General features: G+C 38.8%; 1 protein-coding gene across 1 annotated transcript; it reads left to right on the top strand.

Moving 5' to 3' along the window:
• The first annotated feature begins 3323 nt into the window (after positions 1–3323).
• Positions 3324–60465, top strand: adcy1b (adenylate cyclase 1b). The gene is made up of 20 exons (XM_039649864.2): positions 3324–3984; positions 9106–9255; positions 9343–9461; positions 14907–15018; positions 31416–31543; positions 35797–35955; positions 36050–36191; positions 36461–36616; positions 42933–43127; positions 46821–46918; positions 47675–47759; positions 48881–48970; positions 49053–49312; positions 49432–49558; positions 53236–53352; positions 53430–53576; positions 53662–53760; positions 53840–53954; positions 54472–54596; positions 57052–60465. The coding sequence occupies exons 1-20, from the start codon at positions 3412–3414 to the stop codon at positions 57370–57372; spliced, it is 3318 nt and encodes a 1105-aa protein (XP_039505798.2). The 5' UTR covers positions 3324–3411; the 3' UTR covers positions 57373–60465.
• Positions 60466–72089: the final 11624 nt, after the last annotated feature.

A 72089-nucleotide genomic window follows, 5' to 3' on the forward strand; every position in this document is an offset into this window, starting at 1 on the left:
AAGTTGGGTTAAAACAACCCAGCATTTTTTAGAGTGCAAAGTCTAACCTTAATCCTATATAGGAACAAACACTGTAACTGTAGCATTGTTACAGTCCTAAATGAAGTCAAGTGTAAATGCAGGTCTTCCTGAAAAAACAGCATTAAGATCTGAATCCATCTGAGGATAAGAGAATGATTTCATCTGCATAGTTTCCATCTGTGAAGCGAAGGACGACGATAAATCATCATGAACGTGTGTGTCATGCAGGATAGCTCTCTGTTTGCATTTACTATAAGAGAGAGAGAGAGCTCCCTAACCCTACAGTAAGTAGGGCCTACATCGATTTGCTTAATATAGTACTTAAATATATAATTACACTGTAAATATGAAAAGAGTTTTTATCAGCTGAAGTAAAATGAGAAACAAATGAAAGAGAGGAATCATATAACAGCAATCTTACATACAGCACTCTAAAAAAAGCTGGGTTGTTTTAACCCAATTTTGGGTCAAATATGGACAAACCCAGCCTTTGGGTTAAAATTTTAAATTACATTTTTAACCACATGTTTAGTTTTGTCCATATTTGACCAAGCGGAAGCCTACCCGGAAGTGTGATAAACTGCAATACATCGAAAATCCGCTAGAGGGCGGTCGCAAAATCCATAGATGTCATGTTAAAATGTCCGTTTTCACAGCATAAATTCATATGTTTACAGTTTGGTGCCATGGACTTTTATTGTAATCTTCAATATGTTCCGCGTGCCTGACAACTGTGAGGGGGGATGATTTTTTAAACTCGTTACTTTAGATCATATTTAGATATAAAATGTATGACAAATAAGGGCGGTTAACTTTGATTGACAGCTGATAACGGGCTGCGCCGAGTGAATTTGACGTCGCGGCCATTATCTGACACAACATATCATATTCATACCTTTCTGAAACTTGTCTTTTCCAAGATTTTCCAGTATGGCGCCGCCCATACCCTCCATAAACAGCCATCTTCAGAGAGTCTATGGGTGACGTCACAGACGCTCTGTCTATGTATTTGACCCAAAATTGGGTTAAAACAACCCAGCATTTTTTAGAGAGAATATATGGGGACAACCCACTGCTATATTGATTCATATAGGCCTAGTAAAATAATATGTTTATTCAATATCACTCTAAAAAAATGCACGGTTGTTTAAACCCAAATTTGGGTGAAATATGGACCAACCCAAATGTTGGGTTAAAAATTTCATTAAAAAATGTATCGTTGAAAGTGAAATTTGAAGTTGGGTTAACATTTTAAATGTCATTTTTAACCCAACATTTGGGTTTGTCCATATTTGACCCAAATGTGGGTTGAAAGAAACCACCCAGCATTTTTTAGAGTGGGGGAGAAGAGTTTAACAAGAACCCCATCTAAGACAAAGCACAGGTCCATTATATTTACCGGTTTGGTGGAGCCATTATATTTCGGCTTTGCTGTCATTTAATTTATGAAGGTTCAGAGACATTTTTTACATGTTTGATTTCTCTAATACATGCGGTGAGTGAGTCGGGCAGAGATGAAATATCAGAGGAGGTGGTAAGATATATTTGGACGTCATCAGCATAACTATGAAAACAAAGTCCATACTTGCGTATGATATCACCGAGTGTCTGCATGTAGATGATAAAAGCACTGGACCGAGAACAGAGCCCTGTGGAACACCCTGAGTCGGGGCAGCTGGTTTGAGCTTTTGGGGTCAATTTTTGGGATTATTATTTCAGTGCTTGGGCAGCTTTTGTGTAACACAGATCCTGGGTCAGATGTAACAACTCAATGTTTGGGTAGTTTTGGTGTAACCCAGATCCTGGGTCAGACAAAACCCAGGGGTTGAGTTATTTATCGCAGGCTTTTTGCGCCCTCTTCAGGAGAGAGCAGCGCAGTTCCATCACATCAGTGCATGTCTTCGGCAAAATACAGGTTTGTGTACATTTGATTTTATCATTTTATATTCGTAATTGGTATATTATTTAATTTTATGCAAAGCAACATACTGGGGCGTGATTTTTACTTTTAAGATTTGTTAAATGAGCTTAAATGTAGGCAATATGCATTCAAAACTATACAAAATATATTATACTGTAAAAATATGATACAAAATAAAGGAATTACAATGCAAAGCAGTGATTGTGTGGAGGTTTTTTTTTTTTTTTTTTGAGGATTAAGGTAATCCGTAAACAGTAAAAAGTTTTAAAACTCTAGTATAGTAAAAATGTATCAACCCAGTATGCTGGGTTAATAAACAACCCAATTTGCTGGGTAAAATGACCTGGGTCCTATATTTACCCAGCCCTTGGGTTCATTTTTTACAGTGTAGTACTTTCTCTCAATCAGATAAGAAATTAAGAGCAGAACAACTGAGTTCGATATCAGGAAGACGGGAAATGAGAACATCATGACAGATCGTATCAAACGCTGATCTTAGATCGAGGAGAATTGGGATGTTTCTAAACCCAGGATATCATCAGCCACACGACTAAGAGCCATTTCAGTATGTGTGATTGGTGTTAATCCAGACTGAAAAGGCTCAGAAACACCATTTACACTAAGTAGGATAGTATGTAAGAGGCTACTACTTTCTTTACATTTTTTGCCAGAAAGGGTAAATTAGAGATTGGCCCATAATTGTTAATATTCAAAAGATCCAGGCTAGATTTATCAAGGGATCTGCAGATTATAGACAACAATTTACCAAAACGGTTATGATGGGTGAAATATCAGAAACACATATTTTAAGTAAAACAGTCTGTGTGGGGTCATTTGATGGTTTTTCATTTTTAATAATGTTTCTTCTTAGTTTTTGTTATCAGTTAGCCTATATAATATACTATCCATACTAACATATATTTTATGTTCTATCTAACGTTGTAAAATGAATGTTTACTGCATTATAGTGTCTTGTGTTGTTAGAATAGTGTTGTGTGTGTTTGTGTGACACACTGTGTGCATTTATCTGCTCCTTTTGATGAACTTCGACTCATCATGACTTTCTCTTCATCAGTGTTATTATGGTTGAGGTCAGAATATTCGCATAAAGATCTGAAACAAATTTTAATCGCAACATGGCTTTTCAAATTTCACATTTTACAGGTTCTGTACATATGTTTACATCCCCCCGCTCTTGTCAATCAGCAGAATTATCGCGGCTCGTGTTGCGCAGGCGTGATCCAGTCTGAGCCGCGCGAGCTCGAGGCCAGTCTCTCTCTCTCTCTCTCTCTCTCTCTCTCTCTCTCTCTCTCTCTCTCTCTCTCTCTCTCTCTCTCTCTCTCTCTCTCTCTCTCTCTCTCTCTCTCTCCCTCCCAGTCGAGCGACCCAGCTCTATCTCTCCCGCCAGACATGCCTCTGCACCACCTGCGGATCGCGCGTCTCTCCGGCGCGTGAATGGCCCTCGCGCCATGGACGAATTGCCGTTCCAGAAAGTCAAGACCCGGCGCCGGAGGAGCCACTGCCCGCCCGGGGTCATCGCGTGCGAGGACGAGTTCGACTGCAAGGAGCTCGAGTCGCTCTTCCACAACTACAACCTGAAGCTGGAGCAGGCGTCCACGCTGAAGGCGCTGTGCGTGCTCCTCCTGCTGTCCTCCGGGCTCAGTCTGCTGGAGCTGCTGCTGTCCGGCGCCGGCCTCAGCGTCGCCAAGTGCTCCTACCCCGTGCACTGCGTCGTCTTCATCGCGCTCTTCATCGTCAGCAACGTCAAGTACCTGCAGGTGCCCCAGCTGCAGCAGATCGCGCACCTGAGCTTGTTCTTCAGCCTCACCTTCGCGCTGCTGTGCTGCCCGTTCCCGCACGCGTCGGGCGCCGCGGGTCCGGAGCAGGGCGTGTGGCCGCTGCTGCTGCTGACCTTCGTGGCGTACGCGTTGCTGCCCGTGCGGACGCTGCTCGCGCTGCTCTTCGGGCTGCTGGTGTCCGTGTCGCACACGGTGGTCGCGGCCGCGTCGGTGACGGTGAAGACGCAACGCCTGTGGAGAGCGGTGAGCCTCTGCTTCTTTACACACACACGCGCGCGTAATGTAGTTCTTCATGAGTTCAGCACTGGACAGCGCGCGCGCGCGCGCTCAGACACCGACACCGGACGCGCGCTTTCCATGTTAAACGCAATAATGCAGGGACATATACATAAGCTGACTGATCAACAGGCTTTTCTAAAGCTCATCTTGCCTATTTGATCATCACGCATAATCAAGATTATATCTGAGAAGCTCTGCGTCAATCTGTTGTTTAAAACACTCCTGCCATGCAATCAAGCTGTATAAGTTACTGCTATTCTGGTTCTCGAGTTAAGTACATGCTCGAGGGGAAGTGTTTTCACTCTGCAAATTGCTAAATTACACTAATAAGTTCATTAGGAAGAAACGGCACAGATGGCATTACACGTGACATTATAAGGGAGAAAGACTGAAATAGTATTTCATTGTAAATGCACACCAGTAATCTTCAAAATGATTTGTTTAAGAGTTAAAATATGACTCAGAAGTTCTGCTAACTTAATCTCCGAGTTTATTAAGTTGAAATATGTTAACTGATTATGATTTTGAACAAAATAGTCCGGCTATCATTCACTTTTAATCATGTCTGTTGATTTGCTGGAAGGTTTCGAAGGAGGTAAAGACTGTGATGATGGTAATTGACATCACAAATCTGTTTAAAATACTTTGTGTTTACATCTACTGCATTATTGCAGTAAACTAGTTAAACAGTGGGCAATTTTATCAGGTTGTTTTCAGATGAGAACACAGATTCAGTGTGTGGGACTGTTGCAGAGTCTGTATTTGTGTACTCGCGTGACGAATGTTTCTGGCCTTATCCTGATGCCTTTATTAAAGAGAGAGAAACATGCAGCACTTTATACTGAGAGACGCACACTTTTGGCAGAAAAACTATAGTGAACCATAAACGAACCAAGCTTTTAGGGGTTATACCATAATTCATTTAGTTTAAATTTTTAATTTAACGTTATGGATTAAACCAGCTCATTAACACACTTTCAGTAGAAGACATTGAAATAACATAAACATGAAAGCATTTTTGCTATAATTTAACTCTTTCTATCTTTCTCTATTCTGATCAACATATTCAATCTCTTGACATTTCCGTCCTCTTATGGAAAGTCAGAAACGTTTTTGTGGATTTGATCTTTTGTGGCAAATGGGAAATCAATTAATTCAATTAAATTCCTTTTATTGCCATATTCAATGAAAAGAATGAGCAAACCTTGCGGTGCATCCACAAATGACAACACAACAATATTTAAGACACCATAAGTGTAACATAGAAATACAGAAACTGACCGTTTCATTAAAGATGTTGTCACAAAGAAGTGACCCTAACTGTAATTATTAGTGCAATTGAAACATAACTATTCAAGGTGTAATCAAAAGTGCCGTGTAGCAGTGTTGTGAAGTTCACCGAAACTGTTAGTCGGGTCCAGATTCACCCAGAGGACGAGCGGCTCGAAGTAGGACGGCTCTGAATAGAGACCAGACACACTTCTCTAAGCTATTTTAGCACAGAAATGAGCCACGAGGCTTCAGATGATCCTCAGACGTCTGTAGATGTGACTGTGATTGAGTATAAAGAGGCGTACGCCTACAGACATATCACTAATATAACGCATGGAAATCATGTCAGGAATGGTTGGCGCCACTCTTGCTGCAGTGCATGCTGGATGCATTACAATAGTCCAGCCTGGAGAGAACAACAGGAGTTGTGTAGCTCCGATAGGAAGGGCCTGATCCTCCTAATGTTGTATAAGGCAAATCTGTGAAAACTGATCGTTAATCATAACTTCAAGGCTCCTGTCTGTCCTGGGTGGAGATATGGTTGATAGCCTCGCTGAATGGAGATTGAATATTCAACAATATTATTGATCTGCCTCCTTTGACACCATTTATGAGAACTGAACTGAGCTGGATGAGGACATCACTGTTTTCTCCAAACCGACTATATATATATAATTTAACTAATTAATAACTTTTTTACAACAAAAATTAAAGGGTTAGTTCACCCAAAAAGGAAAATTAAGTCATTAATTACTCACCCCCATGCTGTACCAACCCCGTAAGACCTTCGTTCGTCTTCAGAACACAAATGAAGATATTTTTGATTAAATTTGAGAGCTGTATAACTACCACATTGGCTCCTAAGGGACTGCCTCTTGACGGCCCAGAAAGTCAATGAAGAAAATGTTTAAATATTCCATGTGACTACAGTGGCTCAATTATAAGTTTATCAAGCGACGAGACTACTTTTTGTGCGAAAAAAGAAAGAAAAATAACGACTTTATTCGACTATTCCTTTTCTTCCTTGTTGGCCTGAAACGAGACTTCCATAGATTTCCACGACGCATGTGCGAGAACTGAACTGAAGTAGTTGAAGGAGATCGCAATTCTCGCACATGCGTCGTGGAAATCTCTTGAAGTCTCGTTTGGAGATGGAGAAGAGAAGCGGTCCCAGCACTGAGCCCTGAGGCACTCCAGTATCTAGATGATAACAGTGATGGGATAAACCATGTTTCTGAATGACAGATCCTAGTGATGACATGTAGACGGAGAAGAGAAGCGGTCCCAGCACTGAGCCCTGAGGCACTCTAGGAGCTAGAAAGTGTTTGTTTTTTGTGGTTAAAAATGTGAGATGCAAGGAAAAACAAGCAAGGTCTACAGACACGTTTTTAAAGTTGAACTTCTTTTCGTTTTTAGATTGGCGAGTCATGTGCGAGACACTGCGAGACGTGAGAACAACAGTCAAACATGTCAGTCTAGCGCTTCCTGCTAATTGCTAATTGCTTCTGAAAAGTTTCAGTGCACAGTTCATAATGTAAGGCTTAAATTGAGGATTATGAATATTGTGCGAGGGCCGAAGATTTCCACACGCAGATATGATCTCACTGTACTGAGTGACAGAAAGCTGCTAGTTGTGAGTGACTTCAGTGTGAGCTGTGCTTCATACACTACACTTTTGACTGTGGACTACAGCCCTTTTTTGCCTGGTAAATTTGCACCTTTATATTCTTGACATAAACTTACACTGTCTCCTGCGGATACACTTTCCTCTCTCAGTTACAAAACTACAACTACATAATGTTCAAAAGAGTCATGCTGACATGAACATGAACCTGAACAATAACACATCTGGTATAATTACTCATATTATGGACCCCTTAACATTTGAGCTTCGCAAAAATCATTGTTAATGGGTAGTTTTCATCATTTTGTTTAAACACAGATTCAGTGTGTGGGACTGTGCGTTAAAGGGTTAGGTCACCCAAAAATGAAAATTCTGTCAGTATTTACTCACCCTCATGTTGTTCCAACCCCGTAAGACCTTCGTTCATCTTCGCAACACAAATTAAGATATTTAAGTTATTAAGATCGCTCCTGCATACTAGTCCATAGGCTTCTTGAGGGAATGACTCTTGTTGGCATCGAAAAGCCATTAAAGACATCGTTAAAATAGTCCAAGTGACTACGGTGGCTCAATTTTAATTTTATCAAACGACGAGAATACTTTTTGTGTGCAAAAAAACAACAATAATTACGATTTTATTTCAACTATTCGTTTATTTCTCCCTCTGCGCGAGTCAGGTTACTAGTTTAATAGCGTAAGCTTCTGTTATTGTACGTCACACGCATCACACACATGACCAGCGTCGGCCAATAGTGAGCCTACAGTACGTGTGACGTAGCTCTACGCAATCACACTACGTTAACTGACTACAGGCCCATGGAGAAGGAAGTGAATAGTTGAAATAAAGTCGTTATTTTTGTTTATTTTTGCGCACAAAAAGTATTCTCGTCATTTGATAAAGTTAAAATTGAGCCACTGTAGTCACTTTTTTTTAACTATTTGACTATTTTAATGATGTCCTTTAATGACTTTTCGATGCCAGCAAGAGTCATTCCCACAAGAAGCCTATGGACTAGTATGTAGGAGTGATCTTAATATCTTAAATATCTTAATTTGTGTTGCGAAGATGAACGAAGGTCTTACGGGGTTGAAACAACATGAGGGTGAGTAAATACTGACAGAATTTTCATTTTTGGGTGAACTAACCCTTTAAGGGTGTTGCAGAGTCTTCATGTCTGTAATTGTGTACTCGTGTGACGAATGTTTCTGGCCTCATCCCGATGCCTTTAGAAAAGAGAGAGAAACATACAGCACTTTATACTGAGAGACACACACGCTCGGCAGACAACCTTCAATATCGAACCATACCATTTAGTTGTTAAATTTTATGAATTAAACAGTGTGTAAACATTCTTCATCAGTAGAAAACATTGAAATAACATCAACATAAAAGTATTTTGCAATGAGATTTATACTTTTATAGAAGCTTTTTGGCACAAAAGGTTCTTTAAAATTGGGTCAAGAACCCTAGGGTTTTATGTAGATCCCCACTGACCCTTTTGCTCATGTTGGTCTGTGTGTAAATCATTGAGTTTTCAGCATGAGCTTGTGCAGAGTAAGGCCGGCTAAATAAAGGTGCTGTGCATGTGTCCTCTGACAAATCTAATCCAATAAAGAGGAGATAGACTCACGTCTCTTAACTCTACGACCTGAATATGACCAGAAAACCAGCACTGACTGCACTGATGAGGACAAACACACGTCCAAACGAAACCACAACCACACTTAACGCTGTTGTTCACATTGACTGTTCTAGTGCTCAGTTTCAGGCTCTACTAGAACAGGTTTTCCTGCTTGAATGTTGATTATTCTCCTCATATTCTCCATTGTTGGGGCTCCTCTCTTCCCAGTCTGTCAGTAATGCTCTGTTTACTTCCTGTCTCTATGAAGCCCCTCCTTTTGAAAAGCTCACTGTGCTCTGATTGGTCGGCTGGAGCAGTGTGTTGTGATTGGTCGAGCGCTTCCAGCGTGTTTGGGAAAGTCCCACCCCTTTCCATAACCACCAGTTTAACACACTACCAACTACCTTAACCAAGCCCCGCCCCTTTATTCTGTGTATGAATTATTATAATGAGGAATATTGTGACGTGTTCAAACTCAAGACTACAATGGAGGCGTTTCAGGCGTTCACAAACACTGACACTGATATACATGTCTTGTAATGATTGATCTGGTCTGTGCGTTGGCAGCTGGTGGCGAACACACTCCTCTTCACCAGTGTGAATCTGTCCGGTCTGTTCGTACGCATCCTGACGGAGCGAGCACAGCGGAAAGCCTTTCTCCAGGCCCGAAACTGCATCGAGGAGCGACTGCGCATGGAGGACGAGAACGAGAAGCAGGTCAGACTTCACGTGATTCCTTGATTCTTCAGAGATGCTTGTGCTGTCTTGTTGGTGATTTTCTCATGTGAACGTCCACTCCTGCAGGAGCGCCTGTTGATGAGTCTTCTGCCCAGGAACGTGGCGATGGAGATGAAGGAGGACTTCCTCAAACCCCCCGAGAGGATCTTCCACAAGATTTACATCCAGCGGCACGACAACGTCAGGTAACGCGCACTGAGACGCTTTCTGTGAATTGGTTCCATCATTAAAGGAGTAGTTCACTTTTAAAAAAAACTTTTGCTGATAATTTACTCACCCCCATGTCATCCAAGATGTTCATGTGTTTCTTTCTTCAGTCGAAAAGAAATTTAGGTTTTTGATGAAAACATTCCAGGATTTTCTCCATATAATGGACTTCAATGGGAACCAAACGGTTCAAGGTCCAAATGAGAGTTTCAGTGCAGCTTCAAAGGGCTTTAAACGACACCAGACGATGAATAAGGGTCTTATCTAGCGAAACAATCGCTCATTTAATAAATAAATAACAAAGTTTAAGTTTTATAAGCACAAATGCTTGCCTTGCTCTGTTCTGTGATGCCTGTTCGTGACTCTCCTGTTCATCAAAATGAACAAATCTTTTTTCGAGTCATGACTCGAAGGGTCCTTGATAAGACCCTTATTCATCGTCTGGAATCATTTAAAGCCCTTTGAAGCTGCACTGAAACTGTCTTTTGGACCTTGAGCCGTTTGGTTCCCATTAAAGTCCATTATATGGAGAAAAATCCTGGAATGTTTTCATCAAAAACCTTAATTTCTTTTTGACTGAAGAAAGAATGACATGGACATCTTGGATGACATGGGGATAACTACATGAACACATTCACCTGAAACATAAGCTCATGAGGATATGAAGTATATACAGTGCTGTTCAAAAGGACAGTAAAAAAAAGATTAGAATTTACTTTATTTCTAGCCTGTAAAGTAATAATATTTGGCAGTAAAATAAACATGATGTACAATTTTATACATGTCAGAGCTATTTTTATTAATTTGAATCAATAATAACAATGCATTCTCATGGTTTAGAGCTTTATTTATTACATATATATATATATATATATATATATACACGTATATATATATATATATATATATATATATATACGGTCGTCCTCTACTATTCTCTTTCCCACAGCACATTCCTACAGTCTTCTAAACAAATGCATGCATGCTTGTCATAATCTTTCTGAAGATGTCATGACGTCCTCTGCTGATGTTTAGTCAGCATTCACCATAGGGTGTGTTATTGTAAGTGTGTGTTCTCGCGATCAGTGAAGGTCCTTCAGCTCCGTGTGTCCTGCGGTGTTTCTGAGACACTTCGCTGGTCTGCAGATTAAACCTCTGCAGGGATTTACTGCAACGGACACTAAAGACTGTTGCGTAACGCTGGCAGTGCTTAAAGACACACACACACACACACACACACACACACTGACAGAGATCTGCTCATGCTCAAGAGTATTTCTGTCCAGATCAGAGGAAGGGAATATGCGCCATTCCTCCTCCTCCTCCTCCGGTTGACTCACTGAAATGACATCACAGAAAAATTAACGCCAAATATTTTTCAGTATTTCTAACAGTGATATGCATATGTATATTTATATATTTAAACATTCAAAGGTTGATTCATGTTTCAGTGAGGGAAAGCATCAATAGAGAAGGCAGTTTGACTTTGAACTTTGCAGATCAAGCTCACAGAACTGAAGCACTTTAAAGAGCCCCTGCTCTGCTATTTTAAAGACTGTTCATGTTATTTTGCGTCTCGTACCACAGGTCAGAAACACTCATTTATTATAATATACATCGCAGCATCAGCTCTTTACACACACTGTATGAAGATAAAGGATTCAGTCTCTCTAATCCCCTCCTCTCTGAGAGTGATTGGTCTACCCTGCTCTGATTGGTCAGATGGCTCAGTCTGTAATTGGTCTGCTCTGCTCTGATTGGTCAGATGGCTCAGTCTGCTGTGATTGGTCTACTCTGCTCTGATTGGTCAGATGGCTCAGTCTGTTGTGATTGGTCTACTCTGCTCTGATTGGTCAGATGGCGCAGTCTGTTGTGATTGGTCTTCTCTGCTCTGATTGGTCAGATGGCCCAGTGTTCTGTTGTGATTGGTCTACTTTGCTCTGATTGGTCAGATGACCCAGTCTGTTGTGATTGGTCTACTCTGCTCTGATTGGTCAGATGACCCAGTCTGTTGTGATTGGTCTACTCTGCTCTGATTGGTCAGATGGCCCAGTCTGTTGTGATTGGTCTGCTGTGCTCTGATTGGTCAAATGACCCAGTCTGTTGTGATTGGTCTACTCTGCTCTGATTGGTCAGATGACCCAGTCTGTTGTGATTGGTCTGCTCTGCTCTGATTGGTCAGATGACCCAGTCTGTTGTGATTGGTCTACTCTGCTCTGATTGGTCAGATGACCCAGTCTGTTGTGATTGGTCTACTCTGCTCTGATTGGTCAGATGACTCAGTCTGTTGTGATTGGTCTGCTCTGCTCTGATTGGTCAGATGACCCAGTCTGTTGTGATTGGTCTACTCTGCTCTGATTGGTCAGATGACCCAGTCTGTTGTGATTGGTCTACTCTGCTCTGATTGGTCAGATGACTCAGTCTGTTGTGATTGGTCTACTCTGCTCTGATTGGTCAGATGACTCAGTCTGTTGTGATTGGTCTACTCTGCTCTGATTGGCCAGATGACCCAATGTTCTGTTGTGATTGGTCTACTGTGCTCTGATTGGTCAACCACTTACAGGACATGCCTTTTTTAAGACACTTGCAATTTTACAGCAAGTGATAAGACACACCAGTGTTTACTGCCCATAATGTCCCAGCAACCACAATCACTAAGAACACCCTAGCAACCACTTAGCAACAGTAGTCTTCAGTTCATCATGTGTCATTACTCATAAAGGCTGATTAAATGATGTGTAACTCGTGCTCGTCTCTGTCCTGATCTGTCACTCATTATCTTCATTGATTGAAAGATTGCTCGTCAGCAGCATGAACTCGGTCACAGATGGACGCGCATTAAGATACTCACAGCAAACTGAATTCATGGCACCAGTGTTTCGGTGGCATCTGTGATCTGACAGAGCGGCATTTGAGCGGCTCAGTGTTCCTGCGCCTCCGCACACACTCCGCGGGACGCCTCGAACGCCAAGCTCTCGTGTGTGTGTGTGTGTCGCTTCACAGCTCAGATGGAGCTGGACGTCAGTGTTCATGTGTTTCTGGACCGTCAAGGTGTGTGTGTGTATCATCATCATCTTCATCAGATCACTATGACAGCGGGAGGCAGTCTAATGACAGGTGGCCAAACCCATGAGAACCAGAGAGACTGAAGCCTTTATCTCAGTTACTGTGGTGTGAGCTTCGGATCTGACTCATGTTTTATCAACTGTTTACTGCCCTGGAAAAAACGTCTTCCTTTAGGTATTTTTGTCTTTATTTTAGTTTATTTTTAACTGGTTGAACAGCACACATATCATGTTCATCTGTCTTTAGTGTGTACTGAAGAATCTGAGACCGTGTTTCTGAACTCCTGTCTACTCTAGTTTCGAACACGTCACAATATTCCCATTATAATAATTCATGCGCAGAATAAAGGGGCGGGGCTTGGTTGAGTTAGTTAGTAGTGTGTTAAACTGGCGGTTATGAAAAGGGGCGGGACTTTCCCAAACACACTCGAAGCACTCGACCAATCACAACACACTGATCCAACCGACCAATCAGAGCACAGTGTGCTTTCAGAAGGAGGGGCTTCATAGAGACAGGAAGTAAACAGAGCGATACTGACAGACTGGGAAGAGAGGGGCCGCAACAATGGAGAATATGAGGAGAATAATCAACATTCACGCAGGAAAACCTGTTAAAGTAGACGTCCCCTTTAAGAACACAGTTACAGAAATGAATGTGCTTTACAAAAACATGGCATGGTGGCCATATGACACATTTGATGAGGGATGTTCTAGTCTTTAATAGGCTATTTGCTGTATATGGAGGAGACAATCATTACTTTACACACACACACACACACACACACACACACACACACACACACACACATAGAGGGTTTGTTGTTGTGCTCCATTTGTAATATATAGGTCGCCTGGTTCTCCACTTACGCCTTGAGCTCTCGCTCACCTGTGTGTGACTGTGAAATGACTGATCCTGCTTTTTTTATTGGCTTATGACATTCAGATTAATCTGGACTCGCTGCAGGAGTGACAGAAGATTTCGTCCTAATATCTTTAGAAAAATGAACAGTCTGCTGCCGAATAACAATTACAAACACACCACTGAAATTGGTTCAAAGCTAAAATAACAGATGCTCATTGTGCAAGAGATCAATTGCCAACACTAAACGTGTAAAAATAGACAGATTTTAATGTCTTTTTACTTTATATTATGCTTATAGATGACACATTTAGAAATATCCTTATGCTTGCGTATGAACTCTCATTGCCTTTGCCTTACACTCATGTCTAATGAACGTGAGCACGAACAGATTTATTTCCAACACAAAGAGCATTCAGGGCTCCGGCTCGGCCTTTGCTAGATTAACCCCAGCGGACTCGCATCAGTGCCGGACCACACATGATCTTTCCTGACAGTTGTCATCTTACACTGAATAATTTAATCTCAATCAGTTGAAACATTCAATAAAATTGTGACACCCATATTAAAGGATTAGTTGTCACCCCCATGTCATCCAAGATGTCCATGTCTTTCTTTCCTCAGTCGAAAAGAAATTAAGGTTTTTGATGAAAACATTCCAGCATTTTCTCCATATAATGGACTTCAATGGGAACCAAACGGTTCAAAGTCCAAAAGACAGTTTCAGTGCAAACTACAAACTGTTCAAAGGGCTTTAAACGATTCCAGACGATGAATAAGAGCCTTATCAAGCGAAACAATCACTCATTTAATAAATAAATAACAAAGTTTAAGTTTTATAAGCTCAAATGGTCGCTTTGCTCTGTTCTGTGATGCACGTTCTTGACTCTCGTTCAAATCAAAATGAACAAATCTTTTTCTGAGTCAATTGGTTCATTCAACGAACTAAACGAACGAATTGACTCGGAGAAAGATTGCTTCATTTTGATGAATGAGTTCGAACAGGAGAGTCAAGAACAGAGCAAGGCGAGCATTTGAGCTTATAAAACTTAAACTTTGTTATTTATTTATTAAATGAGTGCTCGTTTCACTTGATAAGACCCTTATTCATCGTCTGGAGTCGTTTAGAGCCCTTTGAACAGTTTGCACTGAAACTGTCATTTGGACCTTGAATCAATGGGAACCAAAGGAACCAATCCTTTGGTTCCCATTGAAGTCCATTATATGGAGAAAATCCTGGAATGTTTTCATCAAAAACCTTCATTTCTTTTCGACTGAAGAAAGAAAGACATGGACATCTTGGATGACATGGGGGTGAGTAAATTATCAGCAAAAGTTTTTTTTAAAGTGAACTACTCGTTTAAACTGCTCACTAGTCCTATAAATGAAATATAAACAAACATTTTACCTCATCTTATATCATTATTATTATAATTTGAGATCCTTTTGATGTGAAGTGAGAATAGATCTGTCTAACCCCCCGTTCTGTGTCCCTCCAGCATCTTGTTTGCGGATATCGTGGGCTTCACGAGTCTGGCGTCGCAGTGCACAGCGCAGGAGCTGGTCAAACTGCTCAACGAGCTCTTCGGGAAGTTCGACGAGCTGGCCACGGTGAGTCTGCTCTCGCCTCTCATTGGCTCATTCCTGTTGCTATGAAAGTGGGGAAGTGATGTGTGGCGTCCCATGCTCGTAATTTGTGCTCTGCATTTCACCCACACACACACACACACACACACACACACACACGCACACGGCAATGAGTCTTGCATACGGGTGGGACTCTTTCAAATCAATTCAAAACGATACTTGAGGTCACGATTCTCAATTTAATTTCTCTTTAATTTTAGTTTACCTTTCTTGTTTGACTGTAGCAGACAGTTTAATAGATCTAGAAGAAAGCCAATCCTACTGAATTACATGCAAAGCTTGAAATTAATTTAGATTTTCTTCTCATTTTAGTCAACCCTACATTATAAAACAGATGCCCTTTAAGCTGACTACAATCATTACACACAGTCTTCTGTAATAAAGCAAGACGTTGGCTGCCATGAGGCATTATAACTGTGTCATGATGAATATTTTTTTGTGAGCTCAACTACAGTGGTACACATTGAATTTGTCATTAAAAAGTTGTAATGTCTTCATGGCAGCCAATGTCAAAACCAACCACCTGACAGTTTAATGTAATGTTAACCAATAAAGCTAGGTGGTTTCTTAAGTTTGATCATTAATCTGCTATGTCATGTTTATGACAGGTTGTGTTGTGTCAAGGTGTCATGACAAAGACACTGACAGGTTATGATGTATTGGTTTATGTCAAGGTGTCATAACAAACACATCTCAAACAGTGTCATATTTGCATTCAAAATATCATTACTGAGCGAATGACACTTCCCACTGCGCAATGTGACGATAGAGTGACGTCTTTTCTATGTAATTTTTGGACGTCCAATTTCAGTCCACTGAAGGGGTTGTTTTGTAACGCCAGGCGACGTCTTTTGCACGTCTAATATTGACGTCGGTGGGACCAAATGTGGTCGTTTGTGGACGTCTTTTCAACATCAAATTTAGTATCTTCTATAACTTCTATAACTGTAGTCCCATGTTTCAAAAAGGTAGAGAACATTTTCAAAGGATGTTATCTGCACCATGTATTTATATTTATGCATTTGACACATGCTTTTATCCACAGTGACTTACATTGTACTTTTACATTCCTGCTTTCCCTGGGAATCAAACCCTTGATCTAAGCATTGCACTCGGTCGCTGTATCACAAGTGCCAACGCTCTACTGTTTGAGCTACAGCATTAGACCTTTGTATGTGTCAATTACCACCTTCTGCTTGAGACAATCAAATGCAGTTTTTGGAAAACTATCTTAAATAATTATAAATAATCTGTATTCATATGTATTAATCATGTTGATAACAACAATGTTGATATTTGTAAATAAAAAAAACATTGCATATTAATCATGTAAATTTCCTGCACCTGTAATAGACGTCCAAATGAGGTCCAAAAAATGACCCAGTTCAACGGTCAAATGTTGAACGTCATTATGACGTCCAAATTAGGTCATGGTTGGACGTCCAAATAGTGGACCTAGTTGGTCCAGATTTGGGCCAGATTGGTCCGGATGTCCAGAATTGGTCATGGACCAACGGACCCAATATAGACATGATCTGCACGTCTATCCGACGTCCAGTGTTTAGTGGGTTAATGACAGTTGTCATAAACATGCATAAAACTGATATGTGTCCTATCATGATTATAAAGGTGTCATGTTAGCCTTATACACACCCCTTCAAGTAAAGGGTTACCATAAATTAAATATTGTTTTGGGTACAGTATCATAGGTTTATTGAACATTTCAAATAAATAAAACACTGTATAGTTTTCAATGTATCAATTAAATATACATTTTAATTACCATTAATAAAACAGATGGCAACAGTTTATGAGGCTGCTGTCCCTTTAAGAATGAATGCACGGATCTGTTGCCCATCCGATGTTCTTGGATAACAGTGTGTTTACACTGAATACTGTACATGATGTGCATTTTGTGCAGTGTGTAGCTGTGAAAGAGACCTGAATTTGAATAGTTCAGCTGTGTGTGCGTCGTGTGTCCATCCTGATTAATGTCAGTAACTTTAAGTAGTACTGCAGAGTTGAAGAGAACGCTCCCACATTTACTGCCGGTACTGAGACTCGAACCAACAATCTTTGGGTTGCAAGTCCAACTCTCTATCCATGCCACAACTGCTTGTTTTTCTTCTTTTTATAAAAGATATTTGTTGTGGCTTCAAGCAACAGCAGCAGGACGACAGGTGTCGTGTGTTTCTGAAGCGGTGTGATCGCGTCAGGCGGTTCCCAGAGGAGTGTGTGAGGAGTGTGATCTGAAAGTCAAGAGCTGATGTCATGTGTGTCTGTGTGTGTATAAGAGCTTCACAAATCCCCTTTTAAAGCACACAGTATCTGTATTTGTTGGTGAGAAACATTTAAATATTCACAGTAGTAACAGGATAAAAGACACATAACCGTAATTACTGACCGGTGATCATGTGATCTTTATTAAACATTTTGTTTTGTTTTGTTTTGTTTTACAATTTTCAAATAAAAATCAACCAGTGACAATGCAAACCACACAGAGATGTGAAGTGGTTGGATTTAAACACATTCAGAACAACCAATAAAATTAACAAATTAATTTAACAAATTAAAAATATTAATATATAGTATATCAATGATACTAAAATACCACTGGCTCTAACTGTCTTTTACCTTTCGTGTCCAGACATTACTGTGAAAAGAATAATCTTAATCTGATATTGTTTTATTGCACATATGTGAGTGTGCTTGTATGTATCCTTTTGAATTTTGACTGTAGACACTGGTGTTGTAGTGGTGTCATGTGACCTGAACGGTCGGCCTCGGTTAGTGAAGGTACAGGTGCTTTAATGTGAAGGCCATGTGTCTCGTCGCAAATAAACATGTAGATGTATCCCAATGTAATCTAGGCACAATTACTTACATTCACATGTGCCTGTGAAATCCTTTAATCCAAGGATTACACCCGCATGTTTCTGTCCAGCTTAAAACTCTCCAGCACGTCAGTGCTCGATACGGCAGCATGGTTCTCGTTCTAGGGTGTGAAGTGTTTCGTTACATGGCCGGTTGGTTCGCACGTTTCATTTGATCCACTCATGCTCCTTCTGTTGGCTAACACACACACACACACACGCTGGTCCACACCATCGCTCTAGACTCTGTTCTCATGCTGTGTTTCAACTGTGTGAATGATTGTGTTTGTGGTTATATTGTTTGGATTGCTTGTTTTGTTTATGTTGTTGAAAGTGTGTAAAAATATATGTTGAGAAATCCTTCCCCAGACAGCAAACTGACATTGAATCAACGTGGAAACGACGTCTCTCATGACATTGAAACAACGTTGATTTTGCTCATCGAATTAACGTTGAACCAACGTCAGACGCGGCATTCTTCAAAGCTAAATGAAAATCGAAAATTGGTTTGCTTTCATAACGTTGAAACAACGCGTTGATTTCAAGTTGATTTTCCGTTAGTTTTGAAAGAATGACGCGTCTGACGTTGGTTCAACGTTAATTCGATGAGCAAAACTATGTCAGATCAACGTTGTTTCAATGTCATGTTTCCACGTTAATTCAATGTCAGTTTGCTATCTGGGTCATCATCACGCACTTCTCACAACAATGGTTCTGAAAGGGAAATAGCCACACCTACGTGTTGATAGTCAGAGCAAATATAAAACATACATCACATCTGAGAAATTGAACTTGCAATTAAAGGGTTAGTTCACCCAAAAATGAAAATTCTGTCAGTATTTACTCACCCTCATGTTGTTCCAACCCTGTAGGACCTTCGTTCATCTTCGCAACACAAATTAAGATATTTAAGATATTAAGATCGCTCCTGCATACAGTCCATAGGCTTCTTGAGGGAATGACTCTTGCTGGCATCGAAAAGTCATTAAAGACATCGTTAAAATAGTCCAAGTGACTACAGTGGCTCAATTTTAACTTTATCAAGCGACGAGAAGACTTTTTGTGCGCAAAAACAAACAAAAATAACGACTTTATTTCAACTATTCACTTCCTTCTCCATGAGCCTGTAGTCAGTTAACGTAGTGTGATTGCGTAGAGCTACGTCACACGTAGGCTCACTATTGGCCGACGCTGGTCATGTGTGTGTGATGCGTGTGACGTACAATAACAGAAGCTTACGCTATTAAACTAGTAACCTGACTCGTGTGACACTTCAGAAAGCATTATGTGTAAACTGTAAAGTGCTACTGTGCTATTCAGTCTAAATATAAAGTGTAAAAGTATAAAACTTTTAAATGAGCAAAACTTAGCTGGGTGTTTCTTAAACTGATGCTTTTATCTAAAGTAAGAAAAACACACACTTACGAAACACACACTTACAAAAGAAAACACACACACACACACACACACACACACACACACACACACACACACACACACTTCTATTGTCCATATAAACAACAGAGTTTAAAAATTTAAAATTGTTTAAATTGACAATAGCAGCGGACCAAGCACCGAGCCCTGAGGCACCCCAGTGCTCACCCTGAAGGACTGGCCCAGTTTAATTTACAGACTGATCTCCTGATTCTCCAATTTTAAAGCTGGATGTTCTGTGAAAGAAGAGAGAGAGAGAGAGAGAGAGAAAGAGAGAGAGAGAGAGCTGATCGAACACAATTTTGACAGAAGAGGGAATTATCTAAGGTTTCTATTACTGTTGGGTTAAGTGTTGGTTACGAAATGGGTTAAGAAATGTGAAATTGTTTTTGAATTTGGAGCTTTCTAGACTGAGAAAAGCCAGAAAATGTATTTTTGGCTTATGTGGATGAAAGACAACAACTCCCAGAATGCACTTGCTTCGCTGCCCTAGGAGGCCACGCCTACCGGTAACAGAGCGCAGTAGTTAAACAACAAGTCTAGGCTACTAGTAAGTCTCCGTGGTGAGTCTGCCTGAAAATGTGTTTCGAGATCGCCCAAAATGTCCGGGATTGGGCTTTTGAATTCTACAGTTGCCATTCATTATGTTTCCTGTGGCGAGCGGGACGAGTGAGGGCCGTGGGAGAACGTCGCGAGGCCGGTGGCGTGATTACCAATGAGAGACACCAAATGTCCGGGAAAAAGAGGATGGTAACCCCTAGCTTAGCTTCCAAAAAAAGATGGCTGACACTATATGTGTTTATTCTGTGAGTGAGATCCCCCTCTATGGGTGGGTTGAGGACATGCGGGACAGACCCTCTGGACAAAACATCCTCCGATGACGCAAAATGGCGATTTTTTCCAAACAAAAAATACATAAATCTCTCGTCTCAGGGGGATATGACGGTGGAAAGCTCGAAAAATACTACAGGTTTCCTACAAATACAAAGCTTAATACTAAATCCTGAAGTATCCCTTTAACTGAGTCTATAGAAGAGATGGAAAAGATGCCAGTAATAACAAGAGATGTAAGAGGATTGTGGTGTGGAATGGTTTTCATTGAGCAAACCCACTTCAGGAGGTTCAGTTTGATCCAATTAAGTGTTTACATGGTGTGACGTACATGGCTCACTGGCTTGCCGTTACAGTTGTGACCGTAGCTGACACGGGATCATTTATGGTTTAATGATTATTAGGGATTATACAGTGGGGATAAGTTTTCCTGAGACCGGTTTAGTAAGTATGCACAAGGCCTGTGAGTGGACGATTTATAAAGATGTAAATGTTTTGCTGACCGGTCATGCAATGCCAGTAACTGGAGGTTCACAATACTGTAGTTTAGTCATGACCCATAGAGACCCACTCAATCCTCTGTGAAGGCTCATACTTCATCCATATACTCTGTAATACAGCTCAGGGCTGGAGTGAAGGTGCTTGAAAATGATGAAAATGATGGTGATACTCATATAACAGCAGCAGTGGATTGTGGGAAGGGTCATTGGGAAAAACTGAACAAGAATGCGTGATGCTCTTGGTCTCGTACATCAGCACTCAGTGGGGAATATGGCAGAGATTCACAGGGTGGGACCCTATGATCTGGTGGGGGTATAAATATCTCTATTATATATATATATATATATATATATATATATAAGGACATTACACTTAAATTGAAGGTTTCACAAGGGAGTTCTAGGAGATCGACACAAAATTTTAGGGGGAGAAAAAACTTGCTTTGGATCAGTATTCATTATGAATGGCGCTATACAAATTATTTAAATTATGAATAATTATTTTTAATTAGTATTGATATTTTCCAGATAATATTTGAGTACAATGACAACATAAAAAAAATGTCACATTTGCTATTTTTTTATTTATTATTTTTTTAATTTTTTTTCAATTTTTTTTAATTGTTTTTCACACACTTTATAAATGGTCTTTATTTAGGAAGCAAATCCTTTACCAAAGGTTTGTCATGTATGCACTGTAAAAATGAATACACTATATCTAATCAATACTATTGTGACAACAGATTATTAATTAAATTGAACCGAGTACTAATTAATCTAATTAAATCCTTAAATGTTAACCATTTAAAACGAGTAAAATTTACACAAAAAATAAACAAAAAAATCTGAATAACAGATAGACGTCAAAGATGAAAGAAGAACTCTTTATTTTATATTGCCAATATTGAAGACTCCTGATGTTAACAAGCACAATTAATATTTAAGTAAAAAATAATTTCAAGTCACCATTGTGGTGATCATTGTTTGTTTTAGTTGGGCTCTTGACCCTTTAAGTCATTCACTTTAAGTTTTGTTTGGCTGATATACCTGAGTTATAACAGTCAGATGAACAAATAGAAAAGATTATCTGATGGTGTTGGTTATGTTTTAACATTATATTTTTTTCACAATCATTTGACTGGTTAACGTTTACTCATTACTAGTTAACTTTTAATTAATTTGATTAATTATTAATCAATTCTAATTTGTGAAATTCAATGAATAATATTGCTTGTAATCTGTTGCCACAATTTTATTGCTTATCGCTAACATATTCATTTTTACAGTGTGGGTGTCAACTAGATGACGCTTTCTTGGGATCTCAGTATTTATTTGTGCATTTATTACCTTACTTTTGTGCACTTTTGGATTGGAAAGCAAAGAAGCTGTATTTGTGAACTGAATGCGTGTGGATTTGTTGCCTGTAAATTTCTGGACTGATGTGTGCATGTGTTGCATATATTTCTGGATTAAACGTGCGTTTGTTGATCCGTTGCATCCACGTGTTGGAGATTATGAGACTCAATTTGTTTCTCATCAACTGTAATTGCGAGCTCTCCGGCGAGACGTTTACATGAAAATCATTTCACGCACTTATAAACTGGGTTTCCACCAGGGTTTTTGCATAACCAAGAAAAAACGTTGTTAAAACATTTAAAAACTGGACATTTTAACATTAGAAATAAATGCTCAATTTATATACATTTTAAGAAATGCTCTGGTAACCTTTAAATTACATTCTAATCATGAAAATGAACATTTTAGGAACATTTCAAGACCCTGTTCCCACAACGTTTACATCACCTAAATGTGTTATCGGTGAGAGGAGCTGCAATAATGTCAAATATGGAAATAATAATGTGTTTTTGAACATTCGGGCATGAAATTCAATTCCAGTAGAGCCTAAAACAAAATCAAGACTGTGAAAAACTGCATAATGTCATCTTTAATAGATGTCAGCCCAGTAACGTCAGTGTCTTTTGTCATTTTGCTGCTGCAGTCAGATCAGTTGTGCATACGCAGTCTAAAAACAGCAGCTGCCAAGCAGGAAAACCATTGCGTAGTAAACAAACGTGGAAGTAATGCTAACCGAAGAGCTGATTTTACTCATAAATAACGCCGTCAACACCTGTAGGGCATCCGTGTTCTGCATTCAGCTCTTTCCTCAGACGGCTCACTGCTTTATTTCACTCTCATTTCTCCTCATTTAGATTTAAATTAAGAGGCTAAATTGACACAGATTTGTCCGTGTGCAATCTAATAATCTCCTGAAGCCCGGAGAAGCGACGCTCAGTTGAAGGGCTCTCGTCTGAATGATGCAAATGTATGCAGTGATATACTCTAATCTTCCTGTGCTTTTTATGCCCTCCTGTTTCCATGGCAGATTCACACACTCTTACGCTTGTGTTTCACCTAAACACTTCGACTCGCTTTGAGGCGGATCTGAGATAAATGAACCCTGACTGTGAAAGAGCCACACTTGAGATGTGTTTTCTTTGGCTCAGGCAGCCAGATTAGATAATCAGACGTTATTGGTCTAAATGACTGAAGGAAATTCTCTTTTGAAGACATGATTGCGTGATCAGGCTATTGTGGAGAGTCAGGAGTCTGTCAGGAACACTCGGCTCAAGCCTCAGCCCAGCTAACGCTATGAAAACAGTAAACCTTCAAAACTGTTACGTGATCGTTAAGTGAACATTCCATTTCTGCATTCTTCAAAACATTAATGGAACGTTTCTTTTGAACGTTCTTTGAACGTTCCGGAACAAGTAGATACATTTAAAACACTTCACGCGAACTAACAATTTCAGGACAGAAATGCTCAATGAATGATGTATAATTTATAAATATCATTTCTGTCCCATATACCAGGACGTTAGCTATAGCATGAGAACGTTCCCTGTTAGAAATCAAGAAATCAATCTAGTAGGCAGGTCTCATCCTGACACATATTGATCCGTGGCTTTGCATTTATCTTGTACACTCGGACGCAGAGATATTCAGTGTGTCATGCACCTCTGCGGAGGATTATCAAGATGAGAAGAGAAGAAATACATGTTGCTATTGAGCGTGTGATAAAGTGCAGGGTTCAGAGAGTCGATCCTTCATGTGCTCAGGAGGACTCTTAAGCCGCCTTTCCACTGCACACGACAAACGACCGCCGTCGGACTGGAAGTCATTAATTTCCAATGGAGAGTCGTACGGGAGCTGCGGGGAGTTCCGATCATATGCGTATGCGGAAAATTCGGATCCGTTTTGAGCTTTGGATCCGTTGAAATATCTGAACTTCTGCGGCTAGACTGTATGCGACCTGCCAACCGGAAGTGATGTATTCTAATAAAAACTATGAGCGCGAGGCTAGAATTACCAATATTTTAACTCTTTAATGTTTTTCTGTAAACGCTCGCTCTTTAAAATGTTGGTTATAATTAACTATAGCAGAAAAAATATTTTATAACTATTAAACCAATATTTATACGACTATATTTTTATTTGAGATGAATTGAGGGTCATTTGTTTTGTGTAGATATATTCATGCATGCATTACATTTATTAAAAACATTATTTTTACCATTGTGAATATCCTAGGGTAACGGTTGCTTCACGACCAATTTCAAAGTCCCGTGCGACTGACACTAGGGGGCGAAATGCGACAATCGTATGCGAATGTCGTGTGCAGTGGAAAGGCGGGTTTAGGCTGGATTCACATATAGCGCCTAAACACGCGTAGAAAACGCTCGGCGTGCCGCATTCTCCTTTTTTCAAAGCGCTAGGGCGGTTGCGCTCCGGTTGGTTCTTGTCACATGACCTACTGTGCGTTTACGGAATTCTGAAAAGTTGAGATGTTTTTATCTCGATGCGGCGCAGACTGTTCGCGCCTTTTGCGCGCTCAAGTTCGTTATTTCAACTGTAGGCGCGCGGTATGCGTGCTCATAATGGAGGCACCGCTACGGAGGCGCCTACGTTTGAAATAACGGTAACACTTTACAATAAGGTTCATTAGTTAACTACATTAGTTAGCATGAACTAATGATGAACAGAGCTTATACAGCATTTATTAAACGTTAATTTCAATATTTACTAATACTTTACTAAAATCTTGTTAACATTAGTTAATGTGCTGTGAACTAACATGAACAAACAATGAACAACTAACATCAACGAAGATTAACAAATACTGTTACAAATGTATTGCTCATGGTTAGTTCATGTTAGTTAATACATTAACTATTGTTAACTAATGAACCTTATTGTAAAGTGTTACCGAAATAACGAACTTGAGCGCGCAAAAGACGCGATATGTGAACAGGCCCTTACATTGGCCCTATGATTTAAAGCGGCGTGTCTCCTTTAAGACTTTAATGTAAACGCCCACTTCTGTGATTGGCTAACGTCTTCCGATTGCAGCTGTTGAGCACAGATTTAATGATTTATACACTCTCACATTCGCCGAGATTCGCGGAGCAGTGAAGACAGTAACGGTAGTTTTTGTAGAAGTGAGGAACTCAAACTACAATTAGAGTGATTGACAGCTCCAGCGATTATAAAGTGAGTTCTTTAATTGTTTTGTTTTTATATTCAATCCCAATTTAAATAGCAGTTGATTTTCTAGCTATCAAGAAAAAACGTGTGAAGTTAACCATTTAGTCGCTGACTTGATTTACTGACTCATAAACAACGATAAACCATTTTTTGCGCCATGAATTTCTGACTGTACATGAGTCCTTATATATCAAACCTATCACTGATTACATTTTATGATCGTTCCATGTCACATTTTATGACGTTCCATGTTTTTCCGTAAAAGTCTGTTTGCTAAGCCTCTATAATCGCTGAGATTCAACATCGAAATGAGCTGAACAAACACGCAATGCTCTACTGAGAGATTTACAGTTTTATCATATTTCATTATTATCACGTATCGCTTCGAAAGCACATTACATGTTTTAATTCATCATCTTATTTATAATTTTCCCACCATGTTTGGTCTGGTTGAAACCCAGGGCAGGACAGTATGCCATCACAGGGGTTTCTTCCACACTGTGGGTTATTGTCTTTCTAAACCCTGATTTATGAGCCTGTGCTCCAGAAGAGGGACAGCGTGAGAATGAAACAGCCCATCATAAACTCCAGAGCCTCGCCTCATTAACCTGATAACACTCTTTATACAGTTGCAGACACTGTCAAGTGCACAAGCTTTCAAACTAATGCACAAGTGTGTAGTTTATCATGGCTCGCCCTGTCAGGCGCTGACACATTTAGACATGTGTTACCAAGACCACTACTCACAGTTTACCATTATATCCACTTCTGTAAATGTTAGACAGCCAAAGTCACACAATTATTTCCATTTTGCAAGGTTCGTCCTGACAACAAGCGGGTCTTAAGACTTATGACTAAAGGTTCATTTTGTTAGTTGTTAAAATATGGTTATTGCCACATCTAGTTTTGTTGATTTCTGTTTAGGGACTCTTATTTTGATATTGATTTCCTTAAATGGTTCCTGTTTGCTTTGTGGTCATGGTTTCTAAGGCTGCGTCTGTAATCACATACTCTCTTGAGTAGGCACTAGTTTGAGAAAGTAATAACTTCAGGACCTGTAAAAATGTATGGTCTATATACGTAATATGACTGTAATCTGGACATACAACATCCACCATTATCATGTGACCAGTTGCGGTGCTTCACTGTCATTCACAAATCGTCTCCGGATAGTAAATATCCATCGGATGCACACTTCAGAAGCTCACTGGAAGAAGACGCTCATCCGAGGACTTTTTGCTGACTCTTTTATGAATACTACTGTTTTTCGCCTACTATATAGTAGGGAAGTAAGCGATTTCGGACGAAGCCTCATCATGTTCTCATTTGTTTCCATGGTTACTGATTATATTCCTCACCTGTGTCTTGTTGGTCATTATCCCATGCATTTACACTCCTGAGTTTGATCCGTTCACTGTCGGTTATTGTCTATGTTGTGTATGTGTTTGCAGTTTCATTTCCTTGTGAATGATCAGATAAACCTGCTGATCCTTTCCTACTATGAGAGAAGTAACTGTAAAGAGGTTATGACATATTGTAAGGCTGGATCGCAGGGGTTCTTCTAGCTAAAAAAACGTCAGAGAGATGGTAGAAAACTGTACATTTCTTGTCTATTAACACTCACTGCTACTTATACTGTACCAACGACGGAAATGTGCAGTTACAATAGCTTAATATGTGGGAGTGCGTTGCTATAGTATAGAGAGTGACAATATTGTATTGCAATAGGTTTCACTTCAAAGTCAATAACAAATCAAAACTAGTCAGCAGATTATTTGTAATTGAAAAGGTTTAATGACAAAATATGGTTATGGTTACACTTCAAATAGATGAGATGATAAATACTCATAACATTAATTGTACCCAGCATATATGAAAAATGTTACCAGAAAAAGAGACAAAGTGTGACCATGTGACTAAAACCAAAATGTGAGACGTTCAAACTGACCAATCAGATAATTGCAACTTCCCCCACTGACCTAAATTTGTGACAATTCATGGACCCGAAGTACTACACTGTAAAAAAAATATTGATGGTTTAACTTAAAAAAAAGTAAGTAACCTGGTTACCTTTAAGTTCATTGAACTGGAAAAAGTGAGTTAATACAATGAAGTAGATTAATTTAACCATCAGAAACTCAAAATAATAAGTTATCTCAACTAAATAAATTATTATAAAGTTGATTTGACAAAAGAAAATATGTTGTGATAACAAATCTTGAAAATATTTACAGTGTAGGGTTGCCAACTTCAGAAAAGAAAAATGCGGGACAATTGTGGCTCTTCACATAATAATAATGTCATTTCAGGTTTGTATGTGTTTAAAAGTTTCTCAGACATGCACAGTTTTTGGTTAACCTATTTATGTACAATTTAATTCTAAAATGAATTTTAAGGTCACACAAAAAAGTCAAAATAATAGCATTTATTTTGTTAAATTATACATTTCATTTAAATTAAAGAAAGTAATAGCCTACTTTTAGTGAGCAAGGATGCATTAAACTAGTGACAGTAAATACATTTAAAATGATACAAAAGCTTTTTTTTTATTTGGGATTAATCTACTTTGAACATATTCATCAAATAATCCTGACTGGAAAAAAAAACAAAACATTAATAATAATCAGAACTGTTTCTTGGGAAGCCAATCACATCAGCATATCAACCCCCCATGTCTGACTTGTGAACAATGATCACGTTGTTTGAATTCACCAAAACTGATTTAATTAATCGTGTCTATTTAATTGGGGTAAGGGAGGTCCCGTACGGGACAAATAAATTAGGCCCAGAATACGGGATGTCCCGGCTAATTCGGGACAGTTGGCAACACACACCACAGCGTACAGACCTGGGTCACTATCTCATCTCGGTGCCTTTAGGACTGCACACGGGCACTGGGGAAACGGCTGGAAAACAGTAATTATTTTCAATCTTACAATATAATGTAAGATGTCTCTCACGTTTGTACAATGTAAAGCGACAGTAACTTGTTACTTTTTACTGCTTTTCTGTCTTTAAAACGGTGGAAAAGCGGTTCTCATAACCACTTTAATATTTGTCATGTAGTTCATTCATCCATGCAAGTGACCTTCTCATTTCTGTGTGGTGTGATTTGAGATGTGTCTGGACATGATGAAAGCTAACACAGATTTGAGACGTGTCCCGCTGTGTGGAGGGTGTGCTACACTCTATGAAATGCTGGGTTGTTTTAACCCAATTTTGAGTCAAATATGGACGAATTCAAACATTGGGTTAAAAAATGTATTTTTTTTGTCCATATTTGACCCAAAATTGGGTTAAAACAACCCAGCATTGTTTAGAGTGTATAAAGTCAGTCACAGAAGGACACATATATCCGCTTGCGTTGAATCACTGTAGTTGTTGAGTTGTGTTTTCCTCTATCTGGTGTTTTTAACCGTGCTGTTGTTCAGCTGTTTTCTGATCACTTCTCTCCTTTGACTTGTGTTGTCTATCAGTAATCAGAGGGAAACTACAATCAGTGAATATAAATGTCTTCATGTGCATTTGATTTACATTTTAGAGGTTGTGATTGTGTAAGCTATAGCACTGATTTGCCTCAACATTCGCTGCGTCCCGACTCCCAATTAAACTGACCTGTCAATCATCTTGTCATCGTTAAAATCCTCCATTCAATCTAATTTAATTTCCTTCCGTCTCTGAGAGGACTGTTGATCTACACACTCCTCGTGTGTGTGCAATTTGAATATAACGATGCTTTTAAACGTTAATAACCGCACGTATCATTCCAAAAAATCATAACGCTGCTGCAGATGCAATATAATGTGGATAACAATGAATCAATATATTTTCATCAGGTTAGATACTGATAATTAATGACTCAAATTAAACCTCTCTACACAACCATTGGTCTCACATCTCATCTGCCATGTTGGTAGTTCTATTCATGTTTGTAGTTCTAATCGAATTAGGTTTTGGGTAATATTAGCCGTTAGCGTGTTTACGGATCTGCTACGATTTGGGACGCTCTTATTCTAATTTGGATGATCTCGGACAGATAGTATGTGAGATGGGACACAGCAATTTAAAAATACCTTCATGTAATTACAGCTGTGATTCATTTCTGTAATTACACTGGAGCCTCACACCGACCCATACCAGCAAACCTGTGCTAACCTCATAGCAGCACACGGGTTTAACAATACAATATCAACACTATAACCACATTCTACCTTATATTGCTAATAGCTAATAAACACAGAGCTAGAACACATCCGTTATACTCCACAAGTTTCAGATACGAATGTGAATGAGAGAAACGCCTTCCCTGATCCACAAACTGTCAAACTACTACATGAACCCTGGACAAGAAACTCAAAACTGGATAGATACAGACTCAACTCACTCGATGGTCGTCAAGGGGACGTTCCATGTCATCATTCAAACATTATTGGAACGTTACTTTGGAATGTTCTGAAACAAGTATACATTTAAAAAAAAACATTACATAAACATCCAACTGAAACATTTCAGACAAAAATGATGTATATGAGCTGATATTTTGAGAACATTATTAAAGGAGTAGTTTAATCGACACCAGACGATGAATAAGGGTCTTATCTAGCGAAACGATCGGTTATTTAAAAAATTAATAAATAAGTTTAAGTGTTATAAGCTCAAATGCTCGCCTTGCTCTGTTCTGTGATGCGCGTTCGTGACTCCTGTTCGAACTCATTCATCAAAATGAATAAATCTTTTTTCGAGTCATTTGATACATTCAACGAACAAAATGAAAAAATGTGTTCATTTTAATGAACGAGTTCGAACAGGAGAGTCGAGCAAGGCGAGCATTTGTGCTTATACATCTCAAACCTTTATATTTATTTTTGAAATAACTGATCGTTTCGCTTGATAAGACCCTTATTCATCATCTGGTGTCGTTTAAAGCCCTTTGAACAGTTTGCACTGAAAATTCTCATTTGGACCTTGAACCGTTTGGTTCCCATTGAAGTCCATTATATGGAGAAAATCCTGGAATGTTTTCATCAAAAACCTTCATTTCTTTTTGAATGAAGAAAGAAAGACATGGACATCTTGGATGATATGGGGGCGAGTAAATTATCAGCAAAAGTGTTTTTTAAAGTGAACTACTCCTTTAAAGGTGCCATATGGAATAATTTGAGGTAAAAATATCCCAAAAATGAGCTACACACATCAAAAGAATGAGAAGAAATAAGTGCAATGATGTCATTAAAAAACTGACAAGTTATCGTGCTGCCGAGATATAAACCTAAATTAGCATGCTAAATTACTAGCCCCGGCCCGGCAGGTGTCGTAATACCAGTTCCGGCCACGGGAGGCGGTATGCGGGCGGGCAACATAACCACCAGCCAATCTGCAATAGACGAGCAACTCGCGCGGCTTGTGTGTACTTGAACCTGATGTCATGTCGTGTGGAAATACAGCCCGCTACTAAATTTCAGTTCAGGGAAGAGTTCAATAAATGATTGGTCGATATTATGCATGAGGAATACATTTTGGTAAGTTGTAGCATATCTTTCAACAGTGTTCGTGTTCTTGTGTGTAGTATCAGTTGTGTGTCTCACGGTGAATTTTGTGAGAGTTGGCAGCTCTGAAAGGCGCTAGCTTGGTCCACATCAGGGAATGCTGTCTGTCAAATTAATTCAAACTAATAATAAAAAATGTAACATGAACAAAACGAATACCATAAACTAGAAATGCCTGGGCTTTAATTTCCCCATATCGTCGAAATGCACCGGCTTGTCTATGAGACGGCCTTTATAATTTAGTATTGAGATGTTGTTCATTTAGTCTCTAATCTCTGAAAATCTCCAAATGATCCACGTGAAACTGCGTTCTTCCAACCTTTTACTATTAGTTTGAGTGTGCGTGGCCACGGAGGTATTTTTCTGGAGGTATACTGCCCCCATCTGGTATGGAATATGGTGTATGATTTGATTTTTTATCCCAGAGGGCACCTTTAAAGACCAGATAACTTTGAATGAACGTCATTTTGAGAGAACCTTTCCAGAACGTTCCCTGTCAGAGTCAATATACATTGATCCTGAAATCAGTCGCAGTTTAATTCATTGTTGTCTGAGGCGTGTATGTGTGTGTGTGAAAGCGGTCCGTGTCGAGTTGAGCTTTACGGTTTTGCTTCTTCCCCTGTGTTGATCTGCAGGAGAACCACTGCAGGCGGATCAAGATCCTGGGCGACTGCTACTACTGTGTGTCTGGACTGACCCAGCCCAAAACTGACCACGCCCACTGCTGCGTGGAGATGGGCCTGGACATGATCGACACCATCACGTGAGTGTGTGTGTGTGTGTGTGTGCCTCCTGTTCAAGGGCAGCAGGGCCGTAAATCTACTGTTCCCTCAAACTCACTGTGTTCAGTGTTCCTGCGCGCACAATCAGTCTCCAGACGAGTGTTTAGATTCACTCATATCTCACAGTTTCAATTATGATTATGAATTTTCTGCACCATAGTTATGAAGATTAAATCTTCATCGTCATCATCATCAGATCATGCAGTGTGGATAAAGAAGTGTCCTTATGATGAGCAAATCAGACTGAAATGTCTCCAACTTGACACGAGCATCATGGGAACACTGGGATTTGAGCTTTTTTTTGCCGCATAACTCAAAAGTTGTAATCAATTACCAGCTGACAGTGACAGGGAACGTTCTGGCAAGGTTGTGAACACACCTTCTTCAAGTAACAGTAATAGAAAGTTAGCTTGTCTTTAGTAACGTTTTTAAAACATTAGCACACACACACACAACATTTATACATTGTTAATGGATTTTTATTTTTCTAAAACATTTCAGTATTTTAATTAGGGCTGAAACGATTAGTCGACAACGTCGACAATAAAAAATCGTCGACAAATATCGTTGTTGTCGAGTAGTCGTTTGATCTCCCTTGACCTAATGTAAGGGCGTGCAATATCGCGATTTGACCGCTACGGCGCTGTGGCGCTAGAGTGTAATGCAGCTTCAGCTTGCGGCAAAAGAAAAAACAGTGCAAATGAATCCGAACTAGCAAGGTTTGGGAAAGTTTCACAAAACTTAAAGCCAACAGTGCTGTCATGTGCAATACATGCAAGGCAGAACTTGCTTTTCACGGGAGCACAACATGCATGTCGGAGCACTTAAAGAGAAACATCCAAAAGAGGAGCCGGTGAGAATCGAGTGTTCTCCAGCTGGAACTAACGGTAAATCCCTTTATTAGATAATGCAATACTACTAATAATAGTAATAATATTATCAATAATAATATAATTACAGTAATGTGATGATTTATTTCGCATAGAATAAAGCTTGATCGAGCTTAGGAGTCAGGGCTGTTTTTCAGTGTTGTAGTCGAGACCACCTCACTCGAGTCCGAGTCAAGACCGAGTCCATAGAGAGTCGAGTCCGAGTCGAGTCCGAGACCAGAGACGGTTCGAGTCCGAGTCGAGACCAGTGAGGGTTGATTACCTAATTTACTTTTATTTACTTAGAGAAATCCTTTTTTTTTTTTTTTTTTTTTAACTGAATTTACTTAGAGTTTAAAAAATATGATCAGTTTAGGGGTAAAAATAGTAGGTGGTGTTAAAAGTAATTTTATTACAATTTGTCATGCGCAGTTGCGCACTAGAAAATCACCAATCACTGGGCGTGTCAATCAATTTAAAGAAATATTTTATTAACATACATTAATAATCATGAAAAATATTTTGAATTGAACTCGAGTGGACTCGGGAATAAGTCCGAGTCCTAAAAACAAATGTTCGAGTACGAGTCAATTCCGAGTCCAAATGGACACGAGTCCATGACAAGACCAAGACCATTAAAATATGGTCTCGAGACCGAGTCCGAGACGAGTCCGAGTCTCGAGTACTACAACACTGCTGTTTTTATTATTGTAACACTAATTAGATATTATAGTCGTATCACTCGCCTGTATTTTGTTCCATAATAATGAAGACTTACAAAAGGAGATGTTGATAAGAATATCATGGCAGTTACTTTTTCTTTTTCATACTGTAAATTAAAAGGTGAAAGAGAACGTCTCTGTCAGCTCAATTGTCATGCAAAAAAAGATTGTAATTTTTATATTTATAATAATGGTTTGCAGATTAATATTTTACCATTCTTATCTTTGTGTCCTGAAGTGAATGACCCGAGAGCATTTGTGTGTGATTTGAGTTGGACTGAAATCTGTTTAATTGGCTCAAGTTCATTAAAACAACTATTTCAAAACCTGAACTGATTTTCTTTTTTTAGGCTATATTATAGTAAGAATATATATAACTCAATGTTTTAACTAATTAAAAAAAATGAATAATAGTTCCAAACTTCATGATTAGCCGGCAAAATAATCATGATTAGTTGTTTAATCGTTATCAAAATAATCGTTTGTTTCAGCCCTAATTTAAATTAGAGCCCGACCGATAAAGGATTTTGAAGGCCGATACCGATACAAATAATTTTGGGTTTTAAAATCCGATATTCCGATATATCGGCCGATATTTTATTTATTTATTTGAAACTGGACATGATAGTCACAAATTTTGCCCTGCTTATTTAAGTTAAGAAAACTGATGGGGATGTTCTTTTAATTGTTATTCAAGCAATGTATGTATCGTGACCAACTCAACGAGTGTTGCCAACAGGAACGGTGTAGAGCGCCCTCTGGTGGACAAACTATACAACTTCAACACTCATGATATGGTTCAAGCGTGTTTTGTCCGTTTTTATTTTATTGTTGAAATATTCATTTATCGGCCGTTATAACTTCTGATACCGATAGTTTGAAAAATGCCTAATATCGGTCTGCCGATATATCGGTCTGGCTCTATTGTCCTTTAATTAAATTCTCAAGTTCTGAGGTTCTCAAGCGTGTTTCGTCCGTTTTTATTTTATTTTTGAAATATTCATTTATCGGCCGTTATAACTTCTGATACCGATAGTTTGAAAAATGCCTAATATCGGTCTGCCGATATATCGGTCTGGCTCTATTGTCCTTTAATTAAATTCTCAAGTTCTGAGGTTCTCAAGCGTGTTTCGTCCGTTTTTATTTTATTTTTGAAATATTCATTTATCGGCCATTATAACTGCCGATACCGATAGTTTGGAAAATGCCTAATATCGGTCTGCCGATATATCGGTCTGGCTCTAATTTAAATGTTACGACTTTCAGTTCAAAATTAATGAATGTTTGAAGAATGATAAAAAGTTCCATTAACGTTCATTTAACCAGCAAAAATATTTGAAACATTCAGAGTTTCCATTACTATAAGATGAACATCAGCTGGAAACTCACCCAAGTCATATTTTAAACCTGTGTGACTTTCTTTATTCTGTGCAAAACAGAAAAAAAGAAGAATAAGAATAGAAGTGTTTTTGTATATCTCTAAAGCCATGATTTATTAAAGGCTTTGTAGAAAACTTTAAGTGCCTTGTATAAATGAAACATCCCTCAGCCAAAGTCACTTTATCCTCCAGCTTTGCTTTTCCACATCGTATTCAGAAGTGTTTGATATACTGAACTATTCTTATCTGACCCACAATGCATCAAATATGATCTGATCTGAATCTCTTCACACTGTGTGTGTGTGTGTGTGCTTCTGTCAGCGCCAAATCAGTGTGATGACAGCACCACCTGCTGGACAACAGCTAGATACGCACACATTACAATATACAGTCTATCTATCTATCTATCTATCTATCTATCTATCTATCTATCTATCTATCTATCTATCTATCTATCTATCTATCTATCTATCTATCTATCTATCTATCTATCTATCTATCTATCTATCTATCTATATACATTAATTTGTTTTTGAAAGTCAATTATTCTGAGAATATTTATGTTGAGTTTATTAATAAATCATAACTGCTGCAAATAGATCCTGCTATACCTCATCTCTGCGTCATCCTGCTGTGACGGTAATATCCAAAAAAGCACAATAGGGTATCTTTAAAATATATATTTTTACATAAAAAAAGTTATTTTAATAAATTGTAATAATATTTCACAGTATTACTATTTTTCACTGTATTTTTCATGGTCTTGGTGAGAATAAGCGTCTCAAATCTTACATATTTTTGACCGGTAGTATAAATAATTGGTTACAATTTACAAAAAGGTTCATTAGTTAACATGAACTAACAATGACCAATACATTAGTTACAGTATTTATTAATCTTTGATAATGTTAGTTACGTAATAAAATCTAGCCTTTCGTGTTAGTTCACAGTGCATTAACTAATGTTAACACGATTTTAATAAAGTATTAGTGTTGAAATTAATTTATACTAAGATGAAAAGAAGTATTGTAACTATAAGTTAACTAATGAACCATATCGTAGGTGTTATCAAATAGTTTTATTTATAGAAAGTAAAAGTCCTGCCATATGTTTATTCTACCCATCATTTTAGTTCTCTCTCCTGTCTGAAAACTGTGCTAACTAGCAAAGCCAAATCCGCTTAACCTTATTAGCTTAAAGATTATAAGGAACTGGTGAAACTAATGATGACAGATGAAAGCTCAGACTGTGATTGTGCCGTCAGGTCGGTGGCCGAGGCCACAGAGGTGGACCTGAACATGCGTGTGGGTCTGCACACGGGACGCGTGCTCTGTGGCGTGCTGGGCCTCAGGAAGTGGCAGTACGACGTGTGGTCCAATGACGTGACGCTGGCCAACATGATGGAGGCTGGCGGACTGCCGGGGTGAGCATCTCAACCAGCTCAACTTAGAGTCAGGCCCGACGTGTTGTTTTGGATAGTTTTAGGACTGTGGTCCTGTCATGTGATTGGTTCGCAGGAAGGTGCACATCACACGCTCCACACTGGAGTGTCTGAATGGAGATTATGAGGTGGAGCCGGGAAACGGGCGCGAGAGACACGAGTTCCTGCTCAAACACGACATCGAGACCTTCTTCATAGTGCCATCTCACCGCAGGAAGGTGTGTGTGAAGATCACACTCCTCGACAAATCTCATAACCTACATTTTTGTGATTTTAACTTCAAATTTGGACACAACTTGCTTTGGTTTTATGGCAATTTTAGTTAAAAATTATTTACTTCTGTAACTTTTTTTACACTTTTATATTTTTTAGCTCACGTTTCAAATGGATGGTCCCTGAGGGACCTATATCTGTTGATTTTCATATCAGTTTTCATATTCAGTCTGCATATTGGATCTACTCACTTCTATTGTGTGTGTTTTTTCAGATTTTTCCTGGTCTGATCCTATCAGACATCAAACCTGCCAAAAAGATGAAGTTCAAGACCGTGTGTTACTTACTAGTGCAGCTCATGCACTGCCGCAAGATGTTCAAGGCTGAGATCCCCTTCTCCAACGTCATGAACTGTGAGGACGGGGACAAGGTATGTCTTTTTAAACGAGGACACAAATGTAAAATGAATGTATGTTTTGGTAAAGCACACAGCTGTTCAGATTATCCCAGCTACGTTCACACTTTCAGTCCAAATCCCATTATTTGTTTATACATTTTGAACATGATCTAAATTATTGACTGTCCACGGTGTGTATCACAACTGTTCTGATCTGATTGTGTGTCCTGTGGCACTCTTTCATTTCCTGGTATAACTGTATTTTTTGTCTATGCCAAAAACAACACTAGCATCTGTAGACCAGGCTGACTAGCAGTATATTGTATTTTTTCACTCTACATTTTCACTCGCAACAACTTAAAGGGATAGTTCGATTTGAAAGTAATTTTTGGTATGTTTTATCTTACCTCAAGGGCATCCAAGATGTAGGTGTCTTTGTTTCCACAGTATTTTCAATTTTGATATTTTTAGGTCAAACCGTTTTTGTCTGTCAGTCATATAATGGAGGTCTATGGTCACCACCTGAAAGAGCATGCACAGAGAAGTCCAGATTAAACATGATTTAATGACTCGTAAATATAAGTTCACATTGATGACACGAAACGAGTGGTTTGTGTGAGAAAACAAACAGTATTTATATCGTTTTTACCCTCAGATCAGTTGGACATGGCTGTGGTTACAAGAGGTAAAAACGATATAAATACTGTTTGTTTTCTCACAAAAACCGCTCAGGCCATCACTGTGTACTTACATTCACGAGTCATTCAATCATGTTTAATTTGGACTTCTCTGTTCATGCTCTTTGAGGTGGTGACCATAGACCTCCATTATATGACTGACGGACAACAACGGTTTGACCTAAAAATATCAAAATTGAAAATACTGCTGAATGAATCATTTGATACAATGCACTTATATTGTACATGCATGCTTTACATTGTATTTGTATTTAAAAATACTTTTAATTAATTAACTTTAATTACATCTGTAATAACACTATTGTTCTCTTAGGCCTTGTCCACACTGATGCGTTTGAAAACGCATGGTTTTTTTTCTCTGTTTTGCCCTTCCATTCACACTGAAACGGCGTTTATATTTTTGAAAACGCTCTCCAAAGTGGATAAATTTGAAAACGCTGTTTTGGTGTTGTAGTATGTACTGTCAAAAAGAAGGTATTTGAAAACGATGATGCATGTTTAATCATGTGACGCATATTGTACCAATGATATTCATGTTTATACCAGTAATGTGCCTGTTATGTGCTATTCACTTTTACACATTTGCTAAAATATGTTACTTTGCATATCACAGTCCTGCAAAGATGACTGATAATTTGTAAAAATACTGCTGAGATACAGTATTTTGCTAAATCAAATAATCCTGCCAATGGAATTATGCAAATTTATTGTTTATTTTTCCGTCCAAATCCTCTCAGTGAGCTATTGTCAGGGTTTAGGCATGCCTAGTAAGGTCAGCTCAGCATTTTATGACATTCCAGTGTGGATGAGAAACTTACTAAAAGAAAATTTGAAAAAACGCTACTGTGGACGGAGAGCATTTTTTTAAACGAAATCACCGTTTTCAAATGTATCCTGATTAATGTAGATGTAGCCTTAATCCACCCGTAAACCTACCCATAACACCAAACCTGTCTTAACCTCACCCGTATCCCACCTCAATGTCAGCAGTGTTTTCAATGCAACATCAACAAAATAAGTACATAAGTACAAAACGATTAGTAGTTAAATACACCTACAGTATTATAAAGTGGGACGCAAAGCCTTGTTTCCCTTTCGAAGTGGAACGTCTACTGGAGTCGTCGTTGTGGGGAACGTGCCAGGTATCTGAACATGTGCACCAAACATGCCAGTCGATTGGCTGATGCCAGTCTATGACATCATCTGTGAATCTAAGAGTTATTCGTCAGTGTCTTCCTCCATGTGGGTGATTCCTTACACTAGAGGAGATCTGTCTCAACCTGGAGCATACACGTGCAGCTCCAGAGGGACCTGGATGTCCCCACTGTGGCAAGTTAATGTTAACGAAGCTCTGATCACGCTTGTCTCTCTTTTTGAGGGGGAGGGACAATCGCCTGGGCCTCGTGGGTTTGCTAAGACAGCTTGGTGACTACAATCATGGGGGTTGTAAGTTGAGCTGGCTGAGGAATACGGGAACAAAATAAATATTTAAATATCTCCTCAAGCCAGTTCAAGCGATCTTCTTGATTTTGAAGTGTGCTTGCAGAAAAGTGATTGGAGAACCACGTGATGATGTTTTGAGTCTGGTTCTCCCATCAGCCCTGAAAATGGGGAACTATTGGATTGAATGGTCCACACCACTCACCGGTTATTTGTTCGTGGTAATTTGGACAAGTGCTTCCTAGTGGGCCATGAATGTCCTTCCCCCATGAGCCTAACATTTCTTCCAGACCTTCATTGTGAGGTAGAGAAGTCTTGGAAGAAACCATACTCGGTTCGCGTCTTTCCTTTAATCACTAGCGGTTTATCTTTCACTGGGTGTTGCATCTTCACTTTAGGCTTCGGCCTTGCCTTCAAAGCCACGCCAAACACGCCAAAAATACACCATGGCGTTGTTGCAGGCATAGCAGGCTGACCTCCTCAAGGACTTGAATCAGGGACATAGACTGTCTCCTAAGGCGGTGGCCGAACTGACACTCGAAGCCACCAAAGAGACTGCGACGGCCATTGCCCATTCTGTGGCAGCCTTGGAGGTTACAGAGAGGCTAAACCTCTTGGGGATTAAGAAGTAAGATAAATATTTTCTCCTGGACACTCAAAATCTCACATTTGGGACTCTTTGGCAGCTCTATTGAGATGGTTGTCAAGAGTTTCAAGGAGGTGCCCTCTGCCAGACCCTCTGCCTCCTCTAAGCTTTCTGGGCTTTATCCAGAAGATTAGTATGGTTGCTCCTATATCCCCTCGCCTCCAAGGAGCAGGGGGCAGAAGCGTTGCGCTGCTAAGAACAGAAGGCAGGACCTCATGGAAGTGATTGCTAAAAGGCTCTTTGAAAGAGCAGCTCATTATTCATTCTTCCACCCTCCCGTCTCCCACGACTTCTCCGAGGAGGATTTCTTTGAGGTGTGAGCGCTGACAACTGGCTCTGTCGTGGACTAATTATAAGGTGCATGTTGCTAACATTGGTCGACAGACAGTCCTTTATAATTGGGTGAGTACTGCTTCTGGAAGCAATTTAATTCCTTGCCAGTATGTGCAGCACCTGTCAGTATTTTTAAGATTGAGCAGTGAAGCTGAGGCATTATTGCATCAACCCAATCAGCTACTGATAAAGGTTGATGTAAACTACCAGTTTGCAAACTGATGACTGATCATGTTCAATGTTCAGTCTCATTATAACATGGATGCCAGTGATAATATAGATAATTCTCCTGTCACCAAGGCCAGCTGTCATGCTCAGTCCTCTGAAACATTTCTTGAGGTGAGTACGTGTTATTAGAAACATCCCCTCTTTTTAGTAAAGGTGTCTACTATAATGCACTAAATGGGACAAGTGCTCCTGCAATCTAGGTTGATTGAGGGTGAACAGGGTTGGAGTTATTATTATTCTCTACCTTGGTTTGCTCTCTTCCTGACGATCCCCTTAGCGAGGATGCTGGGGTGTTTCCCTTGGGTATTTTGAGTCTTGGTTATAGAGTATTAGGCATACTATTTAGGTAGGGTATGAGGTACTCTCCCCTAATTATCTGTGATCTTTAAGTAGGGCATGGCTCCCCTGCAGTCTCCTTGGTGTATAGAGTCCAGGTAGTTAGAATAAATTTGTAACTCTCATGTTCAACCTTCCCTTGAAGTTAAAGTAGGGATTGGCTCCCCCTTGTCTGAGCAGCATTATAAGAGTTAAAAACTATTAATATGGGTTGAAAGCATCTTAATGACATGCTCCCTGTCTTTTCTTTAGGGTGGAGCAGAGTAGATGAAATTGTAATTAATCTGAATCCAACTGTTCCTCCCCAACAATGGTCCTAAATTAGGACTTTATGCTCCCCTATAGGGGGTATCACTCAAAACTCTGGTCAACCTATACCGTCCTAGGGGACCTGGCAAGTTAGTTATTAGTGGTGTTGTAACAGCACTGGCTCAATTAGTGATTGTAGGTCTCTGATATGTAGAGTTTTAGTAGTGGTGAAGTAGTGGTGAATGAAAGGTTGTAGTTGAGTATTCCTTTTGGACAAGCTACTCCCTGAGGTCTTTGTCAATATACTGACATAGCTACCGTCGGAAACTTGCTCTTGTGGCCTTTAGGTTTTTACCTGCCCTTTGAGGGAGGGTGGAAGGTTATAATGCCGGGACTTCCCTTGCAATAGAGCACTGAAGTTGAAATTGCTCTTGCTATTAGAGAAATTATAGCTTAGGGACTGGCTCCACCAAGAAGTGTGGCTCGCAATTTTGTGCCTGGGGGTTGACGCACCTTGAATCTGATTGACCTATAGAGTCGGGTTACTTTATTGCTACTATGATTTACATACTCAGCATATTAAGGCAGGCACCTTCTCAGCATGGTGGAGTGTGTATTTGTTCCCCATAGCATCAACTCAAGATGCCACGTCGTAGTTCCACTTAAAAAGGGAATGTCCAGGTTACGACTGTAACCTTGGTTCCCAGAGAAAGGGAACCAAGAGTCTTGTTGCTATGCATCAGGTTGCCTGTACATCTCCTTCAGACAAAAGAGTTGATGATGTATTTTGCAGGCGCCCTCTAATACTCACGGGCACTCCTCTCATGATGTCATAAGCCGTGTTTTCACCGCAATTACCAAGAACTATTTGTCCCAGGAACTTTTTTCATAGGAACTTTTTTTGCCCGACCACCTGCTTACTGCATTAACACCGCGGACTAAAGTACCGGTCTGGGGCGGGAAGATTATGTAGTGACGTTGAACTGAGTGCGACTGCTCCTCCCATTCTGCGCGTTTGTTTTGAGGTTTGTATGGAGGAGATTCAAGCTTTGCTGCTTTTGGTGCGATTGGTTTACTAACGAGGTAATTAACAAAACGGCAGAAAAGAGACGAGCACCCAAAGCGTATTCAGAAACCTCGTAATGCTAGATATAAAAGTAGACGTTTGTTATCAGCGGACATTGACCGTGAGATGGATGGGACGAACGTGCGCCATCGGGCAGAAAGAACAAGTGGTAAGAACCAATCAGCATGTTCAGCGCACAAGTCCCACCCCGAAAGTTCCCGAACTCTGAAAAAGTACTACCTCGCTAGCAGAGACACCTTCTGGGGGAAATTTTTACCCGGAACTTCATTTAGACCCTGTTTCCTGCGGTGTAAACACACCGAGTACCACCCCAAAGTTCCTAGTTCCCGGGGAAAGTTCCTGCGGTGGAAACGCAACTAGAGACTGCTTTTGGCCAATAGATTGGCATCTTTGGTTCAGACACCGGTCATACTGATGGCATTCCCCATAGCGTCTCATTTCCCCTTCTTAGGGAACCAGTACCATGTTTTCCTTCAACATTTTACTTGGTGTGATATAAAGGCAGATAAGCTACGCAAAATCGGATTAGAGCAGTCAGGACAGAAGTGGATTCCCATTAATGTGGAATGAATGTGAAAAGGATTTCAAACCACATATGAATGTAGATTTGAAATGCAAAAATGTACCACCTCTTCTGCTACTGTCAGGATTTACTAAAGACATGCAGTGAAAAATGAGGGATGAAAAGGCATGGACACACTTATTTTTGCGGCTGATCTTATTTCATTTGCATTTGTAGGAAATTCCTTTTCAGATGCAAAATTTATGGGAGGAGAGTATGAATCATGCAAGGTTTGCGCTAGTCAACTTACTGGTATTTGCGTATATTTTTGCATCATTATTTAACGCCCAGAAAAAGCATGCGTTAATCCATTTAGTGCTTGACATGCTGTGATAGTTGCTGTAGGAGGAGGAACCACATGGATCAGACAGCATGTGATAGAGGGGAGAGAATCTTCTCCACTCGTCTTCATTTATTTGGAATGCCAGAGGAAGACACTTATAATTTGCAAAGCCACGTTATTTTTAATTCGATGTGACTGTGTTGTTAGTAGATCACTAGTTGCTCTAGATTGCATTGGTCATTATGGAAATGAGCTGCTGCGACTGTGTTCTTTAATTTGCGCCTTGTCAGTAGATTCACCCGCAGAAGTTTCCTCTCCCATCCCATCATTACGCGTGTTTGCCCTGTTTAGTTAATCTGGCCCAAAATGTGATTTTTTTTGCCACTTATATATGATTGGATTCCAATCGGATATGCACAAAAATCAGATTTGGACTGACAGTCTGATAAAGGCTTCACAGCTTCATGATGTGATCGTCCGTTGGCAGAGGAGGGTACTCCGCTCTGCACCGGAGAAGCTAAGGAACCGAACGTCGACGGCGGCCAGCGCCGCGCAGAGCAGCCCGGGGACACGCGTCAACCGCTACATCAGCCGTCTGATCGAGGCCCGGCAGACGGAGTCCGACACGGCTGACCTGAACTACCTCACACTCATGTACAGAGACTCTGAAAGAGAGCACCGGGTGAGAGCCATAAACACTTCATTAACACGTGTCATCAGTCATCACTGTGTTTTGTACTGAGATTAAAGGAGAATTCCGGCGAACAATGAACCTTTGGTCTAATAAAACATCGGTACCTAGTCAATCGTTATCTGATATTTGTTTTCATGATAATCGAATGTAAAGAGTTTTATCTCTAAAAACTGTTTAGCGTATAATGCTAGTAATGGGGGCATTGAGTAAGTAAAAAGAAATCGCTAGTTTATACCACTAACAAGGCTCAAAATAGCCCCACACTAACGCAGTAACATAATGAGGCTCCATACATGCAAAACGAAGCATTGAGAACTTTGTAAGTGTACAGACCGTTTAATAAGAAGATACTTTATGAAGACAGTTCACTTCGCATATACAGACAGGAGCCATCTTAAAAAATAGTCTCGATAAGTCGATCCCCGAACGCCGTTCATACAGTTCAGAAGTTCGCTGAACTTCATACAGTTCAGATCACTCAGCACGACGTTCGTGGTTTGACTTATCGAGACTATTTTTTAAGATGGCTCCTGTCTGTATATGCGAAGTGAACTGTCTTCATAAAGTATCTTCTTATTAAACGGTCTGTACACTTACAAAGTTCTCAATGCTTCGTTTTGCATGTATGGAGCCTCATTATGTTACTGCGTTAGTGTGGGGCTATTTTGAGCCTTGTTAGTGGTATAAACTAGCGATTTCTTTTTACTTAGTCAATGCCCCCATTACTAGCATTATACGCTAAACAGTTTTTAGAGATAAAACTCTTTACATTCGATTATCATGAAAACAAATCTCAGAGAACAGTTGACTATGTACCGATGTTTTATTAGACCAAAGGTTCATTGTTCGCCGGAGTTCTCCTTTAAACACTTCCAACGGTTGGATGCGGTCGGAAAATTTTTTTCTGGTGAAATCCAGTTATTTCAACAGAAATACAGAATTTTGTCTGAGGATGAAAGATTTTCCAAATGATTTTTTATTAACAAAGTTCAGGAAGAGCACGTTTAGATAATTAACCTAATTAACAGAGCTCATCCAGTCAACTCAATACCATCAGGAGGTATATATACAGCAGACTCACCTCTGGTCTATGTCAGTTTTCCAGCATCCCTCCACCACCACATCTCCTCACTTCTAGCTACTCCTATCCCAACTTGGTATGGGCGGGTACTCTGGGTTCGGGCCTAAATTTTGAGTTGCTGTACCCCATGCTGTACCAACCCCGTAAGACCTTCGTTCGTCTTCGGAACACAAATGAAGATATTTTTGATTAAATTTGAGAGCTGTATAACTACCACATTGGCTGCCTAAGGGACTGGCTCTTGACGGCCCAGAAAGTCAATGAAGAAAATGTTTAAATATCACATGTGACTACCGTGGCTCAACTATATGTTTATCAAGCGACGCGAATACTTTTTGTGCGAAAAAACAAACAAAAATAATGAGTTTATTCGACTATTTCTTTTCTTCCTTGTAGGCCAGAAACGAGATTTCCTTAGATTTCCACGACGCATGCGCGAGAATTGCGATCTGCTTTACACTACTTCAGTTCAGTTCTCGCGCATGCATCGTGGAAATCTAAGGAAATCTCGTTTCTGGCCTACAAGGAAGAAAAGAAATAGTCGAATAAACTCATTATTTTTGTTTGTTTTTTCACACAAAAAGTATTCGCGTCGCTTGATAAACATATAGTTGAGCCACGGTAGTCAAAAATATCTTCATTTGTGTTCCGAAGATGAACGAAGGTCTTACGGGGTTGGTACAGCATGGGGGTGAGTAATTAATGACTTAATTTTCATTTTTGGGTGAACTAACCCTTTAATTATATATGTGAGTGTTAACTTCTAGCTGAAGTTCTCAAGGATTCACAGCACTGACCAGCAGAAAGCTGCTTGGTTTGAAAGGGACTTCATACATCGCTACACTATTGAAAATAGATCATAATGGACATTTATTGCCGTGAAACTTCGCAAAAATTTCACTAATGTGACCATACCACTGTGTCCACACCAGACTCGAAGCGATACGATTCCAACAACAAGCAGTTTGTCTGTCGACTGTAATCAATCACAATTCACAACCAATCAGAAGAGTGTGTGGGCGGAGCTTCTCTGCAGGCACACTGACTGGACTCACAAACAAATGGATATGCACGTAATCAAATTCATAAATATTACGGCATTTTCACATGATTAAAAATACATACCGAGAGACCGAAACCGTCTTTGTCATAGAGTACTCTTGAATACACTTATCACTTGTCCTTTAGAGCCCGACCGATAAAGGATTTTGAAGGTCGATACCGATACAAATATTTTGGGGTTTTAAAATCTGATATTCCGATATATCGGCCGATATTTTATTTTTTAATTTATTTTTTAAACTGGACATGATAGTCACAAATTTTGTCATGCTTATTTGAGTTAAGAGAACTGATGGGGATGTTCTTTTAATTGTTATTCAAGCAATGTATGTATCGTGACCAACTCAACGAGTGTTGCCAACAGGAACGGTGTAGATTCCCCTTTGGTGGACAAACTATACAACTTCAACACTCATGACATGGTTCAAGCGTGTTTCGTCCGTTTTTGTTTTATTTTTGAAATATTCATTTATCGGCCATTATAACTTCTGATACCGATAGTTTGGAAAATGCCTAATATCGGTCTGCCGATATATCGGTCTGGCTCTATTGTCCTTTAATTAAATTCTCAAGTTCTGAGGTTCTCAAGCGTGTTTCGTCCATTTTTATTTTATTTTTAAAATATTCATTTATCGGCCATTATAACTGCCGATACCGATAGTTTGGAAAATGCCTAATATCGGTCTGCCGATATATCGGTCTGGCTCTATTGTCCTTTAATTAAATTCTCAAGTTCTGAGGTTCTCAAGCGTGTTTCGTCCATTTTTATTTTATTTTTGAAATATTCATTTATCGGCCATTATAACTTCTGATACCGATAGTTTGGAAAATGCCTAATATCGGTCTGCCGATATATCGGTCTGGCTCTATTGTCCTTTAATTAAATTCTCAAGTTCTGAGGTTCTCAAGCTTGTTTCGTCCATTTTTATTGTATTTTTGAAATATTCATTTATCGGCCATTATAACTTCTGATACCGATAGTTTGGAAAATGCCTAATATCGGTCTGCCGATATATCGGTCTGGCTCTATTGTCCTTTAATTAAATTCTCAAGTTCTGAGGTTCTCAAGCGTGTTTCGTCCATTTTTATTTTATTTTTGAAATATTAATTTATCGGCCATTATAACTGCCGATACCGATAGTTTGGAAAATGCCTAATATCGGTCTGCCGATATATCGGTCTGGCTCTATTGTCCTTCAATTAAATTCTCAAGTTCTGAGGTGAATTATCCATTATCGCTTTCAGTATAATCATAAATGATATTCAAACTCACATTAGACACTTTTAACATTAAATAAAGCACATAATCAGTACCTGAATCGTCACATATCACTGTTGTGGCTGGTTAAGACAGAAACTGTGCCTTTACAACAAAGAAGCCTTTTATCACGCCGCAGTGTTGAGTCTGGTTAGGACATGGTATAAACTCAAGATTTCGGTTGAATCACGTGAATTTGAGCAGCATCTCTTCTGTTTTTGACCATGTGTAAGCAAGTGCTCTGTGAATATGGCATTGACCGTGTGATGTGTGTGTTTAGTATCATCAGCTGAATGACGAGTACTTCACCGGCGCTGTCGTTCTGTCTCTCGTCCTTGCTGCTCTGTTCGGCGTCCTCTACCTTCTCATCACACCACAGTACGTACAGCAGGAGTTCACTCAGACACACGAGTTATAACATTCTCCATGGTCAATACTATGAGGACGCCCCCTTCAGGCTGACCGGGTTCATCGCTACACATAAAGTGACAATCTCTAGAGCGTGCTATGTTTTATACATTAGATTATCTCAATCCCTTTTTTTCAATAAACAATTGAACAATTAGTTTCTTTTCCACATCAGATTTGAATGTAGTATTTAAGCAAATTGAATTGAAGTATTGTAAGTGTCTAAGAGTAAGTACAATTTTCACAATAACTAAATGCACATCAAAACTGATGATTCTCAGTGAAATCCAACTCTTCACAACTTCTAAATATTCTTTGTCGTGAGAGCCATCACAGGCAAAATGATCCAATCAGTGATCAAAATGTCAAACAATAAACATAAATATCAATCTGACATGCAATATTTTAAATGTTTAATACAATAAGTTTCCCGCCAAAACAGACTTTAGGCATAATATTTTTTTTAAGCTGCACTTTAATGTGATCTGTTGTTTGTATTGTATTCTTGAAGCTCTGTAATGAAATAGTAGGGTTTGCACGCTCCCCTTTAAATCACGACACATGCGTCGGAATGTACCATTTTTCTATGTTTACAACACTAAACTAATGATTGTAAACTGAGGTTGGTGTCATTAGAAGAAGTATCTGTGCTGAACTTGTGTCAGTTGTTCTGTGCATTGACTAGTATTATTATTTTTCATGTTTTGTTGTGTGTGTGGCTCTCAGGGGGACTGTTGTGCTGGTGTTGCTGGTCTTCTGCATCTGCTTCCTAGTCGTGTGTATCATGTACCTGTACATCACGAGAGTTCAGGTAATGTGTGTAAATATTAAGCTTTTCTTAGCTGCATTGCAGTGAAAGTTAGTAAAGGCTGCTATATAAAATTGCATTAAAGGGTTAGTTCACCCAAAAGTCTAAAGTCAAATGATTTTTGTTCATCTTCAGAAAACATTAGTTCACTTTTGAAAAAACTTTTGCTGATAATTTACTCACCCTCGTGTCATCCAAGATGTCCATGTCTTTCTTTCCTCAGTCGAAAAGAAATTAAGGTTTTTGATGAAAACATTCCAGGATTTTTCTCCATATAATGGACTTCAATGGGAACCGGACGGTTCAAGGTCCAAACGACAGTTAATAACAGTTTCAGATGCAGCTTCAAATGTCTTTAAACGACACCAGACGACGAATAAGGGTCTTATCATGCGAAACGATCGGTTATTTCAAAACTTATTCCAAAAATGTAACTTTTCTAAGGACAAATGCTAGCCTTGTAATATACTGTGAGGCGCGTTTGTAACGTCACGTAATACGTAATTACGTTCAAAAGGTCACGGGCGACGTAGCCGGAAGTACAGAATCAAAATCGTCCGACATCGTTGTTTTACCTTTTAATTCCTTTTTTGTAAACGGCGTTTGAGTTAGTTTTCACGTTCAACCTATGCGTTCAACTTGTAAACACTCTGACTCTGTACTTCCGGCTACGTCGCCCGAGACCTTTTGAACGTAATTACGTATTACGTGACGTTGCAAACGCGCCTCACAGAATGGAGAAAGGCTAGCATTTGTCCTTAGAAAAGTTACATTTTTGGAATAAGCTTTGAAATAACCGATCGTTTCGCATGATAAGACCCTTATTCATCGTCTGGTGTCGTTTAAAGACATTTGAAGCTGCATCTGAAACTGTCTTACCGTTTGGTTCCCATTGAAGTCCATTATATGGAGAAAATCCTGGAATATTTTCATCAAAAACCTTAATTTCTTTTCGACTGAGGAAAGAAAGACATGGACATCTTGGATGACATGGGGGTGAGTAAATTTTCAGCAAAAGTGTTTTCAAAAGTGAACTACTCCTTTAAGTAGATTGACTTGTTCATATTTTGTAAACTGGTCTTCCACCATGCGAGTCTTCTCTAATCTCTGTCTGTCTGTGTCAGTGTTTTCCAGGGTGCCTCACCATACAGATCCGGACCGTTCTGTGTGTGTTCATAGTGCTCTTAATCTACGCTGTGGCTCAGGCCTGTGTGGTAAATCATCTTACAATCACTTACAATACTGTAAAGAAGCCATGTGTAGTATCATCAATCTCTCTCTCTCTCTCTCTCTCAGGTGGGATGTTTGCCTTGGCTTTGGCCCGCTAACTCCACGCGCTCCATCGTGATCATTGACCCGGCCGGAGGGCTCAACCGCACCATGGCCGAGCTGCCATGTGAAGGCGCCCAGTACGCCTTCCTATCCTGCATAGTGGGAACGTTGACCATGGCGCTGTTCCTGCGAGTGTCCTGGCTGCCTAAAATGATCCTGTTACTGCTAATGGTGGTGCTGTACATCACCGTCCTGGAGCTCAGCAGATTGAGACAATCTTCAGGGTGAGAGACGGCTGATCTTCTAAACACGGTTATTTATAGATGCCTGTGTATTGTGATGGTTCCAGTGAGCAATGGAAATAAGGGTGTTGACTCTCTGCTGATGTGTGTTTGGGGTGTAGTTGGGGTTGGCTGAGTGTTCGGGGTCTGGAGCCCATCGTCTCCCTGCTGCTGTTCTCCACCGCTCTGGCCCTTCACTCCAGACAGATGGACCTCAAACTCCGGCTCGACTTCCTCTGGGCCACTCAGGTACGCGCAGAACACCCGACTGTTCTCAGATCAGTATTGACTGTAGGACAATCCTATGATGTTTGAGCCGACGTCTGTCACAGATCAATATTTTTGAATAAATTTTACATTTTAAGTAAATGGTATAAGTTCTCTTAGCAAAAGTATTGTGGGTAACACCTTATTTCGATATTCCCACTTTATTTTTTTTTTGTAAAAGAATATATATTTAGAAAAGATGCTGTGGAAAAAAAAAAAACATTAACTGTTTTTCCCATTGGGCTTTATATGAGGTTTTGTGTTTTTTGGAAAACAAAAATCAATGAAAACCACACAATATATATTATAAAATTTTATATATATATATATATATATATATTAGGGCTGTCAAACGATTAATCGCGATTAATCGCATCCAAAATAAAAGTTTGTGTTTACATAATATAAGTGGGTGCACTGTGTATAATTATTTTATATATATAAATACACACACATGGTTGCATATATTTAAGAAATATTTTCATGTATATACTGCATATAGATTTATATATAATTAATATGATATGTAAATATAAATATTTATTAATAAAAATATTTTTTTCAATATGCAAGCATGTGTGTGTATTTATATATATATACAAAATGTTTATACACAGTGCACCCACACATTATTATGTAAACTCAAACTTTTATTTTGGATGCGATTAGTCGCGATTAATCGTTTGACAGCCCTAATATATATATATTTATATTTAAAAAAAAATTAAGTTCTCGTTGCTCTCTTATTTCAATATCCCACTTTAGACATTTTACTAATTATAAGTAACTTTGCACCTACATGGCAACAAATTCAACTACCGAACTGAACAGTCCACTCCACAGTCTACTAATACTCTTAACTAGTGCACATTTAGTTGTGAAGTTACTTGAGCACCACCAGAGACCCCTTTCCCCGAGTTTGGACATTATTGCTCCTGTATTGCATCAGGCTAATTACTGGTGACCTATTTAAGCACCTCAGTGCAAAGTTTATCTTACCTTGCAAACAGCTCTGAGTGTTTTGGATTATTTTTTTTGGACTGGATTTACCTGTGCTGGACCTTACATTATTTTTTCTACTTGATTTAAGGTTTTTCCCCTTTTTTATTTGGATTATTTGGCCTGTTTTCACGTTTGCTCTTACGGATTCGCTTGGACTGATGTCTGGTAGTGATGGGAGAAAGCTTTTTCTAAGCTTCGAATCAATTAAACCAATTGCTTCACAAAACGATTTACTGTTTCGAAACATTTAAATCGACAAACGCTGATGAAGTCTTCTGTTCAGAACAGTGATGCAATGAAAACTCAGGCCAAACATGCATAAATCATCTTTTACACACCCATTGTAAATGTTTTATTAGAAATGTAATCCATTAGATGCAATTAATTATTTATCTAATTCCATTAAATATTGAGTGTCTGAATAATATGTATTATTTTATCGATTTTCATGGCTTGTTTTGTGTGTTTCACAAGTCTCCGCTAAACAGGCCAATAAGAGACTATTAACTATTATTATTCCTTTTAATGACACAAATACCTCATTAAAACATCTACAAATGTATAAAACTCACCAGAGATCAGAAAATAGACACCCTTCATACTCAGGTAATAGACATTCAGTAAATCATCAGTAGATCATCGGCTCCAGCGGTGAACCATTGACGTTTCCAAACTTTTCAAAACAGTTATGACGTAACGAAGCCTCGTTCACTGAAAACACGTGACAAAAGATTCAAAACAAAAGATTTGTAAAGGTTTCGATTTCGAAACTTGAAGCGTGTTTTGAACCCTCTCTTTAAAGCTGGTGTTTGTGTATCTCGCATTCGTCATCATGCTGATATCTGCAACCTTTTTGGTCCGTTTTCTCTATTTTTACATTTGGGCATATAAACTATATGTAATGGAGATGGAACACTGTCTATGTGTTGGGTATCTATGGATTCAGAAGACCCTAAGTTAACATAAGCATGCATGTAATGTGTTTTTAAAGGAAGTATGAGTGAAAAATGTACAATATAATAGAGAATTTCAAAAACGGAAATTCGATTTTTGTCATTTATTTCTGAAAATCACACATCGCACAACAACAGTGAACAGTTTTTGAACAAAAAATATATTTGTCAAAGTCTTTGCCTGACAGACATGTGTAATTGTTAAAAAAAAATGTGTAAAGAACAATTAAAAATCTACCTTTATTTACAAATCGTCCCAGGCGTTTTTTTTTCTTCTTAGCAATGCTTTCTCCTTGTCACTGTCCAGTAATTGTTCCAGAGCCTGTTCCACCGTAAATCGTTTACTGCTTGCCATCATAAAAGAGCTAAAATAATAAATAATGCTATAATTGTATGTATATATATCTTATAATTCTTCTGTCTCTCTCTCATTTAAATCTCAGTGCGCTCTCGCTCCGTAAAGCCTTGTTTATACTCGAAGCGTCCGTTCGCTTTCTGTCGTCTCCTCCACTCGACGCTGTTTGCTCATATCCCTTACTATATAGTACCACCCCTTGCAAGGCTACAGAGTCCTCCGATTTGCTAGAATACGTCATGGTAACCTTCCCCTGATTGGGTAAGAAAAACATTTCTCCATCGGCAATTTTTACATTGGTTGTTGCTCGTGAAACTGCCAAACAACATCGATTTCATTGGCCTTTGGCGGTGTGTATACAAGCCGGGTATCTCCGGGTATCCTGAACTGTTTTCAGCGGAATCTGAGGAAGACGGCAGTCTTAGTTTTTAACCCTCTAGGCTTCTTCGTAAATTGGTTACACTTAGCTTCCTCCCGGTCAAAAATGGACGAAGCCTTAAAATTTAACTTTACTTTTACCCAGGATAACCGTTCAAATATATTTTTGTTCTATAATATTTTCTGATTATTATTTAGAATTTTCAGAGCTTTTTACGATACTTTGCATTAATTATATAATTTTTAAGAGCTATTTTTTCCATTAGAATTAATATAGACCATTTCACAAGACGTAAACAACACTGGTCCAGAAGCACTTCCTGTTTCAGTCTGCAACTGTTTTCTTTATTTCACATGTAAAGAAAACATCTTAAAGATGTTTGTTTAACTTTTTGATTCAGTTTTAAATGTTCTGTTGGTTGTATTTTAGCCCAGCTTTTTTGTAGTGTTAAAAAACTGAAACAGGAAGTGCTTCTGGACCAGTGTTGTTTACATCTTGTGAAATGGTCTATACATATTTTTATTTGATATTTATTTATTTATTTATTTATTTTTTCAATAAATGCAACAATTCACATCAAAATAGAGTGCCAGCTTTATAAAAAAAAATGTTCAAGTAGAAGAGCGCCACCTTGTGGCTTTAAGATAAGCACACATTTGTAAAATTATGTAATTTTGGGCGGTACCGCCCAATCCATCCCCAGAGGGTTAAGTAGACTGGGGCATTTCTATGCATTTGACAGACACTTTTATACATTCTGGGAAAAACGTCAGACGAACTAAAATGTTTTAGAAAAAACTTTCCATGAACAATGTTTTTGTGCTAACGTTAACTTTAGAGAACAGGCCAGATACCTTTAAAGATCCTTTTATGTTACAGGAAGAACGTTTGTTCATATCTTTGACCGAACGTTCCCTGTCCGCAGGGGTTATCCCACTGAACGTGTCTTCCTCTGTGTGTGTGTGTTCAGGCCGAGGAGGAGAGAGACGGCATGGAGAAAGTCAAACTGGACAACAAGAGGATTCTCTTCAACCTGCTGCCGGCTCACGTGGCGCAACACTTCCTGCTGTCCAACCCCAGAAACATGGTGAGAGGACGCGTCAGTGTCACGAGCACATTAATGCAAGAGATGGTTGAGCTGACTGTCTGGTTCTCGTGTGGCAGGATCTTTATTACCAGTCCTATGCTCAGGTGGGAGTGCTGTTCGCCTCCATTCCCAACTTCAATGACTTCTACATCGAGCTGGATGGAAACAACATGGGCGTGGAGTGTCTGCGACTGCTCAACGAGATCATCGCGGACTTCGACGAGGTCATTTTCCTGCTTTTACAGCACATTCCTGTGATCGTGCTGGCACTCCTGATCTATTTAAGGCCTGTTCAATCCTGTTTTGCAGCTCATGGACAAAGAGTGCTACAAGGACATCGAGAAGATCAAGACCATCGGCAGCACATACATGGCGGCGGTCGGGCTGGTGCCCACCATTGGCACCAAGGTCCCTAAATCAGCTAATGTTCAAAAATGCAGACATACCTACAGAACATCTGTGAACATGATTTGTGTCTCCTTTATAGGCGAAGAAGTCCACCGCCGCCCACTTGAGCACCATAGCAGACTACGCCATTGAAATGTTCGACGTTCTGGATGAAATCAACTATCAGTCCTATAATGATTTCGTCTTGAGAGTGGGTAAGCTTTGATAAACCTGCGGGGTTCGCCTCACTACTTTCTAGCATTTGTAGAAGCAGGAATTATATTTTAGAGCTTTTTTTTAATATTTGAGAAAAAATTACAAATTTTATATTTATTCAGTTCATCATTTACTTGTGAATGTACAAACCTGTTTCTAGCAGTGACGGTAAGTCAAAGTGGTTTGTGTTTTACTGTTCTGGACACTAGAAACATTAAACATTTAATAAAACAAGGTTTGGAATGACATTCATGTGCAGTACATGTAAAACATGTCAATGCAATATATGTTGCTCTGGATCTTGGGTTTGCATAAATAAGGAAATAATGACAGAATGTTAATTTGTGGGTGATCTAAATACTTAAATTATACAAAAATTTAATAAAAATATTTTATACAAGTTTTACTATACTGCAATGACCAAATACAATAACCTCACAATCAAAAATCATATTTTGGGACATTTATTGTTCACGTTCTCAGGTTGAGGTTGTGCTCTGATGTGTGTGTGTGTAGGTATTAACGTGGGTCCAGTGGTAGCGGGGGTGATCGGGGCTCGACGGCCACAGTACGACATCTGGGGGAACACGGTGAACGTGGCCAGCCGAATGGACAGCACTGGCGTCCCGGGGAAGATCCAGGTACCGCTATATGCCAGACACGGGGATGCATGTGACTTCACCATAAGAAAAAATGTTCAGATCGCATGGCAAAATTAAAGGAAAAATATAAAATACATTTTTGCATAAAGAAAGTAAAGCTTACTTTTAGGATCTTTAACATTTTATATAGAAACAAACCTTTTTTTTTTCTTTTAAATAATGTAAATGTGTTAATTTATCATTTTTACTCATCCCTTTTCTTTTAAAAAATTTGTTCAGGCTGAAATGGAAGGTTTGTTATTTTAAACTTTTTACTTTTTTTTAATCAAAACATGTACACTGCAAACAATGCTTTTTTACTCATTATTTTTGTCTGGTTTCCAGTCTATACCAAACAATTCTTAAATCAAGAAGAATTTACTTGATAAGTAAAATGACATAAGAAGAGATATCTAATTTAGTGATAAAAAAACTAAATTAGATATGAATAATTATTTTCCCTTACCCTATTGACAGATACTTTTGCCTGTTTTAAGCAAAAACTCACTTCATTTTTTAGATATTTTGACTGGAAACAAGACAAAAATAATAAGAAAATTATTTTTTGCAATGTTTTAGGATATTTGAACTGTGAAATGGTTTAAATCGGCATTATTACATGCTCTGCCCATCCATGCAGTATTCATTTGATTTGTGCAGGTCTTCAAAAGCCTTAAATTTAAATGTGCACATACAGTTCAATTGTGATGCAATTTTCATAGTAATAAAGTATTATTGTAATGCAAATAAAATCTATTTTTATAAAAAAAAAAATATTTTTAATTGTAACATTGTAACGAACTGCTCCAAGACTAGGGAAGATCTATTGGGATAAACCAGAGTCGTAATCCATACAACTGGCAAAAGCTCAAAGAGATGGGCAAACAATCTAAATTGGGCAATAGGGCAGAAAAGAGTAAAGAGAATCAAAAAACTAGTGACGTGACAGATAAACGAAAGACTCGCACGGTAAAGTAATTATTTATCTTTGGCTCCATCATAATGATTTCTAAATTGGGAATATGATCAAGATTGCACAGGTGCAAGACCTCAGGGAATCTGGCTGTTAAAAGTAGAACATTTAAAGCCACTTAAATAAACAAAATGACTCGTTCATTTTGATGAATCAGTAACAAGACATGAAAAGAGCTAGTCTGGTTAAAGGAGTAGTTCACTTTTCAAAAAACTTTTGCTGATAATTTACTCACCCCCATGTCATCCAAGATGTCCATGTCTTTCTTTCTTCAGTCGAAAAGAAATTAAGGTTTTTAATGAAAACGTTCCAGGATTTTTCTCCATATAATGGACTTCAATGGGAACCAAACTGTTCAAAGGCCTTTAAACGATTCCAGACGATAAATAAGGGTCTTATCAAGCGAAACGATCGCTCATTTTTTTATAACAAAGTTTAAGTTTTATGAGATCAAACACTCGCCTTGCTCTGTTCTGTGGTGCACGTTCGTGACTCTCCTGTTCGAACTCATTCAACAAAATGAACAAATCTTTTTCTGAATCATTTCGTTCGTTTCTTTCGCCGAATGAACCAAATGACTCGGAAAAAGACTTGTTCATTTTGATTTGAACGAGTTCGTACAGGAGTGCGTTACAGAACAGAGCAAGTCGAGCGTTTGAGCTTATAAAACTTAAACTTTGTTATTTATTTATAAAACGAGCGATCGTTTCGCTTGATAAGACCCTCATTCATCGCCTGGAATCGCCCTTTGAACATGTTTGCAGTTTGTACTTAAAGTTTCTTCTGGACCTTGAACCGTTTGGTTCCCAATGAAGTCCATTATATGGAGAAAATCCTGGAATGTTTTCATCAAAAACCTTAATTTCTTTTCAACTGAAGAAAGAAAGACATGGACATCTTGGATGACATGGGGGTGAGTAAATTATCAGCAAAAGTTTTTTCAAAAGTGAACTACTCCTTTAAAACCAGTCCATTCTCAGTTGTAACTGAGTTATGGTCTGGCAAAGCGTCATAGACAAATCATTTCCAGAGGGGCGTCACCAGCGGACGTCGCGGGTAGACCTAAAACCAATCAGAGCGATGAAGGAGATGACGTTTGCAGAGCGGTTTTTAACAAAAAGGAAACGTTCAAATCGCTTAAAACAGACGCGATGGCTGATTCGAGCGAGTTATGTTCGACGGCGGCATCCATCTTTGTAATATAGGCTACAAAATCTGCTTCAAAATCCCAGTGCTGTCGTCATCGTGTAAACCCCGCCCCAACGTTTCTGATTGGTGCCGCGATTTCGACGGATTGGAAATGCTTGAATGAGCTCTTTGCCAGACTAACTTTCAGAGAAAATCTAAATTTGACGCAAGTTGTCTGGGTTTTCCCAGGCTAGAAAAGAGCATAACACCCATGAAATGCAGTGTAACAACAAACAAGACTTTGCATACGTATGTGTACAAACTGTATTGATTTGAACACAAATGCTCCTCCAGGTGACGGATGACGTCTACCGCCAGCTTCAGAACGACTATGATCTGGTGTGTCGCGGCAATGTCAGCGTGAAGGGCAAAGGTCAGATGCTCACGTACTTCCTGGAGGGCAAAGCGCAGGACGCCGGCATCCGAGCGCCCCATCACACCGGCGGCCTGGAGCGCAGGGTCCACGCCATCGCCCGCACCAGCAGCACGCGGACCCACGCCGGCAGCAACTCGTCCGTGGCCTCGGGCTTGGCCGCCAGGCTGGGCATGAGCAGCGCCGCGGGGACACACGCTCACAGCTCCAATGTGCCTTCAGTCGGAGAGGAGGAGGTGTAGAGACACACAATCAACTGGGTCTTCCCTTTCCACCCAATTATACAGATGTGTCCCTTTAAGTTATTTCCCGTATAGTTCAAAATCTCCATTTTTAAAAAAAATGTTTTAAAAAACATTTTTTCTTTCGTGGGCATGCGAATGTTAATGGGTCGTTCCGTTTTATCATTTTGCAACATTATGGGAACGTTACTTTTAAATGTTCTCTGAACGTTCTGAAAAAACGTTAGACGAACATCCAACTAAACGTTTCGGGTAAAAACGTTCCATGAACGATAAAATATAATAAATAATGTATTTGTTCTGACGTTTTGAGAACGTTATTAAAGGAGCCGTATGCAAGATTGTGGCCAAAACTGGTACTGCAAGAAGCTTCCAATGGCAAGTGACGAGTCCTACACAGTGAGGTTTTTTTCTGTTAATATATATTAAATATTTTTTTCTGTTAATATATATATTTTTGGCTTTGTCACAAAGTATTTCAGATTCATTTTGAGTTTTTTTTTTGGTTTCGTAACGTTAGACTTTTTTTTTATCCAATTCCGACACGTTTGTATCCGCAGATGTGGGTAACTAGAGCAGAGCTGGCAACCCGAATGCCGCAACACTACTGACTCCGTGATTGGTCGATTGGTGGAGGGCGGAGCATCAGACCAAAACACAACATGACAACATCAACATCGGTTGAGGGCTGCAACTTCACTTTTATAGCCCTTAATCCTGTAATTGTGGACAAATGTGGGCACAGAGGACTAATCCTATTTTTTATTTATTATAAATGTTATATCACTGTCTTCGATAAAGTTTTGTCTATCCATTTATGGTGTTTTATTTTTATTTTGGGGGTATTTTTGAATTTATTTACTTCAAAGAGTACCATATTTTCCATGTAAATTATGCTTATTTTTATGTTTTATTTTTTTAAATTTTTAACTACATTAAAATATCATTCCAATAAGTTCTTAGAGCTAAAACCTAAAGATGAAGTGACTTTGCTGTCTTATTTTGGCTTATTTTAGACTGCTCTAAATTACAGTTTTTCCCATTCATTTCTATGGGTGCCCATTTTGACCCAAATACAAGATTAAGGAGTTTTTTTTTTCACCCACTTAACATTGTAGAATTGAGTCAAAAAAAAAATGTGTGTTCAGGAAAAGTAGCCAAGTCTTGTACCGCTCAAATCAAGGAAAATATTTTTTTTTTTTAAATAAATCAAAACTATTTTGCCCACATTTGTCCAGAATACGGTTTTAGGGTTAAATGCCAATATCCTGGCCGGACTGCTGTTTTCAGTCATATAAGTATTTAAAATGAACATGATTTCTTAATGTCTAGTGACAAATCAGGGAAAATGTATGTTTAATTGAAATAAATTTCTTGCATACAGTTCCTTTAAAGACCAGATAAACGTGACTGGAAGAACGTTTGTTCGTAACTCTGACAGAACGTTCCCTGCATCTGACACACTGATTTACCAGTTCATTACACTGATTGAATGATTCTTCACTTGACGTTTCACCATCACATCAATTCCTCCTGGATAAGTTCTGCATTTCTTTCCCACTCGAGTCATTGAAGCAAATGGGTTGTGAATGTCCACAGAGACGCGAGTGGAAACACGAAGGAAAAGCCTCAAGTGATCTTTTGCAAGGCATGCATCCTAAGCCAACATCTTATATGAACTGTACATAGATGTTCTTACAATTAGAGTTTGTGCATTATTTTGTATGAAACTCTCCAGTGCATTCGAGTGACGGCAATAGAAGAAGCACACGCTCCGCATCCAAACTAACAGTGCACTGGATTTTTAAACACATCTTCATCACATGCGACACACGTTTCTAAGGGTTGATATAGAGCTCTCCAATGTTATAGCTGCACTCTGATTTAATAACAATACAATAAAACTATATATCCGATGCTTCCAAAGCCTTACATCAGGATACAGAGTTTATATGTAAAGTACGCATTGTTTCAAAGCAGTGTGTGTTTACAGAACAAGAGAAATCAGGGAGTTTAATAGCAGTCTACAGAAAGTTCATCATCATCATCGGTCACACTGACAGACTGTTCCAACACTATAAACTGCAATATGACATTTATAATACAGTTGGGTCCGAAACGTCTGACGCTATATAGCAAATTCTTTGATGAGTGTAGAAATGAAGAAATGAAGACATAGAGCACAATCGGAAATACTTTAAAGTCATAGCACATAATCTTCCCTTTTCTTTCCACGTTCAGACGTTTGGACCCCACTGCACACATAGACCTCAACACGCTGAATATGTGCCAATTTTCTGAAATCTTAATCTGAAGTGTAATGATTGGACACGATTCTGTCATCAGCATTCACCTTAGCTCTGTTGAAAGACTGACGCTATGTTTTCTCCAGTATGGAGATGTTAGCGTGGTGTTTACCGAGCGCGGCGGCGCTTTGATGGGAATGAGGTCTATCTGTTGACATGGAGGTCAACGACCTGTCCATGACGAGCGCTGACACACACACTCTGGTGCGTGTTTACAAGCACAAAACCCACTCTCAGATTCTGTACATTTATGAGACTGTTTGTGAGTCATTGAAGAAGGGGAAACAATATTTCTATGGCAAATGTCTATTTTCATGCTGATGTTTTTGAGTCTTCGGGGTCGCTCTTTCGAATGCATCTCTGTACTGTCGACACAGTATTCTTGCCTTATTTGATGCTTGCGGTGGTTGAAGTCATTTGCCTTTTAGCTCTGATATACGGAAGTGTATTTTGTAAATACAGCGATGTATGATATACTGTCCTTTGTACAGTGTAAACCTCAGCAATATAAGCATATTTTGTAATAAAGAGAGTATTGAAGTACAACGACTGTGTTTTTCTGCTTGAAGGCCATGAGGCGTGACATCATAGATCTGTTATGTATCTCCTGTTTGTGTTCTTTGTGCTTTTGTGTTTTAGTTTGTAGTTTTGCTTTGTTTGCTGGTGTGTCCTGTCAGTCTTGTGCATAAGCCCTTGTGTTTCTCCTTTTGTGATGGTGTGTTTAGTTCTGTTTTCCATGTTTGATGTCTTTTGGTCATTATTATAAAAATATATATCTGCATTTGTATCCTCTCTTCCTTTTTGTCTGAGTTCACATAAGCATTACGAGTTCAACACATTCAACATACTCGATAATACGATGCAGTGATTCATTATGGGCGCTTCTTCTGACTAGTCACTGTGACTCATCCGTCCACATTCATAATGAGAACATAATCACAGTAAATGGATTCACTGGGATGTTGCAGACATTCAATTTAATTAGATTTGGCACAAACGGTAGGTTTCACTGTTGCAGTGGATTGCGTTTGTTTCTCCGTTTTAATATCTATTCCCTATCTCTCCTTGCTGTTTATATTGTATAACTTAATCATCACAATATATCTGATATTGTCTGTCACGTTAACCTGACATCGTTAGCTTTAATCTAAATCTAATCTAAATTTATCTAAGTACACCACAACCATACAACACTACAGAGGAATCGTAATAATCTAAAACCTGAATTAATAATTACTATGAACTAATGATGAGTTAACCTTAACAATAACATGAGTCATGAATTCCTGCACGAATACACCATCTTAACTACATGTTAGTACATGCAGGTTAATTAATGTATTAATTAACACTTTGGGGTACACTAAATCAAACATGCTCTAGATTAGAAGAAAAGATGTATTAAAAGGGCACACAATGTAAAATTGTTCATAATTTGCCATCAGCAACTCACAAACATCAGTGAACGTCTTGCAATGTTTACATTTAACCACACAACGATGCATCAATAAGAACGATTTAATCTCATTCCGTTTTAAAGGGATACTCTACTTTTTTTTTTGGAAATAGGCTCATTTTACCACTCCCCCACACTGTAAAAAATATTGTAGGTTTAACTTTAAAAAGTAAGTAACCTGGTTGCTAAGTAAAATTTTAAGTTGATTGAACTGGAAAAAGTGGGTTAATATAATGGAGATTCATTTAATCATCATTAACGCAAAATAATATGTTATCTCAACTAAATAAATTGTTATAAAGTTGATTTGACAGAAGAAAAACTGTTGTGATAACTACACTGTAAAAAATATTGTTGGTTTAACTTAAAAAAGTAAGTAACCTGGGTTGCCTTAAAATTTTAAGTTGATTGAACTGGAAAAAGTGAGTTAATATAATGAAGGAGATTCATTTAATCATCAGAAACTCAAAATTATATGTTATCTGAACTAAATAAATTATTATAAAGTTGATTTGACAAAAGAAAATATGTTGTGATTACTACACTGTAAAAAAAATATAGTTGGTTTAACTTAAAGGCACACTATGCACTCTCTGGTTTTTTTGTAAAACAGTGACCTCTAGAGCCGCTGTGGTGTACTTGCACTGTCGTAAATAACCGTTATTCCCCTGTTACTGCATATCTACTGAACTACTGTCAAGTGCTAGACTGCTTTTTAATAATAAAGTTGCCTATCACGTTTGCTGGCTTATAGCGTTTTTACATGATTTCTGCAAAATCAGAAGTAAATAGCCTATAGTGTATAGGCTACTGTATAATTTCATTCATGTTTTTTGATTGTAATGTTAAAATTACAAAATGTCAGATGACATCAATCAAGTTAAATGTATGTCGCATTATTTCATAACATTGGACGTTATGATTTAGACATGATTACAATTTATCATAATAGCAAATTGTGTTCAATTATTTACAACCTCTAGGCTTATATATGTCCTAATAATTATGTGAGATATTGACTATGTCCTCATGGTAATCGCAAGAATCAACATCAACAGCGTCAAGATTTGATTGATTCATAATCAACACAATTTGAAGTTACAGTCGGGAAGTGTACTGTTAGTCAGGTAAACTTGATATAACAGTAACTTACACACGTCATAAGAAATCCGAACCAGACACAGGACTAAAGATACGTGATAAATACACATCACAACACCTGAGTTCAGCTGGCAAACTAGCTCTTGTGGCAAGCTCGGCAATAAAACAACATAACGGAAAAAACAACAAGACTAAGAGAAACGACTGTTTTTAGGAAGTCTGCTTAAAGCTCTGGTAATCGAAAGCTATAGACATGTGAGAATTATTGAACTGGTCTTATTATCAACAACGGATGAATGAACAGCACCGTAAAAAATTACATACCACAAGCCAGTGCAGCAACATACAATATAGAAACAACTAGTATACAAATACAAACAAGTTTATAAATAAGAGATTTACTTACAAGTCCATCAACAAGATCGCCAGGTCAGCATCGCAGTTACAATCCAGTGCAGCTTTTAAGCTCGCGCCAACGAGTGAAAGCCCGACCGAGTGGACTCTTGTCCGGTTTCTAGCACGGTCCGATTCTCTTTCCCTGTTTCGAAAGTAGCTTCATACAGTATGATGTTGTTGATGCGTGTGACGTCGTTGCCGTAAACCATTTCGTGATTCTCACGCGCTGTGTCAGGGGCGCCACTCTCAAACTTGCATGGCTGGTTTTTCCGGCGGCGTCCCCCCCAAGCTTTCCTACCAGGATGATTCGCCCTACTATGACTTTGTTAACCACCAAAACGACTTTGAAGCTGTTATATTAAGGTACAGATCTTGCATAGAGTGCCTTTAAAACCTGGGTTGCCTTCAATTTTTAAGTAGATTGAACTGGAAAAAGTGAGTTAATACAATGAAGTAGATTAATTTAATCATCAGAAACTCAAAATAATATGTTATCTGAACTAAATAAATTATTATAAAGTTGATTTGACAAAAGAAAATATGTTGTGATAACAAATCTTGAAAATATTTTTTACAGTGCAGAGTTAAACAGTTGAGTTTCACCGTTTTCGATTGTATTCAGCCGATTTTCTGATATTTAGAAGAATATCAATAACCAGACAGTTTCTGGTCTCATTGACTTCCATAGTATATTTTTTCCTACTATGGAAGTCAATGAGACCAGAAACTGTCTGGTTACTGATATTCTTCTAAATATCAGAAAATCGGCTGAATGGATTCGAAAACGGTAAAACTCAACTGTTTAACTCTGGGGGAGTTGTAAAATGAGCCTATTTCCAAAAAAAGTGGAGTATCCCTTTAAGTGACGCCACTTCTGCCATCAAAAGTGAAAAACCTACACTAATATATCCATTAAACAGATGCAATTTTTTAAATTAAAATCAGTGTTTGCACAGATGATGGTTATTTCTGTGGTTATTTTGTGGATTGGTTTACTGTCTTTCTTTATATCATAAAGCATATATCATATGTCTTGTTTTCTTTCCCCCTCAAAAGTGCACTTTCCTCTGTACAGTTCCTTCTCCATCCAAATTCAGGCACAGCACCTCTACTCTTCCACTTCTGTATAATCCACCGAAAAATCCAAATTATATCTGATTTAGAAGAGCTGAATATGTATAGAACATGTGTAATTGATAAATTACATTTTAAATATGTACTCTTGAAGGGCCAAAACAAGAAATTACATAGATACATTAACAAGTCATGAATTCATGTTACTTTATAAGTAATTAATTATAAGTTAATAATGATGTGCCCCCTCAAGTAAAGTCATGACACAATCATGTACTAACAAATCGTGAACTAAAATATGAATAAACATACAATAAGAGTGCCATCCTTATTCCTTTACACCCATAATAATTTGTTTATTTTTATTTATACAATTAAACGTCACAGGTTATACGTTTACTACACATGCACAAGGGTTCTCGTCTCCGCTCTCGCAAACCTCAACTGTGCGCATGCGTGGGTGGAACCAGACGATAGGCTTACATGTTTCCCGGCTTGACTGTTAAAAGCAGGCGATTGGCTTACCAGCGGGAGGGGCGGGGCATGTGCATACAACCCCCATCTTTGGCGTTACAGGTTTTCCCTATATAGTTGTATTGAGGATTGAGGAAGTGGCATGTCTCTATATAAATTGCCTCTGGCTTCGCTCGTGCGGACTTGGCGAGTATAAACCTAGCTTAGTTGAACCTTGACAAACTGGGGCTCAGGTCAGAGAGCAGACAGACTGGCTAACCCGGCGTCTGCTAGCTGTCTAACATCATAGAAGTCAGATAAACCCCAACACATTGAGACTCACCTAAATATCATCATATAGAGACCGTGTCTGTTCCCTGATTTAGGACATAAAAAATAAATAAAATAAAATAAAGTACAAATCTGCATTACAAATTAAATACAAAATACAAATAATGAAATGTCACTAGCTATAGAAACCCCAAAAACACAATCTTGTAATTATAAAACAGTTAATGTACAGCTTTCCATTAAGTCGCTGTGGTATTGGCAATAGGAGTGAGCAAGTAATTACCTCGTATTAACTCAGATGTAAGATGCAACCAATGTCTTCTGCTCTAATGATAAACGTTGCTTCCAATTAGCTTCTTGTGGTGTTTCATTCATTGTTGTTCAAAGCATACTAATGGTAAATCCATTCCTTGCATATACAGCACACACACATTGTCCATATTCCATATAATAATAAATAATAATTCATTACATTTATACGGCTCCTTTCTGGACACTCAAAGCGCTTCACATAGAGGGGGGAATCTCCTCAACCACCACCAATGTGCAGCTCCACCTGGATGATGCGACGGCAGCCATAATGCGCCAGACCGCTTACCACACACCAGCTTACTGGTGGAGAGGAGACAGTGATGAAGCCAATTGATATATATATGGGGATGATTAGGAGGCCATGGATTTGGCCAGGATGCAGGGGTTACACCCCTACTCTTTCAAAAGACATCCTGGGATTTTTTGTGACCACAGAAAGTCAGGACCTCGGTTTGACGTCTTTGACAGTATAGTGTCCCCATCCCTATACTGGGGCGTTAGGAGGGTGAGCACCTCACTAACACCTCTTCCAGCAGCAACCTGGTTTTCTCAGAAACAGGGTTGCCAGATAACAGCTAGGTTTTCCAGCCCAAAACCGCGAGAATGAACAAAAAAACGCCCAAATTTGTTTTGGCTTGTTTCTCCTATGGTTAAACACATTATAATCATGTGTACTTTTGCGTCCATGCGTTTTTCCTTTTTTTTAACCTGTAATTGAAAAACAAAAAAATAACAGTTGTTGTATTTTTAAAACGCAAAGTTGAACACCAAAAATTGAATTTGAACTGCAAATGCTGCAGTTAAAAACATATATTGTATAATAAATAGAATAAATAGGCCTATATAATAAATATTTATTTTTATATAATAAATAAAAAATAAATTGTGACGTATTGTTTATTTTGGCCCTTTATTAAACATTTAAAATATTCACAAATTAATATGGAAAATTTTTCGATTTTACTGGTTTTCAAAGGTCAAACCAGAGAATGTCTAATAGGATGTCCGTAGTAGATATGCTACTGAACAGAGAATCGCTGAAAGAAGGATTTGAAGTACCGATGTTTCGGCTACAAAAACCCGCCGAACTGATCCGAAACCAGCCCAATTTTTATCTACCCGCCCAAACCCGCATTTTTGCCCGCAAAAAAGATTACAAAACCGCCCAATCTGGCAACCCTGCTTAGAAGGTCTCCCATCCAGGTACTAACCAGGGGTCCGTTTCCCGAAAGCATTGTTAGCCAACTATGGTCGCAAGTTTCGTCGTTATCAGCACAGTTCAACGATTTGGTGTTTCCCGAAACCATCGTTCCAATGAACATTCGCAAACAGCATCGCGAAGTTGTGTGGTTTGAACGACAGCTCTCGACCTGTGGTTAGAGGCATCGTTTCTATATTGCAACACATTTGGAGGTAATAAATCCTTATCTTGAGCATAATGAGCAAGCTGACATTCAGTACAACCGGTGTCTTTTATTTAGAATACTTACAAATAGAATTTACATCTTTTAGTTTGTCAAAATATTCGAAGTAACGTGTTTGAAAAGTGCGCATGTGCGAACGCGCTCCATATATAAGAACGAGCCAAATATTGAGTCTGGTAATAAAGCAGAACAACTGAGAACAATTAGAAATAGTCCTCAGATGACATGTCTGTAATTTATATAAAACAAATCTAGCGTTAATTGGATCTCAAACAGTTTCATTAGAAGTAGTTATTACTCCACCACGTGCGAAACCAACGTGGTTGAACGATACTTTGCGACAGAGGGTTTCGGGAAACAATCGTGACTAGCTAGCCCAGACAGCAAACTGACATTGAATCAACGTGGAAACGACGTCTCTCATGACATCGAAACAACGTTGATTTTGCTCATCGAATTAACGTTGAACCAACGTCAGACGTCACAATTTATTTTTTTATTTAATATATAAAAATAAATATTTATTATATAGGCCTATTTATTCTATTTATTATACAATATATGTTTTTAACGGCAGCATTTGCAGTTCAAATTCAATTTTTGGTGTTCAACTTTGCGTTTTAAAAATACAACAACTGTTAATTTTTTGTTTTTCATTTAGCATTCTTCAAAGCTAAATGAAAATCGAAAATTGGTTGAAACAACGTTGATTTCAAGTTGATTTTCCGTTAGTTTTGAAAGAATGACGCGTCTGACGTTGGTTCAACGTTAATTCGATGAGCAAAACAATGTCAGATCAACGTTGTTTTTCGATGTCATGTTTCCATGTTGATTCAATGTCAGTTTGCTATCTGGGAGTTGATTTTTCCACCGATGCATCGTACTATGGTAGTGAATCAGCGAACTACGTCGTTGTACGGGAAACGCCCCCCAGGATATCTCCTTGAACATCACTCTTTATCAGTGAAGCATGGTTAAGCACCACTTAACTCAATCCAACACATATCTCTCTGTATAGGTATAATATAGGTCTCTATATTTTCTTCATAGAGGAAGGAAATGCCGTTCCAGTTATCGCATAGTTGTGACCAGAATATTAAATCTGACCTGCAGCCCTCGTCTAGCGTGACTATATCATGCATTTTCTCGAACGTTTTGAGAGTCTGGAAATAAAAGAACGACCTTGGGGAATGATCCTCATTGCAAAATTGAGATAGAACATCCTTTTTTTAGGGTAGTAAATAGAGAATAAGATCTTATAAAACCTCTAATCCCAAAGACATAAAAACCACATGATGATCTGAAAACTCCACTGGTAAAATTGAGCACTCAATGAGCCGATTAGTGAAACAGATTTGCCACTCCTGCACTAAAATGTGTCCCATGACTATCTGTTGCCCCTTCCAGCACATTTTCCAATCGGCTTCATTATCTCATACGTCAATACAGCACATATAGTCTTTTTAACTGTATGCTTTCCAACAACAAATCACGTTTCTGTCTATCCCGCCTGTTTTATTGAAATACCTGAACACTCTTCTCATGTGAATGTGGGCTGGTGGTGTGTAGTAGTAATACACTCAGTACCAAAGAACATGGCAGCAGGCCTGAGCCTTTACAAGACAGAGAAGTGGATGACGTGCATTAGTTTATACTCAGTCTGGCTCAATCTGTGTCAAAATCACACACTAAACTCATGCTAGTCCACATAAGCAGACAGCTCACAGATATGTGCAGAAACGGTTAACATTCGTGTTATATTAGAGGTGGTTTGTGGCATTATTCATAATGATGTAATGCTTATGGGAAATGGGGAAATGTGCAATTATACTGAATCTCTAAGTAACAAGCTTTCAGGAATAAAGCTTTAGAAAATTTAGGAAGAAATCACCCACATCCACTCAATAGGGAAGTGTTTTCTAATGGCAAAAACAAAATCAATTATGATCCTCAGTAGAAGAGCTTCAGGTTAAATCCTTCATGACTGACACTTTAAAGATGCATAAAAACTGCATTGTTTATCATTTAAGCTATTATAATCTTCTAAATCATCACATGTGAAATATATGCATCACATCTCTTTTGTGTTCACTATCAACATGAGGATGAAAGTGTTCATTACTGTCATTATTACCATTAAGCAAGATGCGGTTTGATTGTTCTTCTAGTGTACCGTACTGTGAAAAAGTGTAATGTTCACAATATCTGAACATGAATGAGCTTTTCACCAATATTAAAGGTGCCATAGAATGGAAAACTGTGTTTATCTTGGCATAGTTGAATAATGAGAGTTTTGTACGTGGAACAGACATACCGTGAGCCTCGAACACCATTGTTTCCTCGTTCATGTGTAAATCTGGTGTTTCTGAAAACCCCCAAAAAAGCCATTTCTGTTTAAATCGAGTGAACTAACAACATTAATGATAATTTACCCTGAGATGTCGAGAGATGTCTACAAAATACAAATGTAGATACATCTCTGTCCATCCCTTGTGTCGGTAGTGTTAATGGCTATATTTCATCAACACTAGCTCAACATTATTATTCATGACCCTAAATAAGGAAAAAAACAGCCTATTTCATGCTGGGACAAATCCTAGAGTAATAAATGAACATGTAAAACATGTAAAACCTCATCTGGAGAATCTTATCTAAGCCACAGAGCTTCATTTACTGTAGATATCAGGATAATTAAAATATACTATCAATGCATTCTATGGCACCTTTAATACCTTTAACACAATATCATTTAACATTTGGAAGGCATATTTTGTAAATATTTGTAAATATTCAACAGAAACCCTTATTTCTCATGTGGATTCAGTTCATATACTTTACATTTATCACTAAGTGTCAATAACTGGAACCTGACTTAGATTAGTGGAACTCAACATTTACTGACAGATTCATTCACAAACATCAGTGTCTTTTATTTATTTTTTATTATTGTATTTTGTTTAATGTGTTTATATTTTGTATGCTGCATGGTTTCTCTTTATGCTTTCTGTTTATTTGCTCAATGTTTTATTGTATTGCACTTTGGTGCAACTCTGCTGCTTTTAAATGTGCTATAGAAATACATTTCTACTTGGCTTGACTTGGAATGAAACTGCAAATAAAGATTTTGCTTTCAGTAGAAAAAGTTGCTATAAGATTGTGTCTTTATTTAGTCCTTACTGCATAACCATAATTTGATAAACCTGTATATGAAAAAATGTTAGTATTACATCACTGTATTAATGGCTATTCGCATTCTCCTCTGTATAACACTTGTGCTGCTGTTAATGGTTGTATATTGTGTAGTGTGGTTTGCTGATTGCTGATGCGGTTGCGTGTGCATTAACTGTAAATGATGTTTGGTGTTTCCGTAGTTAACTCAGACTATAAAAGATAAAAGATTGCAGAGCAGTTCATAAACACCATCATCATCTCCTGATGAGCAGCGTCTTCAGTCTTCAGTCTGATTCCTGGTAAGATCATGTCGTCTCATTATTGTGTCCTTGTGTTTCAGCCTTTGCTCAAACGTTAGCACATGTTGTTCAGCTCTCTAGTGTGCTTGATTATGTGGAGAAGAAACTAAAGAAATTAAGGTGGAATTGATATAAATGATACTGTACTAAGTGTGTTTTAAATGTATTATTTTGAATAAACTTTTCAAGATATCCTTAAGATCAATTTTAAGCTATTTGGAAAATATTTTAATATATTAAATTGTGCTAAAATGAAACCTTAGAGTATATTTAGTGTATTTAAGATTATTTCTTTACAGTTCATTTAAAATATACTTTCCTATTTCTTAAACTACAGTTAGAATATATCTGAAGCTTAATTTGAATGAACTTCAAGGACATTTGAATAGTATTTCAGCTCATTAGAATATTTTATTATAAAGCTGTTTTTTCAGTATTCAAATTTGTATATTAAAGGTGCACATATAATTAAATATAAATGTTAAGACATACACACTCTGAAAGAGCAGTGAGTGATTTCTTCTTTGTGTTTTGTTGTTTTATTAACATTAAAAGGATGCTTCTCCCCAAAATTAAAATGGTCATCATTTTACTTTCTCAAGTTGTTTTATACCTGAATAAGTTTCTTTCTTCTGTTGAAAATAAAAATTATTTTAGAAGAATCTGGGTAACCAAACAGTTGATGTACCCCAGTGACTTCCATAGTATATTTTTTTCCTATGGAAGTCAATGGGGTACATCAACTGTTTTGTTACCCACATTCATCAAAATATCTTCTTTTGTGTTCAGCACAAGAAATAAATGAATACAGGTTTGGAACAACATTTGAGTGAGTAAATAATGACACAATGACACAGTTTGGGTGAACTATCCCTTCAAAAGACAAGCGGCAGCATGTTTACTATTAGGCTACTGTCTCTTTAAGACCTGCATGTGACGCGTCTAGGATACACGCATTTGACAAGCAGATTTTCTCTAAATTTTCTGTTTGTTTCACTTTCTACATTAGCGAAATAAGACTCGAAAGATAACTTAGTCCAGTTAGACAGGCTTTTGGTGCATGTGCGCTAAGAACGTCTCGGTTACGCATGTAACCCTCGTTCCCTGAAGGAGGGAACAGAGACGTAGTCGACGTGTCGACTGATTGGGATCACGCTTAGAGAAACTGTCATCTTCGAGTACTATTAAAACGAGTCAATGTAATTGGTGTGCGTGAAATGCATTACACACTCAGTCGCCGTGGCGCGGCTATAAATACAGAAGTGGATGCACGCACTAGTTGTTTTTTTTTGAGGAGCCGAGCGTAACTCGGAATCAGCGGTGGTCCAGCAATAGTCGTGACGGGATTACGTCTTAGTTTCCTACTTCAGGGAACGAGAGTTACATACGTAACCGAGATTTTCCCTTTCAGTCGCTCACGTTCGACGTAGTCGACGTGTCGACTGATTGGGATCTCAATTAAAACGTCATCTACTGCTGCATCCTTCAAGTGCCTAGACAAAAGCCTTCAGATCCCCCCGCAATTAAGGAATGGACGGGGCTTAGGCCAGGGTAGTCACTGCTGTTCCTACAGGACCACTGGGAAAGGGACGCTGCAGAAGCCACATTCTGCCCGAAGGGAGATAACACGCAGAATACACATTTGAACTGGGCGATTGACCGGCAGTTTAACATATGAAATGTCACTCGGGTGGCTCCAGCCTAACAGGGGGAGACTCAACCGAACAGTGACGGCAGAGCAGGCTCTGCCAAAGGAAGACACGGGCTCTCCGCAGGGAGCTGTACCATGGAAGAAAATACAAATGGGATCGCTGTAGGGATCACAGCATATAGACCCAGACTAACACAGGTTGCACCAGTGCATTCGAGTGATAGGCCTGGCTTTTGACGTTCCGCCATGTCCGTTGCCGAAGGGTATGGGGTAAGGGTTCGGCTAAAAAGGGGAACTCAACTGGAGGAAGAATTGCGCACGTAACCAGTCCATAGGAGGGGAATGGCGCGGCAAGCTGACACAATGAACCGGGCTTACAGTGAAACTGGCTTCATGTGAAGGGAGCCCACGGGAAGCAGCGGTTCGACTAAGGTGTCGCCCAGCCCTCAACTCTAGAATATCTGTCAGCGAAGCACTCTGTGTCAATGCCTAAGTGGGAGCACACACCCATTTAAAAGAAGCTCACCATCTCGGGAATTTCACCAAGATGAAGGCAGCCACTTTCATGGGCCAACCACGCTTGGAAACAGCCTTCCCTCTCTGAAGAGCTGGTCTGAGGTCACAAGGCCTATATTCTGTGCATGTAAAACCGCAATGAAACGGACGGACAGAGAAAGCCAGGACTGGGTCTGCCTCCTTCAGGCAGTGCCTGCAGACTCACCACCTGGTCCCAGTTTAAAGGGTTAGTTCACCCAAAAATGAAAATTAAGTCATTAATTACTC

Source organism: Pimephales promelas, chromosome 5, assembly GCF_988280905.1.
Source record: "Pimephales promelas chromosome 5, fPimPro1.hap1.1, whole genome shotgun sequence".
Classification (NCBI taxonomy): Eukaryota; Metazoa; Chordata; class Actinopteri; order Cypriniformes; family Leuciscidae; genus Pimephales; species Pimephales promelas.

Bases quoted from the DNA above. Each gene is read 5' to 3' on its own strand.
- adcy1b (XM_039649864.2), top strand. From the start codon at position 3,412: ATGGACGAATTGCCGTTCCAGAAAGTCAAGACCCGGCGCCGGAGGAGC. The intron at 15,019-31,415 runs GTGAGTCTGCTC...GTTGATCTGCAG, and splicing joins AGTTCGACGAGCTGGCCACG to GAGAACCACTGCAGGCGGAT. The intron at 53,577-53,661 runs GTCATTTTCCTG...CCTGTTTTGCAG, and splicing joins TCATCGCGGACTTCGACGAG to CTCATGGACAAAGAGTGCTA.